Here is a 72,089-nt window from a genome sequence, read left to right as displayed (position 1 = left end):
GTTGTCCAAGACCAAGCGATTAAAACTTTATTCACATTTGATAATTGCACTAACCATTTGATTGAAGTGTAGTTTATTTTTGGTTTAGCTTTTGTAGACTGAAATTAAGTTTAATTTGATTATATTAAGATTGATTTTGATTAAAATTGAGCTTGTTTTAACGCATGGTGATTTATGTTTGGATACTTAATTAAATATTGTTTGAATAACAATGACCAAAACTATTTTTAAATGTAAAATTACTAAAATAATAAAAATTAGATTAAATTTTTAATATTATTATTTTAATAATTTTTGTGTTATAAAATTTTAAATTATAATAAATTGCACATAATATTAAATATATATACACCTAATTGATAATGTCTAATAATTATAAACTATAATAATAAAAGGGCAAAAGGCAAATAAATTTATAAAACTAAATAAAAATAACAATAAAATGCATAAAATAAAATGAAGATAGAAGATGAAGGATAATTGAGAAATAAAATGAAGATGATCAAAATATGAAGAAGGTGAAAAAAGATAGTTGAAAAATAAAAGAAAAATAATCATGTATGTATAGAAAGAAGAAGGTAAAAAAGGGTAGTTGAAAGAATAAATTTTGTAATCAATTTTTAACTATAATAATTAAAAGCAAAAGTTACAAAATGTTACTTCAAGTAAATGTAAGTTTGAGGATAAAAATTATGTTAAAAAAATTATCGAAACAAGTTTAGTCCAACTTTCAAGACTTTTGAACAAGGTTCATACTTCTAAACGCTAAACCAAACATACACAATCTTCGAATCAAATTGTACACATTATTTTATTTTCATTGTTATGTTAAAAGCATGCGATCAATCTTTATTAAATAAAATTTATGTAAGTAAATAGATATTTTAGTCCCAAAAAAATTACAATTTTAACTAAAAACTCTAAAAAATAAAAATGACAAACGATTCTTAAAAATAGGGTAAAAAATAAAAATAAGCCATGGGGAGAAAGAAATTACGTGAATCAGCCAAAACAAAATCTGATTCACGAATCAACCAATGCACAAATATATGTAATTCGAATCAAACCGTTTCGAATTTGGATTGAATGTAATTCGAATTGAGCTACTTCGAATTACATGCAAAGCTGAAACATACATAATTTGAATTGAGGCAATTCGAATTACTATGAAACCTGAACTAAGCATAATTCGAATTGAAGCAATTCGAATTACTATGAAACGTGAGCTCAACATAATTCGAATTGAGCTGGTTCGAATTACACATTGTACAATAAGATAGTAGAAAAAATACTATATAATATAAAAAAATATACTAAAAGAAGTATAAAACAAGATTATAGTAAATTAATTTTAGTATAAAATTATTAAATATAAATTAATTTTAACTCCTATTAGTACATTGAATTAAAAATAACATACAAAAATGTACTTGTATTATTAAATTTTAATAACATATAAAAATTTAATGACTTTTTAAATATTCTTTTTATAATGGGAGTACATTTTTATATACTTTAAATACTTTATATAAAAATGTATAAGTACTTAATTCGAAGTAGCTCAATTCGAATTACATTCAATCCAAGTTCGAAACGGTTTGATTCGAACTACATATATTTGTGCATTGGTTGATTCGTCAGATTTTGTTTTGGCTGATTCACGTAATTTTTTTCTCCCCATAACTTATTTTTGTTTTTTACCCTTAAAAATATGATCTACTTGACAAAATAAATCTAATTTTTATTCAATGATTAATTTAGAGAATAAACCGTTAATATTTTATAAAATTACTAATTAATATTTGTCATCTTCATTGTTACCATCTCTAAACCCTTCTATTTTTACCATTGATCGATTTCTTTTTCTATCACCTAGATCAAAATTCTATCTATGTATCGATACACTACTGCCATGACAGAAAAAACATTTAACTATTGACTAAAATATTTGGTTCATTTCATCAAACAAAACATATCTTTTAGAATCTATTTTATTAAAATGGTAATTTGTTAAAGTTTCAAATGGCTATTTATATGTGTGCTATGATTCTATTAGCAAGACAACAAATCTAACGTTTTAAAATCTTTATTTATTTTATTTTATTTTTTTAAAAATATTTTTTCATAAAAATAGTCATACGATGCTTATAGATAGTAGAGACAAATTAGATATAAGATTAAAGAAAAAGGTAATATATTTTCTATGCTGAACTATAATATGAAACTAAACTCCTAATATTTGATTCAAAAAATTTTAATAAGTAAAAATAGAGATAAATTTGAGTTTTTATAATTTTTATACTCACATAAATAATAATGCAGCATGTAAAAAATTTGTTATTTTTTTCAACTTAAATATAAATTATCTTCTAATATGAAAATATGTCCATGAACAAAAAACAAACTTCAATATATCTTTTTTTCATATCTAAGAAATTCGTGTCACTGTACCTAAATTACTCATAAAAAAAAACACTACAAAAAAAATATTACAGAAGAATTATTATTGAATAGCAGTAAGACCAAACAACTAAATAAATAAAAATTACAGTAAACTAAAAAGGTAAAATAAAACGAGAAGTGAAAAAATTAAAGAAAAAATATGAAAAAAAAAAGAGTGTAGAAAAAAGGAAAAGAAAAAATGACCAAGAGAAAGAGAGAGAGTACGAAAAAGAAAGAAGAAAACAGAAAAAAAAAAAAGGTGAAAAAGAGAGAAGAAGGGTCATCATTGCACAACAATATGATGGCAGAAACAATCTCCCTTCAAACAAGTGAAATTTTATATTAGGTAAGGTATTATTTTAGTTTATAATGTTTGAGAGAATTTTATTTTGATTTCTAATATTTTTATCGTTTTATTTTTAATTTAAAATATTTAAAATAACATCAATATTATTTTACTGTTAAATTTTTTATTAATAATTAATAAAATTGATATACTATTAATAATGCTTTTATTAAAGCTAGATTTATTTAACTTCTTTTTTTATTTTCACTCTCTCAACAGATCTAAATTTTATTTTTTTAGTTTTTTGTTTTTATACTATTAATTCTCCAAAAAAAAATTGAGGAGAAAGAAAAAAGGAATAGGAGAATGAAGTTTGGGTTTGTTGAAAGGATAAAGGTGAAAGAGAGGGATTGAGTAAGTGTAGATTTAATAAAAGCATTATTAACAATACATCAATTTCGTTAAGTGTCAGTGAAGGATTAATGGTTAACCGTGGGAGAACATTGATGTCATTTTAAACGTTTTGAAATAAAAATAGGACAATTAAAATATTAAAAACTAAAATAGGATTCATCTTAAACGTTGGAAACTAAAACAATACTTTATCTTTTTATGTTTGCATAAACAAAGAAAATAGAAAATATTAAAAAAGATAATTTTTTAATCTATTTATTATGTGCAATATGTATAATTGATTATAATCACATTAGCTCTTTTATATTATATGACTTATATATATAGGTGATTTCATTTATTATTATAAATATTAAATAAAATAAATCATTATTACTTTTAATTTTGACTTAAATAAGAATAAAATCAAATATTTTATTTTACAAGTTTAAGAGAATCAATAGCCACATATAAATAGAGTTTCAGAATTTTGATCTCTAACATACTAAAATCACTTTGCAGCGGTTGTCTCATAAAAGAGTTGCTATTCGACCCAAAATAAAGATGAGGTAGATTTTAGTTGAGAAAAATTAAAGAATCACATGTAATCAAATTCTTTTAATTATATTCACGAATTTAGATATATTTTTACGCTCTCAACTCTCTTTCTTAATTATTTAACATTGAAATTTTTAGAATTAAAAAATTCAAGATTCCAACAAGAATCTATCTGTGCTCATAATTATTTTATGATTTAATTATTCCCTTAATTTTTATAATTTTACTAAATTTACAATTAGCTACTTATATTTTTTTTAATTAATTTTTTTATACTATTTTTAATTTTGTAATTAGACTTATATATATATATATATATATATATATATATATATATATATATATATATATATAAAACTAACATAATATTATTTCTAAAAAAATGTAATAAAAAATTTAACTAAGTTTTTAATTATAAATACCTTTAATTTATAAAAAAATATTTAATTAATTCTAATATTTTTTACACTAAAAAAATTTAATTATAAAATTAAAAATAATATAATATCTTAATTAAAAGATATATAAAAACTTAATTAAAAATTCAATAAAACTATCGAATTAATAAAATAATTAAACCTTATTTTATTTGACATCAATATCAACACATACAGTTTATATTTCCTGTAGAAAAAATTTAGAGAAATCCAATATAACAGTTACATAATTAAATTAATACATATAGTTTTGAATTAACACATATTACCCGTACCAACCACACATTTGACATTTTACATTTCTTATAGGAAAAAAATATTTTCAATATCAGTTACATAATTGAATTAACCCATACTGCCCGTACCAACCATTTTCTAAAATATTATCGAACATGACAATAGATCTAATAATTTAACTGAAAATTTTCTTCAACTAACCGATTATTGTCCATATCCTGGAGTCTTTTTCTGGTCCATGACTTTTGTAGTTTTGTACCTCCCATTTTCACAATCCCGAGATTCCTAATCTAGAGGAAATTCAGAAGCAAAAATCAATATACTCTCTCTTCAGCAGAAATTATTTTTAATATGGAAATCGAGATGGTATTTTAGTTGAATATTGCTATTTGAAGTATATTACAGTATTATGAAATTCATTTAATATGCCCTACATGTTACACCACGCTTCCCACATCTTGGCCAATATGCTGCCACGTGTCTAACACGTCCCTCACGTGTTGGCCAAGATGCTGTCACATGTCCAACACGCCCCCCACGTGTTGCACCACGTCCCTCACATATTAACTGTTCACTTATAAAATTCACCAATCTATAATTACACCAAATAATCCTATTTTTTAAAAAAACACCAATATTTTTTTTATATACAAAAAAAATCAGCCTCTCTTCAATTTCATAAATCAATATTCCTAATTGGGAGAATATTACGGTACAGATGCTAAGTACAGATATTCTTTTTAGTGTTTTTGTTTAAAGACACGTGCCTCTGTTCTTTCTGTAACGATTAGAGCTTGTGATCATGATCATGGCTTATGAAAAAGCTGGTTTGGCTAAAAGTCTAAAACATACACTGATGATTTTCATTTTTTTTTACAGTGTGATTTATAGGTTGGGATGTCCAATTTACTTTGTTTGGGATATACACTATAACGTAATTTATATTTGCTTTTGATTGAGTTATAAATTGTGTATAAAACATTTTTAAAATAATAAAAACGTTTTGACAATTTATGCTCCTTTTTAAAATCACTAAATCACATAAATAATTACTAGAAAGACAATTTATGAACCCATTTGGCCGTTTGAATGAAATAAGTAATTATAATGATGATTGTGATTTAAAATTTTTTACTAATCATCAATAATTATTATATAACATTTCTTTAAATGAGGATTATTTTGTTAGTGGAAATTCTATGTGCTTTAAAAGCTAAATTAATATTTTTTATTGTTCACAAACTCATAAGTTTGATAACCTTTTTAACTTATTTGTATCATATTTGATTTATTTCAACTCCTTCTATTTTTATCTCTTATTTAATTGTGTCATATTTAATTTATTTTATTTGTCTTGTTTTAATATTACAAAAACTTATTAAATTGTTCATCCTTATCAATTTACCTCTTCTTAAGTATTTTGTACTTATTGAGTAATAGATTTTAAATTTATTTCATTTTTTTTTGTGATTTTTATACCTAACATTTATATGATTAATAAAAGATTTCAAATAAAAAAATTAACTATTCAATTTTATTTAACTTTTTTTTAATTACTTTGAACTTTTTACCAATTATAAAAAATATCATTCACAATGCACTATATTAGCTATAATTTTTAACCATAAATATTTCAGATCAACTACACATACAAGTCTTTTTGTCATACAAATTTATACAAGTTAACCCTAACCCAACAAAACCCACTTTCACAACGCGCGCGTAAAATTATGCTCCTCCTCTTCCTCTTTTTTCTCTTTCTTTGTGTTCTTCCTCCTTTTTCTTCACGTGTTCCTTCTTCTTCTTTGTGTGTTTTATCATTGATAAAGAAATAAAAGATAAACAATAAGATAATAATTCAAACTGAATAAAAAAATACATTGAAATTGAAATAGAAACAAAAAATGATAGATTGAAATTGAGTACAAAGAGAATCACTTTACTTTCTACCTAATTTCTTGACGTAACAAGAAAGGGACTCCTCAACCTAACTTGTCAACGCCATAGTTTGGGAATTAAATTGAATGGATTCCTTAACCTTCTACTCAATTCCCCGATGTAACAAGAGAGAGACTCCTCAACCTCAATTGTACACATCATGGATTCATCACAAAATCAGAAAAAAGGGTTTTCAAATCTCTAAATCATTCTGTATTACGACTACAATAGTTAAGGAGGTATTTATAACCTATTATTAGGTTAAAACAAAGAAAACCCTAAAGCCCATAAACATAAGGCCCAATCTAGTAATTAAATAAACAAAATCAAAATATATCAAATTAAACAAAAATATTCTAAAATTGTAAACTAATATCTTCTAAATAACACTTGAACTCTTCATATCACGAACATTTGAAGCACATATCATTCTCTTTGTCGTTCTTTTTATTGTTGCGATTGTTGCTGCACTTTTTTCCTCCTCCTCTTTCTATTGATTTTGTAACATTATGTATTTTTTTTAGAAAGTAAAATAAAAAGGAAAAAAATGAATAAGAAGCAGCAGAAGATGAGGAGAATGAAAATGAAGAGTTTTAAATTATGCAAAATTTATCAGTACAAATCCACCAAAAATTCTTAAAAATACACATAAATATATTAGTTTTACATCAAAATTTCCTACAACTACAGAAAAAATATTTTCTCTAATGCTATATTTTTCTTCTATTTTTCTTTATTTCTTTCTTTTAGTTGAATGAATATAAGTTCATCTTCTTCCAAGTTATTTAGCAGCATTATGTGTTTATTCTTCTTCTTTATTTAATTTTTTTTATTCTTGTTAAGAGTGTAAAATAAGAAGAAATTCTAGAAGGTAAAAACAATAAAGGAAAGATGAATAAGAAAAAAAAAAGAAGAAGATAGTGATGATGATGATGATGATGATGATGATGATGATGATGATGATGATGATGATGATGATGATGATGATGATGATGATGATGATGATGATGATGATGATGATGATGATGATGATGATGATGATGATGATGATGATGATGATGATGATGATGATGATGATGATGATGATGATGATGAAAAGAAGAAGAAGAAGCAGCAGAAGATGAGAAGGAAGAAGAAGAGTTTTGAATTATGCAGAATTTATTAGTACAAATCAATCGAAAATTCTTAAACAATACACATAAATGTCTTAGTTTTATACCAAAATTTGCTGTAAATACAAAAGAATATTTTCTTTGATGCAGAACTCCTATATTACATTCAATTCAAACCATTAACGATGAATAACAATTTTCACAAACAAAAATAACATTATTCACCAACCGAATCATAAACTACTAACGAAAACATTAACTAAAATCAAACCACACCTCAACTACTTGATTGAATTCAAAACAATAATCCACTTTACTCTGGTTCAATTGATAATCTGAACTTGAATAGTTCATTATCTTTAACAACGAGATAACTATTCAAAATTGATTTCAGAGCTTGATTTCAAAAATGTAGAGAACAAAGGAAATTGCGAAAAATAAAGAAAAAAACGCAGAAAATGAACGAAGAGAAACACAAATATGGAAGAGAACGTAAATATAAAAAAGTTGAGAAAATTCGAACAAAAAAACGAAATCCTTTCAAAAAAGGCAGTTATATATTCGCGTGTTTATTGAAAAATTAGTTGGATGGTGACGCGTAAAATCAATTAGGTTAAAGAGACTTGTATAGACTTGTATATGTAAATGACTTGTATGCGAAAAATATTTATAAATATTTTCCACCTTCAATAATGATTAATACTAAAATAACAATTTAATTATTTAAAAATAAAATTGTAATTCATCATTCTAAAATGAAGTCAAATTATCCCAAAAAATTTTATTATTTTTATAATAAATATTTAACTAGTAATTCAATGCCAAATAAATAAAATTATGTATTCAAATACCACTTAAAATATTAATTTTTGTGTTGTCATATGTAGATATATATTATAATTTTAATTTTTTTTACTGTTATTATTTGTAAAATCTTTTTTATTGTAAATTTTATTTTTATTACAATAATATAAATTTAGTATTATAACAAAGAAAATGTGTCATGTATATTTCACCGAAAAATATTAAAATTAATTTTTTTTTAATTTTAAAAATAAAAATTAATATTTTTTCTATCATCTTTCAAGTAAAACTTTTTTAAAAAATATATTCGAATTAACTACCTAATATACAATATCAAGATAACTTGATTTTAGTACAAGAAGTTTAATTCAATGTTTTTCATAGACTTAGAACTGCATTTTTTTATTTTTGATTATATTCAAATTTCACCATTATTATTCTACCGTTCAGCCTGACTCTCATTATATACATTTACCAAGGAACGTCCAAATTCATTGTTCATGGGAGTCGATCCTTTCCGGTGGAATAAAAATTGAATGGTATTCAGTGTTTAATCTCACTTTTTATTGTTCTCTTTTCTCTTTAATTTTGGTCTCACTTGTAGAATTATAGGTAAAAGATCACACTTTATTATCTTAAGTGTTAAAAAAATTAGAGAGGATCCATTTCCTTGGCTCTTGAGCAAGTATTTTGAGCCACTTTTAAGATTTATTGTCAAGCTCTCTTCCAATTGCATTTCATACCACGTGTCACTATCTTTGTGATAGAAATAAAATATCTGTATATCTGTACAGATTTAGATCTGTACCGTATAATTTTTCACCTAATTGATATACTCGCTAAGTCGACCGCCAGTCTCGCTCATTGTTGTCATTTAAATTGTCGTTGTCGGCTGTTATCGTGCGAGTGATGCCATTGCGCCCATTTTTAATTTCATGCGCCATTGCGATTATTTCGCATTCTACGAGCATCGCTGCCCCACAATTCTTGGACGGCGTTGTTGTCTTGTTGCCACCTTTCTTTCACTTCACTGCTGTAGTTTTTCTCTTCCTCCTCTTCTTCTTCAGATGTGATTGGCATTAAAAACAAATATTCTATTTACATGAAAAATAAACATTTTATTCACAGAAAAAATAAACATTTAGATTGGATTTAAATAGATACAATAAAATTTGTTAGATGTTTATTTTACTTGGTATGTGCATGGTTATTTTTATTTTAAGGTGTATGTTTATTTAATTTGGATTGAATTTACGTAGATACAATAAAATTTATTAAATGTTCATTTTATTAAGTATGTGAATGGTTATTTTCATTCTAAACTGCGAGAAGAAGCTTGATGGCGGTGAGACTGGCTGGTGAAGGAGGGACAGACGGCACAATAAGAATTTGGAAAAAGGTATACAGCAGTAAAAGAGTTAGAAAATAGATGATTAAATGTAGAAGGTGAAAGTAGAATTTTTAAAAAGATAATTTATGATGAACTTTTTTTTTTATCTTTCTATAGACCGAGAGTGCAGCCCATTATTTATAAACAATAATAATTAATAACATATATCTTAGCAAACTCAATCTGCTTAGATATATTATATAAAAGTAGAAAGACTGAAAACATTAATTTTTAGCAAAATGTATCGGAATGTTAGGGGACCAGTAATTTTGATATTTTGTAACTATCAATTGGCCATCAATAGTATTTTTAATGGTGTGAGATTACATCTAATGGTGAGAAATTACTCATTTTAGTTTTGATGGTTAAGTGCTGACCAGAAAACACAAAAGTTGCTGGTCTGCTAGACTTTTCCTATTAAAAATATGGACAGAATAAAATAAAAAAAATTGAAAACACAAAAAAAAAAACAGAAATTATTTTTAATATAGAAATGGAGATGGTGTTTTAGTTGAATATTGATATTTGAAGTGTATTACAGTATTGTGGAACTCATTCAACACGCCCCCCACGTGTTGGCCAGGATGCTACCACGTGTCCAACACGCCCCCACGTGTTGCACTATGCCCCCCACGTATTGACTGTTCACTTACAAAATCCACCTATGTGTAATTACATCAAATAATCCCATTTTCCAAAAAAAATACCAATATTTATTCCATATTAAAAAAAATCAGCTAAAAAAAAAGCATAAAAAAATTCAAGAAAAATGAAAAAGCTGCCAAATCAGCCGTTAAAGACTGAATTTAAGATATAACTATAGATAGATGTTTGTAATCGTATCTAAATTAAGCCATTTATGTACTCATTGACTATTTTGGTTTCAATTGCCAAAATATTAATTTATTCTTTCAGATAAATACTTATTCAACTCACTAACTAACTAACCAGAATAAAGGGTGCCATGTAAATTTGACTTGACTTAGATTAATTTTAAAACACACAAGAATAGCCTACGAAAACAGTGGTATAGAAGTATAAAACAATCCAAACGAAGAGTCATTTGGATAATAACTTGTTATGAATAATTTATTAAGAAGCTAATTAATTTGTTTGATTTGCAAGCTCTACATGCGATACACGATGTAGAAGTGACATAATCAAATGTTGTTGTGAAAATAACATATGTTCTTTTCGTGTGATCTGTTTTGATGTATCCACATAAGGCATGTTTTTGCTTAAAACAGTTGGATACTGTTTCAACTTTGAACTTTCAAGATTATAGATAACAATAATATTTTGTTGCAAGTTTTTATGACCACATAACCCATTTATATTGGATCCACGGAATAAATTAAGCATAGGAAAATGGAAGCATGTTACATAAACAAATAATAGAGGCAATTATTGATCAAAGTTTTATGCTGAGCTAACCTTGTTAGACGCAATTCATGTGACGTAATGAGTAGCCATTTCATCCTTTTGCATTTATAACTCAATAAATGACATTTCTTATCAAATTTATTTAGATTGATGTATCTGATAAATCTCACATAACCGCACGGACACTGGACACGACACAACACGAGACATGTCGATACGCAAATTTTAAAATCTTACATGACACGGAGACACGCATACATATAAAGTATAAAGTATTTTTTAGATTAATCGTAATGATATTTTAATATTTTATTGATATTAAAATATAAATTAAAATTTTTAATTATTTTTAATATCTTATTTTAATAAATAATAATATATGCTATATCTAAATTTATTTTAAGAATATATGTTAAGAATAAAACTGGACAGTGGACACGTTGATACGTGATGATATTTAGGTGTGTTCAGGCGTGTTCGGAGAAGAATTTTTTATTTTTTATTAAGACACGGTTGAACACAACTGACACGTATGTCGGACAAGTGTAAGTGAGTATCGTATCTAAATTGTGTCCGTGCTTCATAGCACATAACAAAAATAAAATTATGTTGTGTTTATGGAATATTCCTCTTTTCAATTACAGGGAGGAATTGTTAAAAAACTTTTATTTTATTTTAGGATTTAGCTATCTAACTTGGTTTCTCATAGTATTCTCCATCACGGTAAATTAATAACTAATTCATCGCGAAATTGAGCTCTATTTAAAAGTTTGTCGTTAGTCAGCGTGTTGCTGCATACATAAAGCAGGGTTTAAACTCCTGACACTTGTTTAAACGAACTAATAAATCAATTATTAGACAAATTCAAGTTGGTTGTACTCCAAAAACATATTAATTAAGAGTATAATATAAAATTTTTTCTAGTTTTTATTGTATTCAAATATATTAAAAACGTAAAAAAAGTTAATTTTTCAAAAATTTAGTCAAATATTTCTTTTTATAATGCTTTTAACATGAATTTTTAAGGTATATGTTAATAAAATTCATCTGAAAAGTTATTAGTAATTAAACCATTTATAGTTAATTATGCTTTTAAATTTATAATAAATATATAAATTTCTTAAGAAAAATTCGTAATAGAGACCACTAAGATTTTAATCGAGAAAAAAAATTTTATTTATCTCTTGTAATTGTTATTATAACATACTAATAGTAATAAATGTATTAAAAAAATTAAAATAATATAATAATATATAGAATTAGAAAAGAGATCAGAAATATTATGTATTTAATATTTTTCCTTAAATTTATTTTATATTTAGTCAATATTAACCAATTTTTTTTTCACATTAAAAATATTGGTATGCCAGGTTTAGAAAAAATAATTTCTCTATAAGGTTCCACTTCATTCTAGCTGCAGAAGCACCAAACGCAATGGTTGCTACTAGCTCCTTAACAAATAAAGCTGGAGTTTGACACAATAGGTTAGGACATCCCTTAACTGTTGTAATAGAAAATAATGCAGAATTATAATATGAAATTTGATATAGTCAAAACTATTTGTATTTTCTTTTGTCGAAGAAAATCACACAGTTTACCCTTTTCTATATCCTCTATTATGTATCACAAGCTTCTTAAAATTGGTGTATTCTGATATTTGGTGTCCCTCTCACTTTTCAGGAATAAATAGTACTAGATATAAATATACCATATGCAATTCCTTGACACATTCAAAATGTACTTGGTTATACTACTTAATTTCTTAAACATTGCAGCTCAAATAGGTTTCTAAAAGTTTTGAAAATATGGTTGAATTGTAACTGAATGTTAAAATTAAATGTTCCTAACGTATTATATATATTTTATGTTATTTTTTTATTAATTTAAATTTTTGAGAGAAATAATATCATAACATAATATCAGAAATTTAGATTTTTATGTTCAAAAAATCTATTATTAAAAAATTGATATCATGACATGATTATTTATGTTACTTTCTCTTATTAATTTAAACTTTTAAAAACAAGTGACATCATAACACAAGAATAATGCAAGAGAATATGCTAGCTTGGTAGCTTGTTTAATGAAGAACAAGACATATTACACAGATTTGCTTGACCTCATATCCAAACAAAATGGAGACTCAGGAAAGGAAGTATAGAATTTGGAAGGGATACCCGACACAACAAAGTATATATAACTAAGACTCTAGTTACCATATAGTGCATATGAATCCAAATTTTGTTAATGTTGCGAAGTCTGAAGATTCTAGTTATCATATAGGTGCAACTAGTGGCACAATATCTAAGTTGTTCAAATTCATTCCAACGCTAGGATTGAACTAGTCTTTTAAAAAATGACGCTTCTAAGAATTAGTGTAAAAGTTGTTGTCTTAGTTATGTTACCACCTTTTATTATGTTGAAGGAAGAAGACTTTATGTTGTTTAGAATGGTTTCGTTTAGTTTATGTTGAAGAAAATAAACCTTCTTTTGACTTGATTTGGTTTGTGTTGCTATTGAGGCCAAATATTTGTTTGGTTAACATGTTTGGGTTCTGAGGTTTATGTTACCATTTTGATAAATAAACAGACCAATGTCAATGTGTTTTTAAGGTTTGCGTTGAAGTAAATATAGCTTCTTTTAACATCACGAATTATAGGTCAAATAGGTCCCCCACATGAAAACGGCATCGTTTGCATTCTCTGTCTAAGTGGGGACGAATTTGTCCTCCCCGAAACGACGTCGTTTTGTCCGTGGTTTCAATACGACGTCGTTTTGTCTAGCGTGGATGGGGACCAAAATGTCCTGGAGGTGACATGTCGCAGTTAACCTGACATGTCACCACTTTAACCGGATCAAATGGTTTTGGGAACGTATCTGGTGGATATCTGAAAACCTCAGGGTCGAAATCTTAGTTAAATTTTGTGGGGAACAAAACTGTCGGATAGTAAATTTCTTGGAGACCTATTTGGGGTATTATTCTTTTGTTAATATTGTAAGTGTGAAGAGTGTATGAAATTAGTCACATATCAAAGAAAGTAAGGAAGATTGAAGAGTTTATAAGATTAGAGATCCATTAATTTATTATCTTAAGATTTTGAGTTAAATGTAGTGTCTTCTCATTTTATGTTCCTTCGCTTGTTTTCTTCCCGTCCTTAGCAAACTGCGAAGTAGTTTTTATTTTTTTTGGACCGAAAACTTTAGATGGGTTGAAGAGGTCTTATATATTGGAGCCCAGTATGGGAGTCCATTCTTTGTTCATTTTTTTGTTGTATTTTTTTAACACATTGTTAGTTAGCTAATGAGAAGAGCAGGTCGGGCCAAACTCCATAAAAAATTAAACACTAACACAAGAATTTAAAGAATAAAATCTAATTTAAAATTTAATTTCTTCGGGTTTAGAGTGAACAGATGACTAACTGTATGTGTATGGCACAATAATGATCATCTTCTCAAAATCAAAAGATCAATTATAAGTTTTATATTTTTTTTTATACAGTTCTTTATGACATTATGTATCTTTTAATTTTATTATCTATTTTTTTTATGGTTATTGATTACAAATTTACTTCTATCAATTTAGTGATCTTTATTATTTAATTTTTTAAACTTTCATTCTATTATATTTTTAAAGTGAATTGATAAATGTACTGATTTAGAATAAATTTTTCATTATTAGAACTAGTAATGAAAAAATATTTTTTGTATAATACATAATTAAATATATGCATAAAATTTTATTTCTGAATCTGTGTTAAAATTTATTTTAAAAATATATAAATAACTGAATTATTAAAAAGAAAGAATAAACTTTTTAAATTAAGTTTCTATTATTTATTTGATATAAACATACTTTTAAATGTAAAATTAGTTAGGATAATAAATTATTTATAATTTAATCAAAATATTTTAAGTTGAAATATAAAATTTAAAATTTTTTTTGATAAATTAAATATAGTAAATAATATTTTAACAATGAAACAGTTTACTATTTTTTTATTTTTTTTATCTGAGCTATATTTTAATTTTAGGGTAATTAATAATATTAAACGATTTTTTTTTCAATATATACATTTTTTTCCGCTCTTACAATTCAATTAAGTTTCGTGTATATAACATAAAAAAATGTTAGCGCTCGTTTTTGAATAATAAACAAATTAAAATAATATCATTTTTAAAAAATGTATTACAACAATAATTTATAATTTTAACAAAAAAATGTAATTATTGCTTGGCAAGTGATGTAATTTAGAGACTCTTGAGTCTTGTTGCGGGCAAAAAGGGATATTCGACTTTGTCTTTACTCCCTCTCCACCAAATTCCATTAGTTTCAATGTTATCTCTGGACCTTAACACTAAATTGGTTTAGTGTTGCAATTTTATCGTCGCGTCATTAAAAAGTAAAGATTAATGCATAATTACTATATCTCAAATGGATCCCAATTTTTTTTAAATTAAAAAAAAATCCTGATTCTTCAAGAACTATAATATATTTTTTCCATCATAAAGTTTCTATGTTTCCAATTGCGAATCTCTCTTTAATTGCAAGATTATTCAGTGTCCTTTAAGACATGTGATTCTTGTCTCCATTATTACATATGTTTCATTTTCTTTCTTACAGAAATTAATTTAGTTATGGATGGTGATAATCATCAATATGGATCCATGGTGTGTTATCCACAAATGTAGATCTGCATTGTTCAGTTACCTGCAAAACACAGGTAATGCTTCACTTGGGACGAAGTATAAAAATTCTGCCACCTGCTGCAAAACGCAGGCTGCATTTGATAGGGAAGGGAGTTCAAAAAGCAAAACGTGTCCTGTGGCTCCTTGCATGCAGACAAGAGCAACCTTTGACCAATCTGGAGTTCACAAAACGCAGGTTGCCTTTGGCCGGCATAAAAACAAGTCGCAGATTGCGATTGGCAGCTTCCAGCCTTGCATGCGCGACACGTGTTGACAATGAGAGGTGAAACTGGTGTTTTTAAGGCCAAAACGCAGGAAAGAAAAACAATGTGCTGAGAAAGAGTGAGACATTGTGCCGTGAGAGTGAAAGAGAGGGTAAGTGAACATTGTGCTGCTGTGAAGGAAGAAAAAAATCGGGAAGGAATTTAGGTTCAACTGAGGAAAGAAGAAAAAATATGGTGCGTGATTTTACTTGACGTGAGAAACACTTCATTGAATACTTGGATCATCTTCAATGGGTAAATTTTTTTTATTTTCTGATCAATAGATAAATATATTTATTTATATTTTATGTACTTGTGTTTTAATTATTATTATTATTATTATTATTATTATTATTATTATTATTATTATTATTGACATTGTTATTATTGTTAGCCATTATTATGCTTAAGTCTCAGAAAAAAAAATGTTATCATGGTTAGTATATAATATAATAGAATTCTATTTAGGGCCAAAAAAATGGTTATCATGTTAGTATAATAGAATACTGTTTAAAATAATAATAATAAATTAGTATTATTCTCTAATAATAAATAAATAATATTATTTAATAAATAAATGTTTATTATTATTATTATTATTATTATTGTTGTTGTACAATATTATTGTTAGCCATTATTATGCTTAAGTCTCGGAGAAAAAAATGTTTGTTACGATGGTTAGTATATATATAATAGAATAGTGTTTAGGTTTCGAAAAAAAAAAAGGTTATGATGGTTAGTATAATAGTAGAATATTGTTTAGGATAATAATAATAAATTATTATTATTTTTTAATAATAAATAAATCATACTGTTAATTAAATAAATATTTATTATTTTTTAATAATTTATTAATATTTTTTTAGTAATATAATAATAAAATACCGTTTTGGATAATAATAATAATAATAATAATAATAATAATAATAATAATAATAATAATAATAATAATAATAATAATAATAAATTGTTATTTATTTTCTAATAATACAAAATTAATGGTTAATATATTTTTTGAATAAATTATTAACTGATATTATATAGAATTTAAATTATTATTGTTTTTTTTGTAGGCTATTAGAAATTTGTTATCCAAAAAATTTGATCTGTCAGATACCTTTAACGAGGTAGTTACAGCGTTATTGGTGTTTACTGGGTTTTAATACATTTTACGAGTAAGCGAAATGAGAGGCCATTATGCACTGCTGAGTGCATTGGCGGAGGCCGGAAACTCACACAACTACAACAATTCTTTAAGATAGCGACGGTTTTTTTGCGGCGGTTTTGTAAATGCGCCGCAAAAAGACAAACCGCGACACATATAGCGGCAGTTAAATGTTGGGGCTGCAATTAGGCCGACATTTAGCGGCGGTTTGATATATTGCTGTCATGTTGACATATAGCGGCGGTTTTTTTAAACCGCCGCTATATTGCCAGTCCGGTTAGCATTTCGTGGCGTCTTTTCGAAAACCGCCGCGATATGTCCGTCGGTGACTTCTTGTTAGGCATTTTGCGGCGGTTACGTTTAAACCGCCGCAAAATGCGTATTACCACAGATTCCATTGTTCTCTTTAGTAATAATCATCTAGGTATAATCTATTTAAGTAACGATTACTATCTGAGGATACTTATGTTTAAATCATTGTTACTTAAACTCGTAACACTTTCTCTACATTTGTTTTACGTTAAAAATATTCACAAGTTACTTGTAAACTATATATGATAACTCATGTGAACAAATTTACGAATAAGATTTTCTTGATGACGTTATTAGCATTTAAAAACTGCATTCAATCATAGATGTAAAAGAAGAAAATAAAATCAAACTCTAATATTTATGAAGTTAAAACAAAGTTATAGAGAGCATAAATCAAAGTTACTCATCTTTGAAGTTATGCGTTACTAAACCTAAATCAAGAATAAACACGTACAACTGCGACCCAAATCATTAAACTAAGGAAATCAGCGTAACTGTTATATTAAAAGATCAAAATTTCTCTCCAACATCGAATTGACCCGGCGAAAAATATTCTGTTATGAATCTATGGGCTTCACGTTTCAGAGGATCTGATATTTCATCTCCATACCATGGCATTTTATTCAGATCAAAGCACCTTTTCTTAACATGTATATCATCTTGTTTATCTTGTTGGTCTTCTAAAGTTTCTTCCTCTTCATCCAGAACCTTATTCAGATCAAACTGCATAGATCTATCGATTGCGACAGAGGATACATCATCTAAAATGTCTTCTGAATCAGACTCTTCTCCATCTAGACTGTCAGAAACTATTTCTCCGGAATATTCAGGTAAGACTGAAAATATCAACATGCACATAATACAATGAGTATACATAGAAGAAATTGAGAACTCTGGAGTCATTAAATACTGACTTAGAAAAAAAAAATCAAACTACAAGATGCTAAGACAATTTTAAAACTAAACGCAATATTTTCGACAATTACCATCACCCTTGTTAGTAGTTTGGGCAATTTTCTTAAACAGAAGCTCTATAGCAATTGTTGTGCTTGCAGAGGATGACGAAAAGTCCTCATTTTTCATCGATCCTGTTCCACCGTCATGTTATGTTCACTATTGTTTTCAAAACGTAACACTAGTGAAATTATATTGCTTAATACATAGCAAGATTATGTAAAATGAAACCCTAAGAAAAACAACAACTGTAGAAGGAATAAAGATTTAATGTAAACTAACTTTTTCGTATTAAAATCGTTGAAAGAACCAAAAAATCTGCTTTTACTCATGAGAATTCACAATAACATAAATATTTAACTGCAAAAAAAAACTACACAAGTATAAAGTAACCAAAGAAAATAACGTACAATGCTGAGATTATTTAACTTAGTTTATGACAGAAATATCATTTTTAAATTACATTAAAATGCTTCATACAATGCATTACGCGACATCATCGAAATTCTCTGAGGCATTTTCTATGAGGTCTTCTATATCTTCCTCCCTTGTCAACAGTAAATCTCCAATGTCACCTTCCGCTGACATGTTCAACCCTGGTTGTGGAGAAAAACCAACTTCAGCTTCTTCATTCTCTTCTCCCATGTCATACAAATCCCTTGGTTTCACATGAACCACAACATTCCATTCTTTAGCTACTTCATCATCCACATAGTATACAAGCTGAGCCTCTGATGCGAATATGTACGGTTCATCTTCTTCACGATTACCAGTGTGTATTGGACGAGAGAAATTAACGCTGGTAAGCCCCAAATAGTCTTGTTTGATGCCTCTACTGGTAGTGGTATCAGCCCAAACACATTTAAACAATACCACTGTGAAGGAACATCTATAATTTAATTCAATTATGTCTACAATTTTTCCGTAATACGAAACACCACCAACAGCCACTCTATTATCACTCATGCTTGCATAACTTCTTGTATTAGATGATACATATACTCTACTATTTTGTGTTTTCATCCCGTTTTCCTTTGAGATAGTTCTAAACTTGTACCCGTTAACATTGTATGCCCCAAAACGTCTGGCCTGAATCATGGGACCGCACGCAAGCAACTGTAGGTCTTTCGAAAGAAGCGTACTTTCCGTAAGAACCTGGAACCACATAACATTCATGCTTTATATTAAAATCGGTTTTCATATAGTACTAATTCCAGGCTAAAAAAACATTGGTCAGGTTAATATTTTGTCAACCTTATGCTTAAACCACTGAAGAAATTCTGCATGGACGACACTATCTATCTTAGCTTGTGACCTTGTCTGATGACGCAAGCTTCGCTTTGTGTTTTCCCTAAATGTACTTTATTGGAGAGAATAAAATTAATCTAACTAGTCACTGGGAGAAAAGAGTTATATTGGTGTTTTAGAAATACATGCGTATACTTACTCAAGGAACGGAGCCACAGCATCGCAGTTGACTAGCACATGACGATGAGCTTGATGTTTTTCCATTAGACTGAGTTCGAAATGCAATACAGCCCCTAATGCCTTTCCAATAGCTGGGAACATACCTTCCCTTGAATTATGAAGAACGTCAACGGGCTCATCATCAACTCGCCCTGGTCGGTTGATTCTAGTCTCAATATTACCAAATACCTAGAACAGAAAGTCAGGATTTCCTCAGATAAATATCCTTCTGCAATTGAACCTTCCGGTTGTGCCCTATTACGAACATATTGCTTCAGATGTCCTAAATACCTTTTATATAAATACAATGAAATGCTTAGTATATACATAATTAATTGAACTAAATGTACTAAAGGGATTTATCAAATAGCTAACCTTTCTATTGGATACATCCACCTATAATGTACTGGTCCACCAAGAGTAACCTCATCAACGAGATGCACGGTGAGGTGAACCATGACGGTGAAGAAGGATGGAGGAAAAATCATTTCCATCTGACACAAGGGTTGCACAACATGATTCTGAAACTCAGCAAGCTGCATAGGGTTTATGGCTTTCCCACAAAGTTCCCGGAAAAATGACGACAAATCTGCAATCACATTGTTTCAAGGCACCACTACTTTTACTATGAGGACGATGCCGGAGGAATAATAAAGCGTGATATTTTGAAGAGGATAGAAAAGAACTGGAAGGATTCAAGACACCACTTGTTTCATAGGTGTTACAAACAAATAAGGACTTATGAGGAAAATCTTCAGCATCACCCGAAAGAAATAGACAAAAATGATTGGAAAAAATTCGTTGACTATCGCCTGAATGAAGAAACGTAGGTAAGTCTTGCTATATTTTATTATTTCCACATAAAAAATGTGTATACATAGTAATTCCCTTACAATTGATATTCATCATATCTTTCTCATCTGCATTTGTTTTGTTATTTGTTCATAGAAAAAGTGTAAACATAACACTTTAAATCGGAGCAAGCAACTGTACACACATACTGGGGGCTCCAAAACCTTGGCAAGAAAAAAAGACGAAGTGGTAATAAGTCATCATTTGCATTAAGATTTTGATTAAGCTTCTTGAAAAATGTTGTTGTTTACTAAATTTTGTCAATATCAACGATATAGGAGAGAGAGCAAGGAAGGCCCGTTGGTAGAGGAGAGTTGTTTATCATGACTCATAAGAAAAGAGATGGCTCGTATATCCACCCCGATGCGCGTGTTGTTAGTGTAAGTCATGTTTGAAAATTTGAAGCAATATATAGCTTACTGTATATATCGTGCTACTGTTAACTTCTTCCTTTCCAATGTTGTATATTTGTAGGAAGTAATAGTGAATGTTGAGAGGCAGGATGGATCCTCTAAGCACCTTTCACAGAATGACTCGCTAGCACAAGTTCTCGGAAAGGAGCACCCAGGACGAGTTCGTGCCCTAGGTGCTGGACCATGTCCCACCCAAGTCTTTGGTAACGCTGCTGGACAACCGTCAGGTTCTACAGAGTCCAATGCAGAGGATAAGAGGATGATTGCAGAATTGACGGCTAAGTTAGAAGAAGAATGGGCGAAGAGACAGTCAATACATAAGGTCTTGGGATATGTAGTCCAACAGTTAGGAGGTAATTTGCCAGTTGAGATTGCTGAAGAGCTGGCTTTTGTAGGCGGTACACCGGACTCGTCATGCGCAGGGCCATCTTCATCTGGAAATCATGACCCGCAACAAAAATTTTGAATTTCAATTAATGGTTTTGGATACCTTTTACATTTAAGTTGGTTTAGTACGTTAGGCTTATTTTATCCAACTTGAGCATTCTTACTTTATTTTGGATGATATTATGACAATTTCGTTATATATGTCATAACTTTAATTTGGTTTGTTATGTTAATTGAGCTGTTTTACTTGGTTTAAATTTGTTTAAATTAGTTAAAAAGTAAAAAAATTAAAGTTTAATAAACATTCTTTGTCAAAATAGGCAAAATAATAGAAAATCTAAAATTTAAATGGAAAATTTGAATTTGGCGACGGTACCGCCGCAGAATTATAAATTTTTTTCCCTGTCCGACATTTAGCGGCGGTTTGTAACCGCCGCAAATTGGGTAATAGTAATTTTCCTTTACATACTGCATTAACCGCCGCCAAACCTAAATGGCATTTTGCGGCGGTTATTCCAGCGGTTGACTAAAATCGCCGCAATCCGTTTTGCCACGCCCTATCTTCCGGCGGTTCAAAACCGCCGCTAAACGGCTACAGGAACCGCCGCTAAATGGCGTTTTTGTTGTAGTGCACGTTCCACCTTTCAGTTGGGGAAGTGACGGTGACGTTGGAAGACATTACATATATACTTGGCCTCCCGGTTAATAGGGAGCCCGTCACGGGTTTAACATACAGTAGTCACCAGTTTTTGGTGGAGAACTGCATTGCTTGTTTTGGTCGGGAGCCAGGTCCGCAAGATCACGTCTTGGGCAAGGTGAATCTTGCATGGGTTCGGCGGTGCAGAGACACCGAACCATGTGACATGCAGGAGTCCATTGAGCGATACGTTCGGGCTCACATTTTCTGCATGCTTGGAATGGTTGTGTTTCTGGATAAGTCCACCACTTCATTGAACACGAAATTTCTGCCCCTGCTTCGCGATTTTTACCGAATTCTAACTTACAGTTGGGGGGGGGGGGCAGCCAGTCTGGCACACCTATACATCGTTGTGTCGTGCGTCACGATACAACTGTAAAGAGATGGATGGACCACTTGTACTGCTTTTTGTTTGGGCGTGGGAGCGTATGCCGCTCCTGGCACATATACCCCGTGATCAGCTCGGCGATGTTGGTATTCCACTTGTGCGGCAGTATTATTTTTTACTGTACTTTTTGTTATTGTTATTATTATTATTATTGTTGTTGTTCTTATTGCAATCATTCTGTTTTTGTTTAGGTGGAGTCATTGGCGCTGACATACAAGATATATACGGAGGCCTACCGTGCATTTTAGGTGAGGACTCGATGACATGGGAGTTGACGATGTAAGTTTTAACCATTAATGTCTAAAGTTTTTATTCAGAAGAATAATTTTTCTAATCGGTCTCTTGGTAACTAATGTGCAGTTTATATAGCGGCCGTATATGGGAGTGGGGGTTCTGGATGACCTCGCTGCCCAGTTGTTTATATGCTCCACGCAGTTGCCGCTAGTGTCATTCGAGTGTATAGAGTGGCACCCGACTGACCGAGTTAGACGACAGTTCGGGATGCAACAGCTTCCATCAGGCCCGGCATTCAACTTTGGTCGTGATCATTGCAAGCGGTTGACAGGAGCACAGAATCATGACTGGGGAGAGATTTACAGTCAATGGGTTAAGAGGTGGAGATCTGACCGCTATAACACATTGCCGTTAGGCGAGGAGATTATAGACTATCATTTCTCCCATTAAGTATATGCCTCACCCCACTCTTTAAGCCTTTGGTAGTTTTTGTTGTACTCCTGTTCCGTCCTAGAATAGCTTGTTGAAGAAACCTTTTAATCATAAGCAGATGCCTCAAAATTACTATGAATAGAACCATAACAACAAAATGAAATACCTGTGTTCACCACGAGTTTATGCAAATACGGAGCCTTAAACCTCCTTAAGAAGTTAGACCCGATGTGCCTGATGCAGTATATATGCTACACTCTTGGTGGTGACCATGCACCGTTACTGCGAGCTATTGCAGCGTCGATGGAGGTATGGTGGTCAGAAATAATACCCACGCCATCAATGGTAACAACATATCTCCGCAATTTGGTTAGGAAAAACTCCCATGCGTCTGTCGTCTCGCCCTCGACTATCGCAAAGGCAATGGGCACAATGTTTTGGTTCCCATCTTGTGCAACCGCAACCATAAGTGCACCTTATATTTTCCGTACAGGTGCATGCCATCAACCTGCACCAGTGACTTGCGGTGTCTGAATGCTACAATACACGGATAGAAGCTCCAAAAAATGCGGTGCAGAACTCTTACACCTTGAACCTCCTCACTCTCACGGTAAACAGGGAGCGTTTTTATTTGAACACGAGACTTTGGCATCTTCACAGTCATTGCTTTCAACCATACAGGCAGAGTCTGGTAAGAAACTTTCCAATAACCGAAAACCTTTGTGGCAGCTTTCTGCTTTGCCAACCAAGCCTTGCGGTAACTTACAGTGTAGTTGAACGTGGATTGAACTTCTGTAATAACAGACTTCACCTTTATTGACGGGTCTGTTTCGACCAACGGCCTAATGGCCTCTGCAATTGTGTCCGAGTCTAACTTGGCATGATCTTGTGAAATTGTGCCCATGGTGCACGTGTGCTTGCCATTGTATCTTCTGATCTCCCAACAAGCTTTTTTTCGAATCAAGCTAGCTCGGATAAACCAATTGCACCCAGCACCATACCCCTTGCATTTCACATAGAATGTTTGCGGCTTAGACTCATACACAGTGTGATCAACTCCTCTAGAGATAGTGTAGCTTTTGATTGTAGATATCACCGATCTCTCGAACCAAATTATTCCGACACTAAATTCGCCATCTTCTGCCGCAGCGTTGCCTTCACCTACGACATGCAAACCACCATCAGTCAGACAAGGCAAATAAAATAAACACTATAGAAAACTTGAGTTAATAATCATAACATACCCATATTCGCATACTCAAGAAATTCCGGGGCATGCATGGCTTTGAAATCTAGAGTCTGCATAAAAGACGGAACACCAAATGGGTGCTGGCTTACAATTGCACCGCCGGATTGCCTGCCAAGTCTCTGCCATCGTTTTCGTCATCGACTTCATAGTTGGCTTCGAACTCCTCTTTACTGTCATTATTATCTTCTTCCCAATCTATATCCCCGAACTCATCAACATTGACCTCCTCGCCGACCGCGCCTAGCCCTGACTGCTGTTCAAAATCAACGTACAACTCTATCATCGGCATGTGAAATCGGGTTTGTTGATAAATACACATCTGTTGCATACTGACATCGTCAATGATGGGTATTATTTGAAATTGTATCAGCCCACCAAATACTTGCACAGGATTCCTATATAAAAGGTTGCTCACCCTTTTCAAAATGTGGCTTTGAATGTTATTACAAAGCCCATTTTGTAACTTGACAAAACTCATGGTACATGGAATAGCTAATGACAACGGACATTCACAAACAAAAATCGCTCCTTCATGTGTGTTTGGTATAACCTCACCGTTATAATACACTCGCAAATTTGTAATATTTTCCATAACTTCAACCCCACCTAATCCGATTTTTTTTGACACACCTAACTGCCAAAAAACTAAGAACTACAACATATGTGCAAGAAAGAAGAATAGGATGAGTAGAAGTGGAGTGAGGCAGTTGAGCCAGTCTTACTTCGTATTTATAAGCAGGCCTCCTGATTAAAATATTTTTTTTTGCACACAACGCAACCTGCGTTTTTTGTTTTTCAAAAAAATAATCTGACACCTCAAAAAACGTAGCCTTCCTTTTGCATCTCCCAAAAAAAAAACTGACATAAAAAGCAAAACACAAGCTACATTTTGTTATTCTGAAAAAAAAACACTGCCCATCACAAAAGGCAGGTTGCGTTTGGGCTAAAAGAAAATAAAAAAATTGAAAAGCTTCCAAATATTCAAAACGCAAGTTGCATTTCTTTATTTTCCTAAAATAAAAAAAAAAACAAAAAACAAAAAAGGAGACAAGAACAAAAGGTAACCTATGTTTTGGGCTGACATTATAACAGTAGAAATTTTGTCCATATATCTATTTCATTGCACAACTCTAATGTGTTTTCCATAAGGAAAAAAAATCAGCCTCTTTCTTACTTTTAAATTTTTCTGAGCTAAACCAAAAATAAAATTATAACTAAAAGAGAGGAATACATGAAATTTTATTTCAAAATTCAACATACAAAGTAAAAGATCTTTTTATGCCATATACATAACGAAGTACGTGATACGGCATATGATGAGTCAGCTAATGAAAGTTACAAAGAATAAAATCCAACAGGTTATCTTTAACCCTTTATTTCACTCAATATGAGAAGCAAGTAGTGTTTGGCTTTGGCCTAAAATTGTGAAGTAGAGTCATCATTTTGGTGAACTAGGAGGGGAGGGATATCCACTGAGGAATGCTAAGATCAAGTTGAAAGCCCGTTCTGGCTGCCAGCTTGGAACCATATGCCCTGCTCCTCTCACTGTCGCAAATGCCAATCCTTTGTATTGCACCGCATATCCTCCAATCTATTATAATTTATATATTACAATCTTGGTCATTTTGCTCCAAACTAATTTTATTTTGTGTACATTCCTTCAATTTAGAGGGTAGATAGGTAAATAAAAATATAAACTAGAAAAAAAAAAAAATACTATACCATGCCCGTCCAATTTCAACCGTTAATCAACCATCTATAATACGCAGCAGGTCATTTAACTACAAGACCTTACCAGAACCATTATCACAAAAGGTAACTCATATGGTAGAAAGTCTAAGGTCTTAGAAGCTGCGTTTGGAAGGAAGCTTCAGACTAAGATATTAAAACAGAGAGATAAAAATTAAATTAAGTTTTGTATTATTTTTTGTGTAATATAATAATTATTTCAGTATTATGTTTAATTTAAGATAAATATAAAAATTGAAAGGTAGATTTAAAATTTAAAAAATTAAATAAAAATATTTTTAAAAAGAATATTATTAAAGTTTTAGTCTTTATTCCAAAAAATTCCAATCTTCTATATCCTCATTTTCTTAAGATACTGAAAAGATCAAAATTTTATATCTCTGAATTGAAATTTTAGAAATTGAATGATAAATTTAAAATTTAAAAAATTAAATAAAAATATTTTTAAAAAGAATATTATTAAAATTTTAGTCTTTATTCTCAAAAATTCCAATCTTCTATATCCTCATTTTCTTAAGATATTGAAAAGATCAAAATTTTATATCTCTGAATTAAAATTTTAGAAACAATCTTTGAATCTCTAAAAAAACGCTGCCAGAAGATTCTTTTTTTGGTAGGACTTTTTTTAAGTGTTAGTCCAAACTCATAACATTTTTTTAAGAGTTTCCCTTTGTGGCACTTCACTGAGTTGCATGTCACTCGAACTTTTTTCTATAGTAGTAATAAGATTGTTGGATCAATCTATATTCCAATTGTGATTACTCAAACTAAGATGTCAGGTTATAAATTTGGGTAAATTCTATAGTGCTTTTTATTATAGTGTGTAAATTGCATAACTTCTTTTTAAAAAAAAAATATTTAAAATAAAAATAAAATATTTAAAATTTATTAAATATTATTTATTTGTTTTTTTTAATAAATTAAGCATCATGTAATAAGTACCATAGCATTTACCATCAATTTGTTACCTAAATTAGACTTGATCTGTTTCTAGAATCGAATATGTATGGTTGGTAAACAAATATTCAGCTTGCAAAATGATGCAGTTGCTCGCAGTTATTGCAATGCAACTGTAGACCGTAGAGGGTATTACAACAACAATATGGCAACTATAATTGGTGTTTGTAAACTGTAATTTAAAACCATGTCATTCTTTTCTTTTTGTTAATTAATGGGTCAGGAAATTACATGTAAAACTTAGGAGTGAGAAAAATGTAATGATTGCATACCTCGTTTTCAGAATACCATGGATACCAAGGGGTCACAATAGGGAGCTTGAGGACGTTGAGTGCATATCTGGTAGCTGTGACTGACACTCTTGAATCTACATCACCACTGTAAAAAAAAAAAAAAACAGACCATTTAAATTTAGGATTTTCCAAAAAAAAAAAAAAGAAAAAAAAAATGATAACTTTCACAATTCATCAGTTTGTTCTTGTCATATGGAAATAATTACTCATAAAAAATACATATTAAAATATAAAATACCTTTGAAAATGAGCTATGTATACACAAATAAAGGGTAACTACTTTGATAGCTGATGTTTTGTGCGCTATTGCATTTTTGTTTCACTCTAACATTTATGGTTCACGAGAAATTCTTAATACAAAACAAGTTTGGTACATGATTTTTGGACAGACTCAAAAAATTTGAGAATGATAAACTTGTCTGTATATCAAAATAAAAAAGATTTTGTGGGTTCAAATTTAGTTTGGAACTGTTTAGTGGTTGTAAGAATTAGAATGACATTGAACTTGCCTGTATATCCAGACATTAATATTGTGGTCGATGAGCTTCTTGATGAGGGGTAGGACTGTAACTGGGCTGTCCTTCCACTGAAACAAACTATAACAAGACAGAACTGGGTCAGAATAATGTAATAAAGGATTCAAAGTTACTATTATGCCCTTTCATAAAATATTGTAGTTTACCTGCAGTGGCTCCATTGTGTGGGTTTTGCATGAAGAGCTTGTTGGACCTCTGGCCTATTTAGATAGGCTTGCACGTACACATTAGAGCATGGGTCGTAATTGTATACCTTGCAATATAAAATCGTTTAATACGTGGTATATCATCCACAAAAATGAAGGTATTAATAAATAAATGAATTCATCATATCTCAACTAATTTGGTATAGTATTTATTATTAAATTTAATAAGAATAAAATAAATTTTTTATCTTTATTAGTTTGCGATTTATCTTTAGTATCCTTTAATTTATTCAATTTTATTCTTAACATTTTTTATTTGTGTCAAAATTATTTTTAAACGTTTTTAATTTTATCGTTAATATTTTAGATGGAGCTGACATCTAAGAATAATTTTGACACAAATAAAAAATATTAAAAATAAAATTGAACGAAATGGGAGTATTTTTGAATAAAAGCAAACAAAAATATAGATAAAAAGTATAGATTATAAATAAATAAAAGCATGTATTAATTAATAAATAAAATTAGGCAAAATAGATAACTTACAGAACCAGTTTGAGAAGATTTGAGAGAGGTGTCGTGACACAGTGGTGCGTATATATTATAGGAGTCAATGGGTCCTTTCTCAGCGAAGGCATTTCTTGTTGCATTGATACAAATAGAGGAAACGGATTGGGATTTGAAGTCACAGTATCTCTCAATGAGCTCATGAGTTTGGTCTGAGTTCAAAGCATGAGTCCAGAGGTAATCAAATAACCCCTTTACACCAGTAAAATCATCAACCCATGGGTTCCCTATCTGAAATTTCAAGTCAAAATCATCAACCCCTCTTTCTTTTTTCAATTAAAATGACAAATATGTCCTTGGTAAGAAGTGTTTGAACTTACAGCAATGCCTTGAAGGTTGATAGCAGATTGGTTGGCAATTTGTCTGAAAAGATTGTTGACAACAATAGTATATGCAAGCTGAGGCACATAGTGACCGGCATAGCTCTCGCCAGTGATGTAAATTTCACGGTCTTTGTACTCTGGAAACCGGTCTAGCCAGTTAACCAGGAACACGTAGGCATCCTTTGCAGCAGCCTTGTCACCGGAAGTATGGAAAAATGTTTGTGAATCATTTTGTGCGTACGAGAATCCCACTCCAGCAGGGGATTCCAAGAACAGAACATTAGCCACTGCAATTAGATCATTTTATGTAAAAACAATGATCAGTAATTTGTTAATTAGAAAATAGTATCATTTGAGTTATTAGTTCTATAGGAATTAGGTGAATAAACTTAGAGTGATGATTGTGTTATATATATATACCTTCGTTCCAGGAAAATTGGTTGCGGTATAGGGTTTGACCATCAGGGTTGACTCTGAAGGGTCCCAACTCCTCAAATGCACCGAAACCCAGTGAGGAGCAACCAGGTCCTGCATGTCAGTTGCAATTTCAATTTTCAAGAGTTTTTTTTAGGTGATTTTATGATTGTTATCATGTGAAAATATTTTATTTTGACCATTGAATGATAAGTTATAAAGTTTAATTTTTTTTGAAATAAAAGTGTTACCTTTATTTAAAATGCTACTAAATAAATAAGTCACATTTTTTAAATAAAAATCATCTTGAGAAGATGTTTTTAGCATTTTCATTGGAGTAGTTACTTTTTTTTATGTGTGCCGTATTACATGACTGATCATTTCTAATAGTATCTTCAATCAAATATTTTTGGGTATTACTTAATACTTATGAGATGTAAATCGATTTATATTAAAATTGAAAGATAAAATAAAATTAGTCTTATTTTTAAAAAAATAGTATTATTTTCAGAGAAAATTAATCAAACTTTATTATTTATATAAATACTTTGATAAATAATTTAAATTTAATTAAAACTGAGCATTAGAATGACAAATTTTATATTTAATTTTAAATTATTATTTATGACGAACGGTCTCACAAATATTGATATAGTATTTTACGATATCCACAACGAAATTGAAATTAAAACTAGTATTAGAGCTACACTAAAAAAATTAAAAAATAAAAAAAATTATGACTAAATTATCCTACTTAAATAAAATACAAAGAAAATTATAAAAATTAATTGATAATTAATTTTTTATGTTATAAAAAATTTAATTACTCAATTGTGAAAAGTTTTATTATTCTCTTGAAAATATATGTAAAACATGCATAAATATACACAGAAAATAACTAAGTTGATCACTTATTTCTAGTATTTATAACTAAGTTGTTAGCAATAGTTGTCTATTTGAGTTGTTAACAAAGCATTACTAAATCAAAAAAAAAAAAAAAAAAAAAAAACAAAAAGACATAAGAAAAACAGAGAGGTTATCAACAAACAATTTAGAGAGAATATTTCATCCTATTTTAAAATACCTCCATTGAGCCACAAAACCAAAGGGTTGTACTGAGAGAAATTAGCTGGAGACTCCACAAAATAATAGAAAAGATCTCTCCCAGCATTTGGATCAACAGTAACATACCCTGCATATTGGTCAAAATTTGACCCATAATATGGTTGACCTGGCAATGCAGTTATTTTATCAGCCAACTTTTGCTCCTCTTGTGATGGAGATGGATCAATAGAAGAAGTATAATAATATTTTGGTATGTATGCATCTTCTTTTGTCCAAGAAAGAGTCTTAGGAGGATTCTCTGAGCTTCTTGAATTAATCAACTCATCAAGGTTATCAACTTGGTTGGCTTTGCAATTTGAGAATACTAGACCCAAAAGGGTAACAAGGAGGAGTAAATAAGAACAAAGAGCAAAAGTGTTCTTCATCTTGTTCACAACAAACAACTTAGTTGGCTGTGTGGTTATTTTTGTGTTGAATTGTGTTTGGATATTTATAGATCAAAGTGACAGCACTACCAATGTCCATTGGCAAATGTTATGCTTGTAACCTTGTGAAAGAAACAAGGGAGAAGAAAAAAAGAAAGACAGAAAAAAAAGGTTATGGGCTGAAGGAGAGAATTAAAAATTTGAAAACGAACCTCTTTTATCTAATTAATTAACCAACTAACAATACTATACTACCAACACTTGCCCAACAAACATAATTTTAATCGCAATGTCAAAAAAATATATTGTTGATTATCTTAAATCTTAAATTAAAAAAATTCTAAATCTTAAATTTTAATAGTATAAAAAACAGTATTAGTTTAAAATATTGACTAATATTAATACAAAATATTAATTTTTTAATATTAGACTAAACAAATCGATTTAATCGAAAAATCAGTAAATAAAATTTTAAACTGATCTAAATTAATATTTTTTTTATAAAAAATGACTACAATCTTCTTATTATAAAAAATAACTAAAATACCTCTGTTATATATATTAATTTTGATAACTCTATGACAACATAAAAAGAAAAGAAGGGTTAGAATATACAGTTCTCAAAAAAAAATATATATATATTATTTTAGTCATCTTCTATAATAAAAATATTGTAGTTATTTTTTATAAAAAAATATTATTTTAAATTGGTTCAAAATTTAATTTACTAATTTTTTAGCCAAATCGATTTATTCGATATTTATTTTTCAGAAACTTTAGAACTACACTTTTTTTTTTTTTTTGAAATTTTAGGGTCTTGTCATTATACTTGTAAATTTAATATAAATTTTCAGATGTCTCTAACTTTTTATACGAGTTAGTCATTTAATGCATTAAAAAACAAAATATTTATTTTCCCGAATATCTCTCATTTAATAAAATATTCGGTCTCCAATTTTTTTTAGAAAAAAAAACATGAGTCTCATGCAATTTTGTAAATCAAAAGAAACAAGCGAGAGGAAACAATGCTATTATTATTTTGACCATGCATTTACAGCTAGCTAGCCGGCTAATATATATAACATTGTTTTTCTTCGCATTCTTTGTTGTGTTTTCTCTAGAATCATATGAAGCTGTAGTTAGTTTTATGATACAGAACTTCGTGATTAACACTTAAGATTCGACCTTAGCTTCTTTCTTGACTTGGAAGGTAAATACAAAAATACCGCTTCGTTATAATCTAAACTAAAATTAAAACACACTGTAATTGGAAGGAGAATACAAATTAAAATACAGACAACAGCATAGTGGTAAATGCTAATTCACATTTTCAACGATATTTCATGAATAAAAAAATTAGTCACCAAAATTTTTTATATATACCATAAAATGCAAGTATACATTTAATAGTATGCCAATGAGTAATGCAAATATAATTTTTCATTGAAAAATATGTGAAATAATACGTATAAATATATATAATATGTAATAACTAATTTAATGACAAATTTGTTGCTTTTGTGAGATTTTTGTTTACCTTTTAAATATTGCGTCTTAGCTTTTGTATAGAATTTACACTTTGGAAGTGATAATAAACAGTAGACTTTTTAAAATTCAATCAGGACACAATTGGAATTCATACAATGGTAAAAAATGTGAAGAAATAATGAATATTTATATATTATTAGATCCATGTATCCAAATATAAGGTGTATTAATTTAATTTGGTTAAAACAACAAAAATATTTTTGAACAGATAAGGTAGATATTTTAATTACTTTACTGATAAATTTGATTAAAATATTTTATAGTGTCTAAGCGTGTCATTGATTTTGAATTCAGTTGTTTACGAAAAGAGCTAGCTTACATGCATGTGGTACATAACACTTTAATTTTTACTCCCAATTAATAGTAATCATTACATATATTTTGGGGTTGTAAATGATATAGATAGTAATGACATTACATACTGTGATATAAATCAGTTATAATTATTTAGAAAGCTCACTGACATTATTCTTAGCAAAGCATGATTTATTATGTATTATGATGTTGGGGTTACTTTGTAATAATCCTTGCATGCAGAGCAGAGTTTTATATTTTGTGAACTTGAACTGAACTTTGTCCAAATAGAAATTGTGAAAAGAACTTATTATAGATTGTTTCATGGCTAATTGTTCCTATATTTAAGATACTTTTATATTAGCAAGAATTGTTTCATGAATTTTTCGCCAAAATGTTTACAAAACATCACCATATTTTGCATCCTTGAATCAACAATTTCCACACAGAGTCACACAGTAACTATAATTTGCACCCATTAGTAAATATAATTTAGACGCATCTTATTTTATTTCTAACTTCCTATTATGATTCCACCATTGACGTGGAAGAGGGTTTGGCAGTAAATTGTATCAACTGATTTGCAAATAAGTGATTTGTTAATATAAATATTACATTAGTCCAAACTAAGGGGGGCAAAAGAGCATGTCCACTCCACTCTTGCTATTGAGGTGATCTTAAATTTTTTATGCGTTCTGTAAACGAGTTGGCAAATCAAGTCCGTCAATTCTATTTTTTTTAAATTATTAAATATTAAAAAATATATAATTTCATAAACATTTCAATAAATTTATAATTTTTAAAGACATAAAAAAATTATAATTTTTAAATTTATAAATACTAAAATTTTTATAATTTTAAATATTTAATAAGTATAATCATTAACTAAATTTTTAAAAATAAAATAATAAAATTAACATTGTCTAAAGTAAAATAAACATTGTTTAAAATATATAATTAAATATTGTTCAAATTTTTAATCAATCAAATATAGTCCAAACACTAAATTATAACTTAAAGTAAAACGAACAAATATTTCAAATACAAATATAAAAATAACATTCCAATTCAATTATCATTTTAAAGGCAAAAACTTGCTCTGTCCTACCGAAACGCGCCAAAATCCGTCAATTAGGCGGTGCCAATTAGACTGTCTTTTTTATTATAGTGGTTTCAAATTTTTAGTCTAACCCGCCTTTTTTTTCCCGAGTTACGCGAGCTGACCCGGCGAGTTCGACCCGTTTGCCGTCGTAGTCCAAACACACAAATGTAGGTTATAAAAATAAGTTGATTATACCCAGATAAGAATGTCAATTTGGTACGACTACACTTAAGTATATCTTCACATATCACTTGTGTACTCATGAAATCAACTTCATCTACTTGTATCTTTTCAAACCCAGGATGTGGAGTAAGAGTCCAAAATAGTTAAGTTTGTATGCCAATCTGAGAAATTCTAGCTTGAACTTGCTCCAAGGAGGGTATCTTGGCTCAATTTCAAGGCATAGGCTTCTATGCATTACTGCTTTTTCATGGCTGAATGTGTCAAAAGAATACTTCCCATGGTACCTTCCAAAACCACTTTGCCCAACACCTCCAAATGGTAGTGTATCACATAAAAACTGCACATACATGTAAATAACTAAATATACGTTTATGAGTTTGTCTAAACATTTAATTTAGAAAAATTTATGAGATCGATTAGCACCATTTTAAACTTAAAAACTAAGGTGCACACACATGACCTAAAATTGAAATGAACCCTACTACGTAACCGAAAAATGCAAATTAAGATAGAGAATTACTTGAACCATTGTGTCATTAAATGTGACACTCCCTGAGGAAGTTTCTGTAAGAATCCTTCTCTTTAAAGTCTCATCTTTGGTGAAGGCATAAATGGCAAGCGGTTTTGGCCTCGAATTGATAAACTCGATACTTTCCCCAATTTTATTCACCTGTCCATATGATATTATCATAAATTATTATCATATTTTTGAACATATTTTTCTCTGCATTTTAGTTATACCAAATATACTTATGTATCTGTTGTGTCTTCCAAACACTACTGAAGTTACTCTTAGTTCTCACCGTGATTATGGGAAGCAATGGACCAAAAATTTCTTCAGTCATTACGTCAGCATCTAACGGAGGATCAAGTAAGATTGTGGGCTCAATGAACCTGAAAAGGTAGAAAGAAACTAATGAATTGAACCAACTTACCTAATCTATTCATGGAACTACTACATAGATTGGAACAGAGGAGGAGACTGCTATTACAGGTGTTTTTCTTCTACCGAGCCACCATGAACAATGGAAGCTGCAACAAGAGGATCTTTAAGAAGATTGCAGAGTCTCGTGAAGTTCTGCTTGTTTACTATTCTGGAAATCACCTTTGACTCTAATGGGTTGTCCCCATAAAATCTTCTAACTATCTTCTTTAACAATTCTACCTAGAATTTAACAAAAACATTGTTATTATATTTCTGGTAGAAATATAACCATTCATATATATTAATGTAAATAAAAACTTCAACAAATTTTTTGTATATAAATATATTTATTTAACTTATTTTAAATGTGTATTTTATATTTCAACGTATATTTTATGAAATGCAATACATCTTTAAAGCAGTAAGAAGTTATTTCAGAATAAATGGCAGTTACCAAATGAGAAGAGACTTTCTCCTCAACAAGCACATAGTCTATCCCAATGCATGCCTGTCCGCTGCAAGGTCCCCATTTCCCTCCTACGATTCTTTTCACCGCCAACTTGATCGATGCCATTCCCACAAATTAAAAAATGTAAACAAAAGCCATGTTAATCTATATACACAACTTGCATAACAATGAGATGAAAGGAAGTACCTTAAAATCTGAAGGATTAGTCAGTGAATCAAGAATAGCTGGGCATTTTCCACCCAGCTCTAAAGTAACCGGAGTCAAGTTCTTTGCTGCGGCCGACATCACAAACCTTGCTACCCGTGGACTTCCTGGATACGTCGAAAGCGAAAGATGAGTCAACTATGTTAGGTGGCCACCAAAATCAATTTTGTATAGAGTTGTCAAACATAAATCATGTTGCCACAAACTCACTTATATCCAAAATTAATTTTATAAAATCACTTATTCATACTTCAGTTTAACAAAAGTCAATCCAAACACACATATAATGGTTGATTTGGTGGCTATTTTTGATATGCACATATTATTTTTAAACATGAATATGTATAATGTAAGAAATTAAATTACTCTTGGACATGCTCTGATCAATTACAGTTTAATTAAAGTGTATGTGATTGCGGACGATATTGTTAACTAACAATTTATTTACAGTTCTACACTGCTGCCATCCTGCCAATGAAGGCAAAATTATTACACTTTCATGGTTAATTAGAATGAGAATAGTTGTCAGTGGCATTCAATCATATATTTGTATACGCAAGATTCTCTTCAATAGGAAATTTCAATCCAAAAAAATAAATTAACAAATTAACAGGTATTTTTTGTATTTAAATTAAATTCTGTTTGAAATTTAACTTTAAAAATAAGTTTAAATAAATCTTTTAGAAATGTTGTAGGGCCAAATATTTTTAGTTAACAAGTCCAACGGAATTCTGTTATAGGTATATATTCATGCTGCCGTATAAAATTTTATTCAACTATGTTAGGTATACATTAAAATTAGCCACTAGTATAAAATATATATTAAAAATAAGTTAAATTATGTAATTATACATAAATATATGGTAACTGATTTTAATAACTGATTTTGATGTGCAAATAACATTCTTGAACTTTATCAGCTAGCCAATCTTATATATTGACACAATTTAATATAAGAAAAGCACCAAGCAAAAGGCATTATATTACTCAACATACATGATTAAATATCTCTATGCGTAATAATTAAACGAAGTTGAGTGTTACCGAAAAGAATAAGGTACCAGTGAAGAATATTTTGTCCCATTTCTGTAGCAGAAGTTGTTGAGAAACGGCTGCACCTCCCTCAATGACCCTGATAGCATTAGAGTCCAAGTAGCGAGGAATCGTGTTTGCAAGAAATGAAGAGCATGCTGGAGCTTGCTCTGAAGGTTTTATTACAACAACGTTTCCAGCAGCTATGGCACCGATTAGTGGATCCAATGCCAGCACTGCATTCACGCATACTCAAATTAATAACCACTTGCTTGAAGAATATATGGCACAAAATTAAAACTTTCACTAGATATCTTTAATTATGATCTATGATATTCTTTTTTAAATTTTGTAAATACCAATTGTAAGAAATAAATAACTCATGGGCACATTAAGTGCCTCTATAGATATCTGTTGAGTTTAGAAATAATAATTATTGATGATGACAAATATATATGTATTTAGTTGGGTTAAATTCTAAAAGTTAGTTTAATTTGATAGAAATTTTATGACTAGGGGTGTGTGTGAGTGTGCTTGTATGACCAAAAAAAAAAAAAAAAGAACAAAGCTTGTTGCTGCTGCTGCTGGAGATTTACCGATCCGAGTGAAGCAAATCAAAGTTAAAGGTAATTCACTTTTTGTTGGTACGAAAACCTTTCATCAAATAAGCATAGAAGGAAAAAGTCAAAAAATGAAACTAAAAACAAAATCAAAACGTTGATTTGGTTTAAAAGAAAAGTGTTAAAGTTATGATTATCAAAATGTGTAAACAAAATAGTTCTTTGAAATTACTATGAACTGTTGCAACAATTCAAAAAAGGAGAAGAAAAAAAGTTATTTTTATTCAAATCAAAATGAAGGGTAAAAGGATGAAAAACTTGAAGCCAAAGTTTAAGATCAAGGGTGCTGATCTTGCAAGTACTTAGAAGACATCATCAACTCCAAAGACCACCAGTAAGGACAGCAAGAACAACTCAAGTATCCATGATCCTGCTTTTGTAACACCGCGCCACTTCGAGTTTTAGAAGTATTACCCTTATACAAAAGGAAGTAATTGGCCAATAGTTAAAGCTAAGGAGTGAGAACCGAATTTCTGAGTTTTTCATAACTTTTAAACTACTTTCATTTCCTCCTTCATATTATTACTTTGAATATTTTTTGTGATATCATGGCTTGCATCACTTGCCAACCACTCCACCATTCTTGTCTTCGGATATTGTTTTATTATGCATGCGTGGCTTAGAGAAAGTTGCTTTGCCTATAAATAGAGTAAAATTGGAAGCTTAATACACACCAAAAAAACACAAAGCAATAAGCTACAAAGCATCTCTCCAAAAGCTTTCGTGCGTGTGTGTGTGTGTTTTTTTGTTTTGTTTTGTGAGTGAGCTCTCTTGTAAAATAGTGAGTGTAATATTTTAGAGAGTGTAATAAAATTTTGAGTATTGTGAGTGATACACATTAGAATTTGATAATACTCTATTGGTACTCACTAGATACTACTAATAATAGTAAAAGATTGTCTCACTTTGATACACTATATTGTAATTATCTTTTAATATAGTGGATATTTTCGGAGTGTTGGCCCATAGTTTTTGCCCTGTTCATTAAGGAAATTTTTTTTTTTGTTAAAATATTGATGTTACTCTCTCTATTCCTTAACCTATTTTGTTGGCATATTAATCCCGTCACTTTTTACATAAAATTATTTGGCTTGTTTTTTGCTCTGACTCTGTTTTATTCCTAACAAGTGGAGCCACTTGGTTTTAAGGGGAAGGTTTAATTCTTCGTATGCTTTGTGGTTGTAGCTTTGTCTGAACTTTTACATCAAAAAAATAATTTGAACTTGATATAAAATGTCAGTCAAAAAATTTAAAGTGGAGAAATTTGACAGTTCCAATGATTTCCAGTTATAAAAACTAAAGGTGCAAGTTTTGCTAGATCAGCAAGGTATAACGAAGGCGTTTGATGAAATAACAAAACTGTTGAAAATATTGTTTGATGATAAAAAGGCAGATACAATGACAAAAGCAAGAAGTACAATCTATTTATGCATGACAGACAACGTGTTGCAAGAGGTAATGAATGAAAAAATTGCTCATTTATTGTGGAAGGCTTTAGATAAAAAATATTCTGTCAAGACCTTATCCAACAAGTTGTACTAAAGGAAGATGTTGTATACATTTTGTTGAGTTTGAAAAACTTCAAATTGTTATGATGATCAAACATTATAATTACAAAATTATTAATTTGATTTTTGATTCAAATTGGCTGTTTAATAATTTTGTTGGTGTGTAGATTTTTGTTGGACCAAAGTCACATAAGCCTAAATTGATATATGATTTAATTTGTTTGGTGACAATTTGGATCATTCAGGTCTCTGAGTTTTGAATTAAAGAAAAGCCCAAAACCTTAGGCCTATTCTTGTTGAAATAAATTGTTGAAGAAAGTGGCCCAAGGGTGCCATACATTGATCACAAAACAAAGGGTTCAATTTTGTTGAAGCATGGTTCGGTTAACCATTTGATTTGGTGGAATCTAAATTTTAATTAAATTAAATAAATGCATTGGTAACAAGAAAGAGAAAATTCAAAATTGATTTGATGGAAATTAAAGCTTTCACACGTTACTATGCAGAGGAGAATGGGAGTGGAAAATTAATTCATTTTAAATCCATTCATTATTTCCATTGATAGCTTTTCTCTCATCTCTCTCCTCTCTCTTCTCAATCGGTCATGTCTAGCAGGAAAAGAGGATTGAAGCAAGCTATCAGAAAAAGAAGCAGAGAAGCTATGAACAAGCAAGAGGCTAAAGTGATGATGGCCTTAGCAAAAAGAATATCCAAGGGATGGTGTGGCTGAGATCTTTTCCACTTAAGGCAAGATGTGGTGAAGAAGCTTCAAGATCTCTATGCCTAAAGTAGTAGCAATCCGATTCGGTTAGAGAAGAAGATCTCTAAGGTGAAGCTCGTTTCCACTTTTGTTCATCCATTACAGAAGGTAGCTACTGTAGCTACGTGGAGGTAGAAGCAAAAAATGGAACAGAAGGAGCTGTCAAGGATCAAGAGTTCATCATGGGTCAGAAATCCTTCTTGGAGACCAAGTCAAGATGGAAGGCTCAGATTGATGAAGCTTGATGAGAAGGGATGAGAGAGAGGTAATTGCATGTTGGTTTTGCTTTCGGTTTCTCTCTCTCTTCTCTCTGTCCGAACCGATTTTGGTGTTGAAGAAGAAGAAGGTGGCTTGGTTCAACCGGTTTAACTTTGGAAGCTTCCCCTTCTATAATAAGGGTGAACGGCCAAGGCTTGAGACAAGGAGAGTAAGCACAGAGTTCTCATAGCTACCCAAGCTTACAGAAGTTCTTCTCCTTCAATGTATTTTATTTTGTAATTCTTTTCTTTAGTTTTGTCTGTCTAAGTCTCATGGTAAAAAAAGTAAACAATGTAAGGTTTGTAAGAAAAAGCCAGTGAGAGAAAAAAGTCAGAGTGTACAAAATTAAAGAAAAATCCATAGGTGTCCTAGAGGTCCTTTGTACATCTATGTGTTGTGTATCATGATTCTGTGGGAATCCCCTTGCAAGTTGGGTTAGCACTTAGCAGTTGAAAGCTTGGTAGGTGACCAAGTCAAGTTCAGTGTTGGGTATAGATTCTGGACTTGTCCCGGATAGGAAAGGGTAGTTCCTAGGGAAGAATTGGTGTCTGTAATCAGTTGATTATAGTGAAATTCTATCATTGTTGTGATGGAGACTGGACGTAGGCTGCATTGCACTTAGCAGATGAACCAGGATACTTCTTGGTGTGATTCTCTCTCTCTCTCTCTACTCCATTTCTATTTCTGTTGCAAAGGAGACAAAATTGAAGAATATCTCCTGACTGGTTACGAGACAAAAAGAAAATATCTCTTGTCTGGTTATGAGACAAAATGCAGAAAAATCTCCTGAAGCTAATTTGAAAGGCAGAAAGTGATACTCAGAAAAGGGGCTAAGATTCAACCCTCCTTTCTCTTAGCCACTAATTACCATCAATTGGTATCAGAGCTTGGTCTCAAAGAGATCAAGCTTTGCAGCTTGGAGAAAAGATCCTAATAGCAGATAACAGTGGCTCAAATTTGGTTGCCTATACTCTGACAGAAGGGCAGTCAAGCAACAAACCACCATACTTCAATGGAAAGAACTACAGTTACTGGAAAGAAAGGATGAAGATATTTGTTCAGTCTGTAGATTACAGACTCTGGAAGATAATCTTGGAAGGTCCATAGTTTCCAGCAGTTACGAGTGCAAAAGGTGTGGTTTCACTCAAAGGCGAAGCCGATTGGAATGAGGAAGACAGAAAGAAAGTAGAGCTCAACGCTAAAGTTGTCAACTTGCTAAATTGTGCAGTCAGCTTCGAGAAATACCGACGGGTATCAAGATGCACAACAGCAAAGAAAATCTAGGACAAACTACAAATCACTCATGAAGGCACAACCCTAGTGAAGAAGACCAGAATAGACATGCTGAACAGAGAATATGAAATGTTCTCAATGAAGGAAGGAGAAACGATAGATGAGTTGTTCGAAAGATTCAATTTTATCATCACTGGCTTGGATGCTATGGGAATTACATATCCTGAATCTATGCTTGTGAGGAGAATTTTGAGATGTCTCACGAAAGAGTGGGAAAAAAAAGCAACGTGATAGCTGAAAGTAGCAATATTGATAATATTACATATGATGATTTGAGAGGAAATTTGCTTGCTTTTGAAAACACTTATTTAAAAAAAGACACAAAAAAGAAAGGAATTGCTCTCAAATCCGTTTCTGAACCTCTGAATGATGAATCCAGTGATAACTCATCTGAAAATGATTTTGTTTTGTTTGCTAAGAAATTCAAGAAAATGGTGAAGCTGAAGGAAAGAAACCGAGGAAGCAGCTCAAGGAAACCAAAGAAGGATCTCAGTAAAATGATCTGCTACAACTGCAAAGAGGTTGGGCACTTCAAATTCGATTGCCCTAAATTAAAGAAGGAGGATAAGCCAAAGAAGGGAAAGAAGAAAGGACTGATGGCCTCTTGGGAAGACTTGGAAAACGACTCAGATGAATATGAAGAATCAGAAACCAAGTCTCAAACTTGCCTCATGGCAGATCACGTAGAGCAGGTTTGCCTAGCATCCAAGAGAAAAGACAACATGTGGTATATGGACAGTGGGTACTCTATGCATATGACCGAAAAGGCAACGTTCTTCATCAAGCTTGATGAGTATGATGGAGGGTTTGTCACTTTCGGTGATAATGAAAAAGGAAAAATAGTAGCCATATGTAAAGTGGGTAAGAGTTTTTCTTCTTTTATAAATGATGTTTTACTTGTTGATGGTTTGAAACACAACCTTCTAAGCATTAGCTAATTATGTGATCTTGGTTATGAGGTTATCTTTAGAAAATTGGATTGCTTAGTTGTTTGTGAAAAATCCGGTGATATCTTGTTTGAAGCAAAAAGATGTAATAATGTGTATGAATTGACTCTTGAGGATCTAAAAGATAAAAAAGAAACATGTTTCACTTCTCTTGAATCTGAAAAATGGCTTTGGCATAAGAAATTGGGTCATGCAAGCATGTACCAAATTTCTAAACTTGTAAAGAAAAACTTGGTTAGAGGAATTCCCAACATTAAATTTGATAAAGATATTACTTGTGATGCTTGTCAATTAGGCAAACAAGTAAAATCTTCTAAAAGATGGAATTTTCACTAAGAGACCATTAGAAATGTTGCATATTGATCTTTTTGGTCCAATAAGGACTCAAAGTTTGGGAGGTAAATACTATGATTTGGTGGTGGTAGATGACTACTCTAGATTCAGTTGGGTTCTCTTCCTAGCTCATAAGAATGATGCTTTTCATGCTTTTTCCACTCTTTGCAAAAAGATTCAAAATGAAAAGGATTTGAAAATAGCCCATTTGAGAAGTGATCACGGAAAAGAATTTGAAAATGAAGATTTTAAAAAATTCTATAATGATTTTGGTATTGCACATAACTTCTCATGTCCTAGAACTCCTCAACAAAATGGGGTAGTTGAAAGAAGGAATAGAAGCCTTCAAGAACTGACTAGGACAATGCTTTTGTGAAAATGATGTACCAAAATTTTTGTGGGCTGAAGCTGTAAATACAGCTTGTTATATTTTGAATAGAACCATCATTCGAAAAGGTTTAAAGAAAACTCCATATGAGCTTTGGAAAGGAACCCCTCCTAATATTAAGTATTTCCATGTTTTTGGATGCAAATGTTTTGTTCTTAACAATAAAGAAAATCTTGGAAAATTTGATCCAAAATCCTATAAAGGAATGTTTGTTGGATACTCCACCACTAGCAAAGCGTATAGAATTTACCTCAAGGAACATAGAACCATAGAAAAATCCATACATGTATCCTTTTGTGATTCTCACTCCATTCCTAGTGCTGTGATAGAAGATGATGCAGGTTGTGATGCTGATGTAAACCAAGAAGCTAATCAAGTTGATCCCAAGACCGTTTCAGCTGCTGAACCAGACTGTCCAGAAACGTCTCGTCAGAATGAAGGAGACATTTCTGTTTTGTCTCCTGAACAAGCCAGAGAACCCAGAACAGTGCAGTCAACTGAAATTCATCAAGGCAAAACCATCCCTCAAAGGCCACGAGAATAGAAGTTTCTGAAGGGTTACCCTCACGATTTTATCATTGGTGATCCTTCCCAAGGCGTGACCACTAGATCCTCAACAAGAAGTAAGTCGACCAAAGCAATGTTGCTTTCTTGTCCCAATTGGAGCCTCTCAATGTGAAACAAGCCCTTGAAGACTCCTCATGGGTTAAAGTCATGGAAGAGAAGCTTGCTCAATTTGAAAAGAATGAGGTTTGGACACTTGTACCCAATCCTAATGGTAAGAAGGTAACCGGTACAAAGTGGATTTTCAAAAATAAATTGGGTGAGGATGGTAGTGTTGTTCGTAACAAGGCTAGATTAGTGGCTCAAGGTTACGATCAAGAGGAAGGGATTGATTTTGATGAGTCTTTTGCTCCGGTAGCAAGAATGAAGGCAATTAGATTGCTTCTTGCCTATGCTGCCCATAAAGGTTTTAAGATGTTCCAAATGGATGTCAAATGTGCTTTCCTTAATGGCTTTATAGATAGAGAAGTATTTGTGGCTCAACCCCCTGGTTTTGAAAGAAAAGAATTTTCAAATCATGTTTTTAAACTTTCAAAGGCTCTTTATGGTCTAAGGTAAGCTCCAAGAGCTTGGTATGATAGGCTTAGTGCCTTCTTGTTGGAAAATCATTTTCAAAGGGGAACCACTGATACAACTTTATTTATAAAAGCATCTAATGATGATATTCTACTTGTTCAAGTTTATGTGGATGACATAGTGTTTGGTTCGGCCAATAAAACCTTGTGTGAAGAGTTTGGAAAACTTATGACTAGTGAGTTTGAAATGAGTTTGATGGGTGAATTAACCTTTTTTCTTGGTCTTCAAATCAAACAAACTCCTAGTGGTATTTTTATTCACCAAGGTAAATATGCAAAATAATTAATCAAGAAATTTGGCCTTAAAATTTCCAAACCTATGGGAACACCTATGCATCCAAACACTAAACTTGATAAGGATGAAAGTGGAAAAAATGTGGATGAAACACGATATAGAAGAATGATTGGCTCACTTATGTATCTTACATCCTCTAGACCAGATATTGTCCAAAGTGTGTGTGTATGTTCAAGATTTCAGTCTCATCCAAAAGAATCTCATCTTTCAGCTGTTAAGAGAATCATTAGATACATTAAGGGAACATGTGATTTTGGCTTATGATATTCTAAATCTGATGAGTTTTGTGCAATAGGGTTTTGTGATGCAGATTATGCGGGTGATTGAGTGGATAGAAGAAGCATATCCGGAATGTGTTGCTTCCTTGGCATCTCACTCAACATGTGGTCAAGTAAGAAGTAAGCCACTGTTGCACTATCCACGGCTGAAGTTGAATACATATCTGTTGCAGCGTGTTGTTCTCAATTAATTTGGTTAAAAACTCAATTGGAGGATTATAAATTGAAAATCAATAATATTCCTTTATTTTGTGATAATATGAGTGCAATAAATATTTTTAAAAATCTTGTTCTTCACTCTAGAACTAAGCACATAGAGGTTAGATATCATTTTATTAGAGAACATGTGCAAAAATGTACTATTGATATTCAATTTGTGAAATCCGAAGAACAACTGGCTGACATATTCACTAAACCTTTGTGTGAAGATAGGTTCTGTTCGTTAAGGAACAGTTTGGGAATGTTAGAGTTGACTTTTGTTGAAGAATTGTGATTTTAATGCTTCTGTTGGTTTTTGTCTCGTAGGTAACAGTGAGACAAAACTGGGACATGATGAACCAGCCATGAAATAGGGGTAGACTGAATAATGATGTCGTTGAACTTAAGCCCAACCTAACTTTTTTGGACCCACTTCATGACTCTGACCCATATTCATTTTTTATTAAAATATTATGAGGTTATCACATCATATCTTTGGAGAGGGAGTTCATGTCAAATCAATATCTTCTCACTTACTCTCTCCCATTCAAGAAAAAGATCTTTCAGTTACTTTTTAATTTCAAATTTTCCTTGATTGATAACCGCTTCATTAATGCCCATTATTTTAAATGATCCTCTCTCCACTCTGCATTTAATGCGGTTATAACATCTCTCCACCTTCCAATCAATTCGGCCATCTCTTCATCTTCCCTTCTTCATATTCTCTCATCATGAAAAAGAAGTTGGCTCTTAGAAGAAGCAACCGAACCCCCTCTGCCAAAAATCCTTCATCTGCTCCTCAAACTCACACCCATATTCATATACACTCATCCTCTTCTCCCTCTTCTCACTCAACCGGCTCTATGAGAAGGAAGGTAATTGCTCAAAGAACCTCTTCACGCAAGAAGACTGGAAAAGAAAAGGAACCTATGGCCGAAGAAGAAGATGCATCTCTGTCCTCTCCACCACCTTCACCTCCACAGCGCTCAACTCCCCATCCTTCTGGCCGAACTGCTTCCTCTCAACGTCCGAAGCGCTACATCCTCCACAACACTCGGGAGCCACCAAACTTGGACTCACTAGACTTTAAAAATAAGTTTAGTAAGAATCATTCTCACTTTGATCCTACTCGGTTCTCATCCTGTGCTGCATTTGAGTTCCATTCTCAAGTTTTAGTGAACCGCCATTTGTGTGCCTCATATATTGTCAATCTGGAGAAACTGTCTGATAAGGATATTGATTTTTCTACACTCTTTGATAAACTCAAATGGACTCCTCTGTTTAAGATTCACAAGCCGGTCTACCCAAATCTGGTTTGCGAGTTTTATATGAATATGATGTACCATGATGGAGCCTTACATTCTTATGTCAAAAAGGTGCATCTAACTTTGAACAGAGAGACTGTTAGTGCTGCCTTAGGGTATGAAGATGAAGGTGCAAGAGCATATATGTCCAGCAAATGAGACTCTCAGGTTGGGATTTCTCTTCAGACTGCTTTGTCTCGGGTTTGTGAGAATTTTTCAGCTTTTGATGGAACTACTCTAACACACAAGGCTCTCAACCCTGTGAGAGCGCTACTTCACCGCATCATCAACCACATTCTGATGCCCCAGAGCGGTTCCTATCAAAGAGTAACTGTCTGTGATACTTTGATTTTTTTGCTATTCTTAATTCTGCTTCTATCTCTTTTGCTTATCTCATGGTGCGACACATGTGGGATTGTGTTCGCAGTGATAAGAAGGCTAATTTGTTTTATGGTATTTTTATGACCTGCATTTTTGAATACTTTAATGTTGATTTAATCAATGAGCCTGTAGAAAATAAGGTTTCTACCATAAAGGGAGGCGAGATTCTTGAGTCAATGAAAGGAAAAAAGGAAAAAAGCTCAATGGAATCTGATAATGAAAGTGAATATCACCCCTCTAAATCTTCCAAAATATCCGAATCTGTCAAAGATGTGTTGAATGAGTTCTCTCATATGTCCAATTTGATGATCAAATCTTCCAAGGAGGCCAGGAAACAAGCATGTGAAAACGAGAAAACTTGGACTAAGTGTAATGAGAGAATCAATTTGCTGCTCAAAAGCCTGGAAAAAGACATGGCTGATTCGGATGAAGAAGATGATTCCCTTGGCTCAGATATCAATCTTTTCGATGCTTGATGTGCTCTTTGCTACTCACACTTTTGAACTCTGTCCTTTTAATTGTTCTTTTGTTTTAGTGTCTTGTGAACTGTTGGATAACTATACTCGGCTACTTTGAACTCTTTTGTTTTGTTTAATCAAATATTCTGCATTTTAGCATGTTGTTTTTCATCTATTTTGCAGGTCCCCATTGATGACAAAAGGAGGAGGAATTAAAAAGAAAAAATATGGTTGAAATCTATTGAGCTGAAATCTGTTGAAACTTGTGTTTTTATCTGTTGAGCTGAAATTAGTTGAAACCTGTGTTTTTGTTTCTAATGATTATTGGTTCATGCTCTAAGGTTAAAAGGAGGTTATGTGATCTGATTTCGACGTTATCCTGCTCTGTTTTTTGTGTATGCTCTGATACCTATTGCAAATTCTTGCTCTGATACTTATTGCCAATTTTTTATGAAGCTTTGTTTTTTATAACTGAATATGAAAAAATGCTTCATTGAGCCTGAATTATAGTTTTGTTTGGCAAGAGATTGTTTTTTAACATGTTGATATAAGTATGTTGAGTCTTGGTTATTTATTGCAATGAACTCTGAAAAGTACTCAGGCATATTTTGTTTTATTTTGTGAGCAACAAGTTGTCTGACAGATAACAAATCAAGTTTTGATTATCATTATATAGTTGCTCAAAAATCAAATTGATCAACATGCTCAAAATGTTCCATATGTTGAATATATTAAATATTTTTTTGGAACTGTTTTTAAAGCATGTTTTGAGCATGTTTCAGGTAATGCTTCCACTGGAAAAATTGTACGCATTAAGGGGGAGGTATATGACAAATGCAAAGGGGGAGGATTCAAAACATTCAAGGGAGTACTTTTAATCCTTAACCTCTTTTCATTTTTAATAATGTTTGTCATCAAGGGGGAGATTGTTGAGTTTGGAAAACTTCAAATTGTTATGATGATCAAACATTATTAAAAATATTAATTACAAAATTATTAATTTGATTTTTTATTCAAATTGGCTGTTTAATAATTTTGTTGGTGTGCAGATTTTTGTTGGACCAAAGTCACATAAGCCTAAATTGATGTATGATTTAATTTGTTTGGTGACAATTTGGATCATTTAGGTCTCTGAGTTTTGAATTAAAGAAAAGCCCAAAACCTCAGGCCCATTCTTGTTGAAATAAATTGTTGAAGAAAGTGGCCCAAGGGTGCCATACGTTGATCACAAAATAAAGGGGTTCAACTTTGTTGAAGCATGGTTCAGTTAACCATTTGATTTGGTGGAATACAAATTTTAATTAAATTAAATGAATGCATTGGTAACAGAAAAGAGAAAATTCAAAATTGATTTGATAAAAATTAAAGCTTTCACACGTTACTATGCATAGGAGAATGGGAGTGGAAAATTAATTCATTTTAAATCCATTCATTATTTCCATTGATAGCTTTTCTCTCTTCTCTCTCCTCTCTCTTCTCAATCGGTCATGTCTAGAAGGAAAAGAGGATTGAAGCAAGCTATCAGAAGAAGAAGCAGAGAAGCTATGAACAAGCAAGAGGCTAAGGTGATGATGGCCTTAGTAAAAAGAAGATCCAAGGCATGGTGTGGCTGAGATCTTTTCTACTTAAGGCAAGATGTGGTGAAGAAGTTTCAAGATCTCCATGCCTAAAGTAGTAGCAATCCGATTCGGTCAGAGAAGAAGATCTCTAAGGTGAAGCTCGTTTCCACTTTTGTTCATCCATTACAGAAGGTAGCTACTGTAGCTACGTGGAGGTAGAAGCAAAAATGAAACAGAAGGAGCTGTCAAGGATCAAGAGTTCATCAAGGATCAGAAATCCTTCTTGGAGACCAAGTCAAGATGGAAGGCTCAGATTGTTGAAGCTTGATGAGAAGGGATGAGAGATAGGTAATTGCATGTTGGTTTTGCTTTCGGTTTCTCTCTCTTTTCTCTCTGTCCGAACCGGTTTTGGTATTGAAGAAGAAGAAGGTGGCTTGGTTCAACCGGTTTCAACTTTGGAAGCTTCTCTTCTATAATAAGGGTGAACGGCCAAGGCTTGAGACAAGGAGAGTAAGCACAGAGTTCTCATAGCTACCCAAGCTTACAAAAGTTTTTCTCCTTCAATGTATTTTATTTTGTAACTCTTTTCTTTAGTTTTGTCTGTCTGAGTCTCATGGTAAAAAAGGCAAACAGTGTGAGGTTTGTAAGAAAAAGCCAATGAGAGGAAAAAGATAGAGTGTACAAAATTAAAGAAAAAGCCATAGGTGTCCTAGTGGTCCGTTGTACATCTATGTGTTGTGTATCATGATTCTGTGGGAATCCCCTTACAAGTTGGGTTAGCACTTAGCAGTTGAAAGCTTGGTAGGTGACCAAGTCAAGTTCAGTGTTGGGTATAGATTCTGGACTTGTCTCGGATAGGAAAGAGTAATTCCTAGGGAAGAATTGGTCTCTGTAATCAGTTGATTATAGTGAAATTCCATCATTATTGTGATGGAGACTGGACGTAGGCTGCATTGCACTTAGCAGCTGAACTAGGATACTTCTTGGTGTGATTCTCTCTCTCTCTTCTACTCTATTTCTGTTTCTATTTCAAAGGAGACAAAATTGAAAAATATCTCCTGACTGGTTACGAGACAAAAAGAAATTGTCTCTTATCTGGTTATGAGTCAAAACGCAGAAAAATCTCTTGAAGCTATTTTTAAAGGCAGAAAGTGATACTCAGAAAAAGGGGCTAAGATTCAACCCCCCTTCTCTTAGCCACTGATTACCATCACATTTAATTATTCAGGAGATAAATCTGCGAGAGTTCACATAGATGACTTTAATCGAATGATATCCGGTGTTGCTGCAGCTAGAATAAATGTCGAAGATGTTGATCAAGCTATGACCTTGTTGATGTCACTTACTCCATCATATGATCATTTCTATGATATCATGTTATATGGTAGATTTGAAATCACAGTGCAAAATGTTAAAGATGCACTATTGACAAAAGAGCATCAGAAGTTAGTATCTGGATCCACTGTAGACAATCCTGCTGATGGGTTGTTCATGATGAGAGGTCGCAGTCAAGAAAGAGGGTTCACAAGTTCAAGCAAGAGTAGATCGAAGTCAAAGTCTCGAAAGCAAAAATCTATAAAGTGCTTCCATTGTCACCAATTAGGACACATTAGAAGAAATTGTCCACAAAAAAAAAGAGAAATAAGAAAATTCTGCCAGCATAATAATTGATGGTTCTGAAGATAGTGATATTGGTTCTACTCTAACCATATTCACTAATAACTATGGAGACGAGTGGATCTTGGATTCTGGTGCATCATCTCATATGACACCTAGCTAAGATATTTTCATTTCTTACGAAAATAGGGACAGAAGTGTCTGACTAGGAGACAATAAATTAATTTCAGTGGTAGGTGAAGGACAAGCCAGAATCAAATCAAATGACGGTACCAGTATATTGCTCCATGCATGGCACGTACTAGAACTGGGCAAAAATATGATTTCATTGAGCACCAAATTTAAAAATGGTTACAAATTTATAGGCGAGGGAGACTTTTTGAAGGTATTCAAAGGTTTGATGGTAGTGATGGAAGGAAAGTTACACGAAGGGATCTACATATTGCAGAAAAGCACAGTAAGCAGAAGTGATGTTGTGCTATCCTCTAAAAAAAATGATAATGATGCTACACGATTGTGGCACATGAGGCTTGGTCACATGAGTAAAAAAGAAATGTCCATACTTGCGAACAGAGACTTGTTAAAAGGCTTGAAGAATTACAAACTTGGTTTATGTGAAAACTGTGTCTTTAGAAAATAGAAACAAATAAAGTTTAGCACGAGAAAGCACAATAGCAAAGGGATATTAGAGTACATCCACTCAGATGTGTGGGTCCTGCTCCTGTCAACTCTCTAGATGGAGCTCGCTATTTTCTCACTCTAATTGATGATTATTCTAGAAAAGTCTGGGTCTATTTCCTGAATAAAAAATATAAAGTGTTTGAAAGATTCAAGCAATGGAAAGTCATGGTAGAGTTCTGCAGAGATAATGGTATAGTGAGGCATCATACTGTACTAGGAACACCACAGCAAAACGGAGTTGCAGAACGAATGAATAGAACACTTCTAGAGCGTACACAATGCATGTGAATCAATACTAGGTATCTTAAATCATTTTAGGTTGAGGTGGTCAATACAGTTGCAAACCTGATTAATTGATCTCCATCAACTGTAATTGATCTATAAATTTGACAAGAGATATGGTCTGGTCGACCCGTTAATTATTCTGGGTGCCCTGCATATGCCCATGTGAGTGATAGTAATCTTGAGGCGAGAGCAAAAATGTGCATATTTCTAGAGTATGCATAAGGGGTGAAAGGCTATAGACTGTGCTGTACAGAAAAGATAGGTTCACCCAAAATCATTATTAGCAGAGATGTCACTTTTTGACGAAATAACAATGATAAATCAGAAGCTAAAATTTAAAATAGATGAAGCAAAAACAAATCATGGTGTCTAGAAGCAGGTGGAGCTAGAAGTTAACAATGGTAAGATAAAGTAAAAAGAAGGAATTCATCCCAACACTTTAGGCACTACTCAACCTGAAGAAGAAAGAGTAGATGAATCCAATGATAGAGTTACTGATGAAGAAACCAGAGAAGTAGAACCATATAGTATTGCTATTGGCAGAGAGAAGCGACAAGTTCAGAAGCCAAAAAGATATCAAGATTAATCTTCTTGTGCATTTGACTCAGTGGAGGCACATCCTATAGCTTTTGCATTGGCTATGGCAGATGATGTGGTAGGAAATAAACCAAACTCCTATCGTAAAGCAATTCATAGCATGGAGTCAAAATAGTGGCTAGCTGCAATGAAAGAGGAGATTGTGTCTCTTCATAAAAATTAGACATGGGAGGTAGTAGAACTTTTGGAGGGAAAAAGAGTAATTGAATACAAATGGGTCTTCAAAAGAAAGGAAGGAATTCTTGGAGTTGAACCCCCAAGATTCAAGGCAAGACTGGTAGCAAAGGTCTTTACTCAAAAGGAGGGTATCGACTTCAACGAAGTATTCTCCCCTGTTGCAAAGAATAGCTCTATTCGAGTCCTATTAGCGACTGTAAGTACGTTTGACTTAGAGCCAGAGCAACTTGATGTAAAAACTGTGTTCTTATATGGTGAGCTAGAGGAAACGATTTACATGAGTCAACCAGAAGGATTTACTGATCCTGAGAAGAAAGACCATGTTTGTTTGCTGAAGAAGTTATTGTATGGCATGAAGCAGTCCCCAAGGCAATGAAATAAGAGGTTTATAATCAGTATTGGTTACAACAACAAATATGATAATTGCATATACTTTAAGGAGCTTTCAGATGGTTTAAGAATTTATCTGTTAATATATGTCGATAATATGCTAATAGCAGCTAACAGTAAAACTAAAATTAGCATGTTGAAAACTCAATTTGAAAAGGAATTTGAGATGAAGGACTTAGGCACAGTAAGAAAAATTTTGGGAATGAAAATTCATAGGGAGAGGCATCATAGCAGACTATGGTTGAAGCAATAAAATTATGTTAGTGCTACAATGCTTCAATATGGATTAGGCTAAACCAGTCGGTACTCTATTAGCTAATAACTTTAAGCTATCTTCAAAGGATTGTCTGAAAACTGAGAAGGACCTGGAGCACATGTCTCATATACCATACTCTAGTACTGTTGGCAGTCTCATGTATGCTATAGTATGCACTAGACCAAATTTTCACAAGTTATAAGTGTAGTAAGTAGGTTTATGAGCAATCCTGAAAAGGTGCACTGGAAAGCTGTGAAATGGATTATGCAGTACTTGAAAGGTTTTATTGATGTGTGTTTGATGTTTGAAGGTGAAAAATAAGGAGTTGTTAGCTATGTTGATTCTGATTATGATGGTGACCTGGATAAAAGGAGGTCGTTGACAGGCTATATCTTTACAGTCTTTGCATGTACTATTAGCTGGAAGACGATACTACAATCTACGATTGCATTATCGACAACTGAAGCCGAATATATGGCATTGACTGAGGTTGTTAAAGAAAGTATTTGGTTGCGAGGTCTTTTGGATAGCCTTGGGTTGAATTCAAATGTACCAACTGTACATTATGATAGTCAAAGTGCTATATATTCACTTGGCTAAGAATCCGGTTTATCATAAAAGTACTAAGTAAATTGATGGTCGACTTCACTTTGTTAGAGAAAGTATTGACAGTAGTATTGTTACAATTCCGAAGATAGCCACAACTGACAATCTAGCCAACATGATGATCTAACCGTTGTCGATTGACAAATTTAAGCATTGCTTGAATTTGATCAATATTTGCAAAAATTGATTATTATAAATGCAAGCCAAGGTGAAAAATTGTGCTGTCATAGCTTGCATCACTTGCCAACCACTCCAACATTCTTGTCTTCGAATGTTACTCTATTATATGTGGTTTAGAGAAGTTTGCTTTGCCTATAAATAGAGTAGAATTGGAAGCTTAATACACACCAAGAAAACACAAAGCAATAAGCTAAGAAGCATCTCTTCAAAAGCTTCATGTGTGTTTTTGGTTTTGTAAGTGAATTCTCTTGTAAAATAGTGAGCATAATATTATAGAGAGTATATGATAAAATTTTGAATGTTGTGAGTGATATATATTAAAGTTTGATAATACTCTTCTAGTACTCACTAGATACTATTAATAGGAGTAAAAGAGTATCTCATAGTGATACACTATATTATAACTATCTTTTAATACAGTAGATATTTTTGAAATGTTGGCCCATGATTTTTACCCTATTTATTAGGGGGATTTTTTTACGTTAAAATATTAGTATTACTCTCTCTGTTCCTTGACCTATTTTATTGGCATATTAATTCCGTTACTCTCTACATAAAATTATTTGATTCATTTTCGCTCCGACTCTATCTTATCTCTAACAATTTTCTTCTCAGTTTATCTTTCTTTATTTTTCATAATAAAAGGCATTAAGTGAGACATTTGAAAAAATTATGAGAGAAAAAGCAAAGAAAGTTAAACTTGGAGAAAAAACTATTAAATATGTCAATATTTTTTTATGTATTTTCTATTTTATGTCATGATCTTGAGAGGTTTTCCTTGTTAAGTTGGGTGAGTATTTATTGTTTAGAGTCTAAGTTAGAGAGTCTAAGTTTGTGATTCTTTGATAGGATTAAAAAGAATCTTAAAAAATTGGTGTTTGTAATATTTAAAAAATTAAAGATAGTAAAAATTTTACCATAATTATGATGAAGACTTAATATAAGTCACATACTCACATTACACATAATGACTGAATCAGAATATATAGTAGTGCAAACTTTTCTTCTCTATTCTATTTTATTCTGTTTGTTATCAGACAAAATCATTTTGTCTCATGCATAATTGATAAACTAGACTCAACTGCAGCTCCTTTTCAAATTTTATTTGGCATCAAAATTTAAAAATCTAAAAAATGCAACACTAGATTCAACACTTTCTCTAGGTCATTGAAAACTTTTAATTTCTTATACTGATTTTATAGTATAGTCTAGTTGACCTTTAATAATTAATATGTATAATATATAAGAAAATAACACTTTCCTGTTTTACAAAATATCTAAATAATATTTTTCTATCTTCTATTTTTAAAATATATACTCCTCTTTTTTGTAAGAGTTAAATAACATACAATTTGATTTGTTTGACTAAAATGCTCTTTAATAATTATTTTTATATAAATTAATAATAATTATTTTTATGTATAAATATTTATCTAAAATATATATTGCACGAATTTTCGACGCAAACTTTGGGTAAAAAAAAAAAGTTAAATTCTAAAATAAAACTACAAAAAGTAAAAGATTATATAAAAAAAAACAATAAAACTCAATATAAAAAGGGAGAAATAATTATTTTATTGTTTCAAAAATAAATATAATAATATAAAATATATACTTATTACTATTGTAATAGTTTTTATTTATTTTTGGTATTTTAACTTGTTATAAAAATATTTAATTTAAATTTTTATATATTTCATGATTAGTGAAAATATTAAACATAATTAAAACTCATTACATTAATAGTAATATATTTTATATTATTAACATTATTATAGTAGTAAAAATAATAATATAAAATATATTTATTATAATGTATTTTATTTATTTTTAATTTTTTATCATTAATTATGAAATATATAAAAAAATTTAGATTAAATATTTTTGTAAAAAGTTAAAATATTTTATATTATGTAATAGTAATAATAATATATTTATGGCTAAAGTAATAACTTTTATTTATTTTTAATATTTTATCATTAATTATAAAATATATAAAAACTTAAATTAAATATTTTGCAACAAGTTAAAATATTAAAATAAATTAAATTTATTATAATAATAAATATAAATTTTATATTATTATTACTAATATATATAATTATAATAATGATTATTAAAGAATATTTTAATTAAATGAATTAAAATGTATGTTATTTAACTCTTACAAAATATTACTAGATCTATGTTTGAGTTTAAATTTTATCTTTAAATTAGAGAGATAGAGATATAAAAGCACATAAAAAGATGCAAAATGAATGTTTTCGTCTCTATTTTTAGATTATAAAAGAAAAATAAAAGTTCTTGTTTGATATCTACAACATAAAAATTTGGTAACTCAGTAATTTTTTTTTTCGTGTTCAGAGTCAAATAAACAAGTAATTTATATTTATTATCTCTGTATTCTATCTCAAATATAAAACCTAAATGCATGCTAAGAGAATTTGCAAACAAAGGAAGGGTTATGGTTTTAATTTTTTTTTTTTGAAACAATAAATTACCAATTGTTTCGGTTCACGCTTCACACACACAAATTAAAAATGATAAACACTTAATGATAATCTATCATTTTAATTCGAAAAGTGAGTGAAAACTAACAATAGTATATCAAATATACAAAAAAAAAAAAAAAATCAATTTAGATAATTTTTAAAAAAATTTAATCCTTTTATTTTTAAATAAGTCTTACTGTAAGTGCGTGCATATTTTTGTCAAAATATATTTTTTCCTAAACCTACGTTTATTTACAAACACATGACATTTAATTTAGATATAGATACAGAAATACAAAATTATATTTGAAAAATGATATATAAATTATTTTGGGACACGAATTAATATATTTTGTGTATTTTTTATCAAAATAAAATAAAGATAATAGACGAAGACACACTTTATTTTTTTATTTTTTTATTGTCACTATCAATTTTTTGTAATTACATTTTTTATAATTCTATTTTTCTTTCTAAATTGTGTGAAAAAAAATAAAGATAAGTTGAGCTTTTTATTATTTATTCTATCTTATATTCAATTTATTATTAAATAAAATATAAAAATATATTTTTTTATTTTTTTGTCATATTTTCAGTGTCAAAATTAGCAAACACAATCTAAATAAAATTCTAAAATAAAAGAGATAATTATTAAAAAAAATCTTTAAAAAAATCGAATAGAAAATATAAATTTTTTGACCTTAAAAATACTATTTATTAGCTAATTCCTAAAAATAAAACTAACAGGAGAGACAGAGAGAGAACGAATGAAGAAAAAAAATATGCATGGTGCCAATATTAGATTAAAAGTTGGAAAGTTATATTAGATAGAATCTGAAATTTTGACACTCACTGATTGGGAAGTTCCAAGAAGAAAATATGAGAACCACACCTAGTGGTTCTGCCAATACTTCTCCTTTTGCTGGGAAGAAAAGCAAAGGTATATCACTCTGCAACCTCCAACCAACACACACAAATATTAATACCTCATAAATGCATCAAATATATATGGTGAATGCCATGATGTCTAAAAAGTGGTACTTATTTACTAAAAAGAGCTAAAAATTATTATTTAATTTAAAAGATATAAGAATAAATAATTTTAAAAAAAATTAAAACTTACTACAAAAAATAAATTAGACAAAATTTAGACAAAAATTCGTAAGCACCATAAAATTGGCCAATATATATATAGTTCGTCCCTTTATATACATCATATACTTCTTTATAAACCACTATATTTCTCTTCTGGATCGTCGTCGGTAATTTACAACTTATTTTCATCGCTAAAGTGTACTCTCTCCTTTGTTTAAAATTTGTTAAAAAATTTAAAAATATTTTTAAATTTTATTTTATTTTAATTTATTTTAAATATTTTTTATTTACACAAAATATACTTCTGATAATTAATTTTTTAAAAAATTTAGAATAAATTCAATTATAATTTCACAACCTTTAACACAAGTCAAATATAAAATTGTCACTAGTTCTTAATTGTCATATATTAATGCTAAATTGATTTTAAACTTCTTAAAAATTTAATTGTAAAATATATTTGATATAGATAAAATTTTTTAGAAACAATTAAAATAAAATAAACTTAAAAATATTTTAAAATTTTTTAATAAATTTTAAAAACAAAAAATATATCTTATAAAGTTATAGAGCTTGCTAGCATAGCACTCAGATAGCATTATTAAGAAATAAATATAATAAGAACCTGCCTTTTTAGGGGCCATCCATTTCTCAACGCAGCTCAAGGAATAGGTGGCTGATTTCCCAATCGCACCAATCTACAGAAGGAATAATAATCAATGACCAATAGAAATTAAAACAAAGGAACGGAAAGAATCCATAACTACTACTGCAATCACAAACGAATCATTATCTGCTGTAAAGTGAATATATAAAAATACTTAGAAACATTTTTAAGTGTTTTAGACTTTCAGTGATTTTAATTACTAATTTCAATTATATACCTGAAACATTGGTTCATTGAACTGTTTTACGATAAAAATCTTTTACTGAATTTTTTTTAATATAAAATTTCAAAAAATATAAAAAACATTTGACTAACTACCCTGTCTTTTATATTTTTTTTCCTCTTGTTTTTAAAAGTAGTTATCGAACTCAAAAACGTTAAACTTAAATAGCAAAAATAAGCCGTAAAACTTGATAATAAATTCATCAATTTATTAATTAACCTCATCGCGGAAAGCTTCAACAGGATGCTTCCCAAGATCTTGGTAAAGAGATTCAGATATGGCATCTTCATTCTTGTGAACAAGATCAAGAAGAGCTGTGAGCTGGTTCTTCCTCCATGTAACGCTTCTTGTGCTTCCACTTCTGAAATATTGCCTCAACTCTCTCACGCTTTCTTCTAAAAATTCCCCGTTAATTTCCATTATTGCCACTTAGCCACTCTCCTCAATATGACAAACAACCACTAGAACTAACTCTTACTTCTTTTCTTCACTTCCTTTCTATTTATGTTTCTCTTTTCTTTTCTTTTCATTTTTTTATTTATTTTCTTCCTCTCAACGGCAACCGAGAATTTCTTTTGGTGGGGCTGGCCTCATAAATGACATTGTTGATGCAATCACCTAACGGATCGACCTCGTATTCAAGAGAGAAAGTCTCAACTAGTAGGGTGATGCATTATATTTAATGTGCATTTTAAGACTAGTTATACTTGGTTTGTTTGATATAATTATATAAATAAGAAAAGGTGGTCTTATAAGCAACTTATTAGGGATTTAAATCTCAACATGTGGATGTGGATGCAGTAATAGTAAATCTTTAAATGGAGTTCAGATCTGCGATAGAAAAAAGATAAATTGATATTACAATATTATATCAGGATTTTTATAAAAAAATATTTTATAATTCATTTATTATTAGAAAATTAATATATAACAATTGAAAAGAGAAAAATGAACTCCAACCAAACGAAACAAGTATTAATTCATCGCGGATTTAGTTTTATTTAGAAATGGCAAGAGGTTAACAGGACCTGCGAAATTTCTATGGGAATGGAGACCTGCTCTCACAAATAAATAAGAACAGGAGTGGAGATTGAGATACTTGCCTCACGAAAATCTGCAAAAATTTCATGAAAAAAAAGTTACTTACATGTTTTTATATATATAAGTTATGTAAGTAACTCTAATTCATTTTATTTTAATTTATATGTTGAAAATTTTATGTCTATATTATTATGTTAAAATTATGTTTGATTTGATATATTTAGTTGAATTATATAAGATTTTATTATAGTTGTGTTAATTATTTTTAAAAAAATTAAAATTTAATAATATCCAATTATCCATAGATATCTGCGGGCCACAGAAAGAAATAAACGGGGACCTGTAGTGGGATGGGCAGGGATGGAGGACGGGGGGTCTTCGCTCCTATGGAGACTCATTGCCATCCCTAGTTCCATCTAAGTGTTTGCCGTTGATTCTATGCACAAGTTATGATTCGAATCATTGACACTTACTTAAGCAGACTAGTGAACTAACAACTAGTGGTTATATACATACATACATATTTAATTCTGGTATGATTTCTAAATAAAATAGGGAGACTTTTCTTAATCAATTCTGTTGCAGCATCCATTCCTTTCTATCATATGCAGGTATCTTATTTTCTAAATTGGGTTTGCGATAAATTGTCTTCTATGATGAGACAGTTCCTTTGGAAGGGTCAAGTTGATGGCGGAGGTCTTTCTCTTGTTAATTGGAGGAATGGTGGTCACTCCAAAGAAATTTGGTAGCCTGTGTGTTAGAGATCCTGCATATACTAATATATCTTTACTTGGTAAACTGGTTTGGCAATTTTTTTATTGTCAGGACAAGTCTTGGGTTGCTCTATTGAGGGCGAAATATCTGAAGAATGAGGGAGTTTTAGATGGCCCTGTTCCTTACAACGTTTCTCATGTTTGGAAGAATATCTCAAAGGCTTTTGATACACTTAAGGATACCTTCTCTTGGTGCGTTGGGTCACTTGATTAATCTTTTTGGTTTGACAAGTGGAGTATTGAGGGCCCAATTGCTCAAGATGTCTCTTTTATTCATATATCTAACTCTGATTTAACTATTAGAGATGTTTGGAAAGATGGCAAATGGAATCTCCATGATGTTTTTTCTAACATTCCAGAAGATGTCAGACAGTGTTTGAATGCTTATAATCTGGATTTAAATGCTGGGAAGAGTTCGGGTTGGGCGTGGAGTGTGGCATCTTTTAGACTCTACTCAGTTAGGAGTGGATACAATTGGTTAGCCAAAAGAAAGTTTGACTGGAATGAGCGTGATAATTGGTCGTGGGTATGGTGATTGCATATTCCTAAGAAGTACAAGTTCTTGATTTGGCTCAGTCTTCATAATGCTATTCCTACAGCGGAGTTTCGATTGGATCGTGGCTTAGTTTTATTTAGCACTTGTCATCAGTGTCAGAGTGGTTCTAAATCCATACTTCATTGTCTTCGAGAGTGTCCCAGTGCTAAGGAGGTCTGGAACCTTTTAGGCCTGTACTCAGATAACTCGGATTTACATGATTGGCTCTACAGAGGTGCAAGAGTGGAGATGTTTTTCTTTTCTTCTCGACCATCTGGTGGATTTGGAGAAGCAAGAATCATGACTTATTTAATACAGATGACTCTTGGAGTTCTAGTAAAGTAGTGAGTTTGATTCGTAGTTCAGTAAGGGAGTTCTACACCATTTTTACTATGAATCAATCTTTGTCTCCTCGTTCAATTTGTTTGCATTGGGTTCAACCTCCCATTCATTATGTTAAATTGACTTGTAATGCTAGTTGTTTTGTTCCTTTTGGCTATGCTAGTTTTGGTTGTATTATTCGCAATTCTGATGGATGTTGGCTGGTTAAAAGGTTGCACTGGAAAGTTGAAATGTGCAGTGTTCTTTTTGCTGAATTGTATGCGATTTGGAGAGGTTTACTTCTAGTTTGGAATAGTAGATTTCGTGAGGTTATTTGTGAAACAGACTGTTTAGAAGCCCTTTTCTTGGTAAACCAAAGAATGCTTGGTAATGATATTCCGGAATGGGATTTGACAAAGCATATACAGGAGGTTATGAATTGGAATTAGAGAGTCTCTATTCTTTTAATTCAGAGGAATGCGAATAGTGTTGCAGATTGTATGGCTAAAGCAGTTGCTTCTTACAACTAGAAAATGGCTTAATACAGACAGATTTAGTCTTTATTATAGACGGATTTTTGGTTACCGACGAAATACCGACGGATTTTTACTAGTTACCGACGGATTTTTCCTCTGTAAATTCTCCATCGATTTCCCGAAGGCGACGAACTTTCTGACGAATTTTCTGTCTGTAATTACAGACGAATTTTCAGACGGATTTTCCGTCTGTAATTACAGACAGATTTTCAGACGGATTTTTCGTCTGTAATTACAGACGGATTTTCCGACAGATTTTTGAACTTTGGAAAATCATCTCCCACTCTGATTACAGACAGAAAATCTGTCTGTAAATCCATCAATAAGGTAAAATAATTTTTTTTATTTTTCTAATTACAAAATAAGCTTGTTTTCATACAAAATAAATATAAATTTAATACAATTTTTTATCTAATTTATATTCGAATATTTATAATATTTCAAAAAATAAACAAATTCATCGTATTATCAAACTAAAAGGAAAATACTATAAACAAACAAGTCAATATAATTCAAAACATAAACAAAGTGTATTGATACATCAACTATAATAATAAATAACAACCATACATCAACAAAGTGTATTGAGTAAATTAAAAGTTAATGGGTATCCAAAGGGCTCTAAATAATTTTTCTCATACTAGTAAATTAAAAGAACTATGTTACAAGCAACTCCTATTCAATTTCCTAACTCATTTGAACAATTTTCTGCTGCTACTGCTTCTTTTTCATCATCCCAGCTTTCCTCACACGGTCACAAATGTTCTTTAAGACCAGATCATCCATGTGCTGAAATAGTGGTATATATCTTACCAATCATCAGGGGCGCTTTTAACAGCTTGATCAAAATAGCCCTCAGCACGATCAGCATCCTTCTCTATTTGCCAAATTAAATCGGCAGAGTGACAAAACAGTTGCATCACCAGGATTAGCCAAAATGGCTCTTTCAAGATACTCCTCGGCTTTAGGATAATCTCTACGAACCTATATTTGCAAATTGAATATCAGTGAACCATTCATAGACAGAGCACAATAGTTTTCTTAGATCTTCCATGTATTGATAAGTTTCAAAAACAAGCTTTACCTCTTTTAAGAACTTGGCATAATTTCCAAGCAGAAGCGTATTGTTGGGGTTAGCTTGAATCATGGTTTGGTAATAAGCATCAGTCTTATCTGATTTCAAGCCACCTCCATCTGGGACTCTTCCACTGCCACCACATATCTTGCCACCATCACTCCCCTATTACCTCTCTTCTTCTCTTCACCACCATCTTCATCATATTCTACTATGACTTACCTATCTAAACCTGAGATTGAGAAGAGTTCTCTGATTGAAGGTTTCCCTTTTATTGTGTGAATCACTTGGTCACTTTCTTTGATCTTGGTACCATGCTGACTCTTGAGCACGTTACTACGTGGTATGCGACTGATACGAGTATAACTAAATGCAAGGAAGGAAGTGAGAGGTTTGCAACGTCAACAAAAGAGGTTGCAACTAACTCGGGACAGATGGCAGCAGATCCTCAAATTCAGGGCCTCAGAAGAAGCGTGAGAAAGAGGTCAAATAGCAGGCTGTTGAGAGATTTCAGGCACTAGGCGTATTGTGGTATTTTCTTCTTTCTTCTCTCTCAACCCTCTTTCTTTGGTCACTCTCATTCAGCTGCTACATGGAAATTTCCCTTCTAATTTCCTATTCAGTTATCTTTCCTTTCCTGTGCTGATTCCTATTTTCATCTCTCAGGTTATGGATTCTTCCCACTGCTGCAACCTGATTCGGCGGATTCTGATTTCCCTATTTTCTTCAATTTTTGTGCAATTACTGTTACACTAAAGAACTCTATCTTATTTCTGTTCTTAGAGCTCAAGTCACTGATGAGCTTGATTTCCTTCTGATTGTTCTTAATTAATTTTGAACTCTAAACTTGTATTTCTGGCGTAATTACTCTATTCAATATACATACCATTTCACTGTTTTTGTTTAGAGCATTTATCACCCTATCATTTGGTGCTTTCATCGTGCCATGGCAGAAAACACGAGGCTCAAAACTTTGGAGGTAGAGCTGAAACGCTTGGGTCAGCGCATCGAGGAGGTCTTAGATGAGACTCGCGCTGAACGCGCGAGAGCCACAGAGACTACGAGCTTGAAGTTTGACGCCATTCAATCCTCGTTGACGCAAATCATGCAGGAACAATCTTGATCTCGCTCTCCATCGAGGGGTTTCTCCCATGGTTCGAACTCTGGTCATGGGGTGGATAATGTGAATCGATTGGCTCAGCATAGCCGAGTAAAGTTTGATTTGCCCAAGTTTGATGGCACAGATGCTCTGGGGTGGATATTCTCCATGGATCAATACTTTGAGTTTTTCAAAGTGCCAGATGATGAATAAATTGGGATCGCTGCAATACACATGGTCGGGCCTACGATTCCGTGGTTTCAAATGTCTCAACGATCGGCCCAATTTCGTTCTTGGACATAGTTGAAGAGAGAAATTGAATTGGAGTTTGGCCCTTCTCTTTTCGAATTGCCTAGAGAACTCCTTTTCAAATTGCAGCAGCAAGGTATTGTGGGTGAATATTACGCTGCTTTTGTTGCCTTGGCTAATCGATCTCATATTGAATCTCCTGAGGCTTTGAAGGATTGTTTTATTGGTGGGTTACGAGCTGATATTCGCAGAGAGGTGAAGGCTCAGTGCCCTCCTTCGTTGATGCGTGCCTTGACTTTGGCTAGAATGCAGGAGGAGAAGTTTGCTTCGATTCCAAGAACCACCTTACGTCCCAACCTCGCTCGGTGAATCCTTCTTACTCGAGTTCCCAGCAAAATCGCAGTCTACCGAAGAGTCCTCTTCCACCTCTTCTTCCTACTCCTGCGCCTTGCTCAGCTTTACCACCATCGAAGAATTCGGTTCGGAGGCTTTCCCCTGCCGAGATACAGAATAAGAGGGATAAGGGTTTGTGTTATTGGTGTGATGAGAAATTTTCAGCTACTCATCGCTGCGCCAATAAACAATACCTGTAACTTCACCTTGAATTGGATGATTCTATTGATGCTGACCCTGAAACTATAGATGACACTAATGTTGATCTTACTTTGGAGGCTCTAGAACAGGAGGTTGCTGTCCATCATCTCTCTTACAATGCCATGCATGGCACTAGGGGACCTGCTATGATCAGATTCACTGCTGTTATTAATGGACATGAGGTGCACACGTTATTGGATGGGGGGAGTTCGGATTGCTTTATCCAACCCCGTATTGCCAAGTTTCTGAACTTACCAATTGAACCTACTCCTGGTATTAAGGTCATGGTTAGTAATTTTCAAATTCTGCCGGTGAAAGGCGTGATTTCCAGTTTGGACATCACTATATTGGGCAATACTATCAGCATCCCTGAGGTCTTTGTTCTTCATGTTGCAGGGGGTGAGTTGGTCATTGGATCCAATTGGTTAGAATCTCTTAAAGCTCACATTGCTGACTATGATTCTTTTTTTTTTTTTGAGGTTTATGCATGATGGAAAATTTATCACAATTCAAGGGTACAAATCAGCTCCTTCGTCACAGGCTCAGTTCCATCATATTAGGCGAATGCTCTCTACTGATACACTAGCTGAGATGTTTACCTTGGAGGTCCAGCATTCGACGGTGCCTGCAACTCCACTATTGCAATTACCCGATTCGCTTAACCCAGCTTTGGGCAAATTACTTCAGCAATATGCGGGTGTATTCAATGTGCCTTCGGGTTTACCCCCTCAGAGGTCACAAGATCATGCAATTCCTTTAATTAAGGGTGCTGAACTAGTGAAGGCTTGCCCTTACCGTTACCCTCATCATTTGAAGTCTCAGATAGAATCAATGGTGAATGAGATGCTGCAGGAGGGTATAATACTGCCTAGTAAGAGTCCGTTCTCTTCACCAATTATCTTGGTTAAGAAAAATGATGGCACGTGGAGATTTTGCACAGACTATAGAGCTTTAAATGCCATCACTGTAAAGGATGGATTTCCAATTCCTACTGTAGATGAACTCTTAGATGAATTATTTGGGGCTAATATCTTTTCCAAATTGGATTTACATTCTGGCTATCACCAAATACTAGTCAACCCTGATGATAGATTCAAGACTGCTTTTCAGACTCATCAAGGATTATATGAATGGTTGGTTATGCCATTCGGCCTCACCAATGCTCCTACTACATTTCAGAGCTTAATGAACGAGGTGTTTAAGCCTTACCTTCGAAAATTCGTGCTTGTCTTCTTTGATGATATACTAATCTATAGTGATGGCTTTACTAAGCATCTTGAGCATTTGGAAGTGGTCTTAAAGCTGTTGCAACAGGAGTCTCTCTTTGCCAAACTATCCAAGTGTATTTTTGGCTCATTCGAAGTGGATTACTTGGGACATACGATAAGGGGAGGTGGAGTACATATGGAAATGGCTAAAGTGCAGGCTGTTATGGATTGGCCACAGCCCACCAATGTTAAACATCTTAGAGGGTTCCTTGGCCTTACTGGATACTACAGAAGATTCATTAAAGGATACGCTTCCTTGGCTTCCCCTTTAACAGATCTGCTAAAGAAGCATGCTTTTGTATGGAGTACAGAAGCTTCTAAGGCTTTCGCTCAACTTCAAAAGGCTATATGCTCAAAACCTGTGCTGCAATTGCCAAATTTTGATCTACCATTTGTGGTTGAAACTGATGCCTTGGGTTCGGGAATAGGTGCAGTTCTATTGCAGCAAAAACATCCAATAGCATTCTTTTCCAAGAAGCTTCTCCCAACTCTGCAGAAACAATCAGCTTATGTTTGGGAATTTTATGCCATCACTGAAGCGTTGGTGAAATTTCGACATTATTTACTAGGAAAGAAATTTGTATTGCGTACAGATCATCAGAGCCTTAAGGCGCTGCTTGAACAGGACCTACACACTCCAGAACAACACAAATGGATGCACAAGCTATTGGGATATGACTTCGAGATTCACTACAAATCTGGTGCTGAGAATGTGGCTGCAGATGCCCTTTCGAAGAGTTTCCTTGGGGCTTGGTCCACACCACGAGTTGATTGGCTGAGGCAGTTGAAGAAGGATTTAGCTCAAAATCCTGATCTTCAAGTACTGATAGAAAAGTGTAGTAATCATACTTTGGGGGATTTAAATTACTCAGTCCATAATGACCTTATTTTGTGGAGGAACAAATTAGTGATACCTACAAATAGCTTTTTGATACCTAAAATTTTGCATGAGTACCATGATAGTGTTATTGGAGGTCATGCTAGCATAGCAAAGACCGTGGAGCGAATTTGTTCAATCTTCTATTGGCCCAACATGCAGCAAGACATTAGGCGTTATGTTCTAAACTGTTGTGTTTGTCAGCAAGCTAAGGTGGACACCAAGGCCCCGGCGGGGTTACTCAAACCATTACCAGTTCCCTCACAGGTTTGGGAGGATATTGCAATGGATTTTATCACAGCATTACCACTGGCAGCAGGAAATTTAGTAATTATGATGGTAGTTGATAGTTCGACATATTTTCTTATAGATTATATATATATATATATATATATATATATATATATATATATATATATATATATATATATATATATATATATATATATGTATTCCATATATTATATGGGTTGCCCGAGACTCGAACCCGGAACTAGTCGGATGGAGTAGAAATTGGATGTTTTTAGGAAAAATGGAACAATTCTATTCAGTAGGAACAAAAAGAAGTGGATCTATTTTATTCTATATCCAATAAATAACAATACGCAATGGTGGTGTGGGTAGACCTCATATAATAACTGTCATACCTCTACCCTATCTTTTATGAGCTTCAAGAGAATGATTCGGAGTTCTTGCAGGGTGGAACCATGCAGTACCAGACACGAGATAGATCTTCCAAAGAACAAGGCTTTAACTTCGGATTACAAACCGAAGATCAATTAAATTGTGACTCCTATGGACTGACTTGTATTTGTTTTTGGTCAAAGAAGCTTTTCGGATGGTATGCCTCTAGGAATTTTTGGTACCTTCAATTTTATGTGTAGGCGGATCTACTCATTAAGTTCCCATTGAAATAGGATCCACACAAGGAAAAGCACTTGCCATTCGTTGGTTATTAGGGGCTATTTGAATCTTATTTCAAGATTTTTTCTTTTAGTGTCGTTTTTGTTCTATTTTCCTTTCTTTCAGTTAAAAAGAACTCCAAAGTCTACTTTTTTGTAGATCACGGTAAGAGAAAGAGAAATTTCTAATATTTTTTCTATTTACTTTTTCGATATTTTTATCTATCTATCTATCTATCTATCCGAGTAAGCTAATAGTCCTCCTGGTGCTACATCATAGGCACATTGGGAACGTAGATAATTGTAACCATATACATATAAGATGACAGCAATGGAATGCCAATCTTCGGGCTTTAGGTTTCTATTCTACTCTGAGTAAAGATCTGCCTGATTCTTATTTGCACATATAGGACAAATACTGCAATACCACATCTCTTTGCTTTTGCTACGAACCCCCTGATTCTGAATTTCTTTTTTCACATATATGACATGCTAGAATTAACCAAATACGCTCATTTTATTCCTTTAAAACATGATTTCAATAACAAATCAGTGGCAGATATATTTATCAACAATGTGGTTAAGCTTCATGGTTTTCCAAGTTCTATTGTTTCTGATCGAGATCGGGTTTTCATCAGCAAATTCTGGCAGCACCTATTTCGAAGTCAAGGAACCACATTAGCAATGAGTTCCGCTTATCATTCACAAACGGATGGGCAGAGTGAGGTATGTAATAGGACATTGGAGATGTATCTACGTTGCTTTTGTTCTGATAATCCAAAGCGTTGGGTTACTCTTCTTCCATGGGCAGAATATTTGTATAATACTTCTTGGCACAACAGCATTAAAATGACTCCATTTAAGGCATTGTATGGCTGAGAACCTCCTACGTTAGCTCGCTATGAGTTTTCAGCTCAAGATGATTCCTCCCTACAAGAGCTATTGGAGGACCGTGATCAACTGCTAGACACATTAAAGTTTAATTTAGAAAGATCACAGCAGTATATGAAGCAGGTTGCTGACAAGAGTAGAAGACATTATGAATTTAGTGAAGGCGATTTAGTGCTGGTTAAGCTGCAGCCCTATCGCCAGCAGTCAGTGGCTTTGAGAAAGCATCAGAAGATTGGATTAAGATATTTTGGACCATTCCCTATAGTAAAGAAGTTGAGTGATGTGGCATACCATTTGGAGTTGTCACTGGAAGCACGTATTCATAATGTGTTTCATATCTCAGCCTTAAAACCATTTCGGGGTGAAGGAACCTCACCATATTTTTCTCTATCGTTAACTACTACAGATGCAGGACCGGTTTTAGAACCTTGCAAAATACTGCAGACTCGTTCAATTAAAAGGGGTGATCAAGTTGTGTCTCAAATCTTGGTACAATGGGGCTAGGATGGTTTGACAGATAACTCTTGGGAGGATACTGCCCAATTCATCAAGTTATTTCCAGAATTCAACCTTGAGGACAAGGTTGGTCTTGATGGGGAGAGTAATGATACGAGTATAGCTAAATGCAAGGAAGGAAATGAGAGGCTTGCAACGTCAGCAAAAGAGGTTGCAACTAACTCGGGACAGATGGCAGCAGATCCTCAAATTCAGGGCCTCAGAAGAAGCGTGAGAAAGAGGTCAAATAGCAGGCTGTTGAGGAATTTCAGGCACTAGGCGTATTGTGGTATTTTCTTCTTTCTTCTCTCTCAACCCTCTTTCTTTGCTTGGTCACTCTCATTCAGCTGCTACATAGAAATTTCCCTTCTAATTTCCTATTCAGTTATCTTCCATTTCCTGTGCTGATTCCCATTTTCATCTCTCAGGTTATGGATTCTTCCCACTGTTGCAACCTGATTCGGCGGATTCTGATTTTCCTATTTTCTTCAATTTTTGCGTAATTACTGTTACACTAAAGAACTCTATCTTGTTTCTGTTCTTAGAGCTCAAGTCACTAATGAGCTTGATTTTCTTCTGATTGTTCTTAATTAATTTTGAACTCTAAACTTGTATTTCTGGCGTAATTACTCTATTCAATATACATACCATTTCACTGTTTTTGTTTAGAGCATCTATCACCCTATCAGCGACTCTTGTTGTCGTGCTTTGTTGGGCTTCGATGATTTGATGAGTCAGGCAAGTTTTGTCTTGGACTGGCAAACGATCTTGTTCTAGAAAATTGAAGAACCCTTTCTGCTTCAGGGGAGGATGGTTCCCTAGAATGGGGGTATGAACGAGGTTGGTATTGGTGCGGAGGAGCTTCTTAGTAACATTGTTTTGCTGTTTAGAGAAACAAACACAGAAGACAATGAGAGAAAGAAGTAGTTCAAGGTATATAATAAGATCTGTTAGGAAGTGTGGAATGGTAGGCTGCTGAATTTTACGACCAAGAATTGTTGTTGCATGTGACAGAAATGGAGTCAACATCATCATTCAATTCTTTCCAATAGTGGGATAATAATCATATTCTCTCTTTGATGTATTGAGACTGCCAAAAAATAGCAACTGTCACCAAGAAAAACTTTAAATCCAATAATTTACAAATCGCACACCCCAAAAAAAGGGGGGAAAAAGGAAAGAAGGCACAATTATGTTGTTACACATCATGATACCTGAAAATTTTGAATTTATATGAGAGCCTATGGTGCCTATGCCTACAGCGGCTATGGTGGCTAAATAATTTTGGCAACACCTAAAATTAATCACTGAAGAATTGGATCCCAAAGGCAGACACTATATGAAAAAAAATTAGAAGAATTCTTACAGATGAATCAGAGCCATTTCCGAGCTAAAAAGTTGAGGAGGAATATTGCCTGAGAGATTATTCTTCCCAAGATGACTGCATGTAACATGTATTAGATGGATTTTTCTACATAAAAGTAGTAAGCCATTTATTGCAGAAAATAAAAGAGTTGACTCACAAATGTTTGGCATGGTGCAAATTATCAAGACTAGGTACACTGCCATTAGAAATTGGTATAGGTCGTTGAAGCTCATTGTCAGCTAAATCTAACCAATATAGGTTCGATAGATTACCAATAGAATGTGGAATCCTCCCAATGAAGCTGTTGGAATTTAAGGATCTGCAATTCAAAGTAACTGATTTAGACCATGATCCAAGAAATCATTAAGTTACAAAAGATAAAGATACTAAGGAAAAGGCCTCTGATAGAAAATATAAACAAGTTTCTTTTAAACACACTTTAACGGCACTCAAGTATTAGAGGTCAAACATAAAAATGAAATCTGAAACAATTATACCACCCGTTTGTATATCTAATTACTAATACATGTCAAAGAGTCACAAATCTTGGATCATAATAGAAACATGAGAGCAGAACAAGGGCGAAACACCCTCTAATCACTAGTATGTAGTAATATCTTTGTCTCACGTGAGACTACTAACATCAGTTCGTAAGAGGATTGAGCACCTACCCAATAAAGAGGACAGTTCCAGTCAGATCTTCTCTGATGAGGAACAAGAATGGGTGATCAGCTACAAAGTCTATCCTGGTTGGAAATCGGACACTACCAGTCAATTTCATGGTCACGACACTAGCTGCAGCAGCTTCAGTTCCGTCCTCATTTACTTCAACAAATGACTTGTGATATATGCTGAAAACATACAGATTTTGACTCACAAAAGAATTCACCATTTCTGTCAAATCTCCACCTTTGAAAGGCAACACCACTCCTAGCTCCTTCAATACATTCGAAGCTTCTAACTCAAAAGAAATATGGACTTTTGGGATCCTGAAGTCACCTACTAACACTTTTTGATGAGGAAGCTTGCGTTCCAAGAAACCGCTTTCAAAACTCACCTTCTCAAGCAAAGCTGACACCCCATCCATTGCATCAGGAAGGACCATGTACATGGAGAAATGGCGCTTATCTTCTCCCTACTTGTAAGGAAGGCCAAGCACTTTGAAACCATCAAAAGCACTAATTAACTGTCTCTTATAGCTGACCATGAAGAGGGCTTTAACCGAGCTTCCATCCAGAAGGTGAAAGTCGTGGTCCTTTGACATTTGTGCATCAAACTTCTCATTCCATGCACCTTTGAAGTATATTGCATTTGCAAAGATGAGCCTGGTTGAGCCGTCAACTGACTCGGCTGGAAGGACCTCCTTAATGAGGCCATTTGTCTCCTTTTCAGCCCAAGAATTAACTTCCATGCTCACTTCAATAGCCTTTAAACCCATAATCAAATTTGCGATCAATTCATCAAATGCCAACAGAGCAAGTTAAAGCTTTTCGCTAACTTAATATGTTTATATAGAGCATGATCAGATTTGTTTATACTAGACAATAATTGATCCCTAGAAACCAACCCTCTTGCTGCTCAAAAAGCAAGATTTAAACCTTGAGTCAATTCCTAATGTCCTATGTTCAAAAGCTATAAATTTCAGAATAACAGTACAAAATAGTGAGTTAGAGATTACCGATTAACTTAGTCAGTTATGTATATTATATTATTCGAGTGGAAAAACATGTGCTAAATTAGGTCATGAACTCATTCGAGGGAAATCCTTTCTACCATGTTTGTCTATGAAATCCATTATAGGTGGTGTTACACAATACTATCTTTTTTTTTTTGGACAGGATGGTGCCAACTTAATACATAAACATAGCATTACTAGGTTACTCCATTAAGGAAACTGACTAAAATGAGAACTAAACAAGATTATGATGTATGCTTGTTTTGACAAACCTGTTCATACAAACAAGCCTCTAAATTCTTAATATTCGTATCTCCTTCAGGATAATTTTGCTGTAATTCATAGGAAATTAATCCTGAACAATTTTCACTACCTGCTAAGCATATAACACCCATCAAATTAGAGTAGAATCAATATAGGAGAACAAATAATTCATAATTAATACAACTGGATGATGAAAAACCTGACGGAGATGATGGTACAACTTCATCAAATGCATTGCCTAGTGGTTGATTAAATGATGAGCTAGATGAAACTTGCCCACCAAAATATTTTACAATGGAATGTGTCCCCTAGAAACATACAGTTTTGATAAAAATTTCAATACCACTGTGACAGAAACAGCTATCACTTGCTAAGGAGTTACGATCAGCGAAAAGAAAAAGTTTTCTAGTAGTGTCTGGCACGGACATTTAT

The 72,089-nt window shown here is 32.2% G+C and overlaps 2 protein-coding genes and 2 pseudogenes across 2 annotated transcripts; all 4 read right to left on the bottom strand.

The window, feature by feature from the left end:
* Positions 1-25,687: 25,687 nt before the first annotated feature.
* Positions 25,688-31,087, bottom strand: LOC112723795 (serine carboxypeptidase 1). Its single transcript, XM_025775215.2, has 8 exons — positions 30,549-31,087; positions 29,471-29,578; positions 29,048-29,337; positions 28,707-28,958; positions 28,161-28,267; positions 27,988-28,074; positions 27,458-27,563; positions 25,688-26,070 (listed from the first exon to the last, which is right to left on the bottom strand). Exons 1-8 carry the CDS (start codon positions 30,952-30,954, stop codon positions 25,918-25,920), a joined length of 1,509 nt encoding a protein of 502 aa, XP_025631000.1. The 5' UTR covers positions 30,955-31,087; the 3' UTR covers positions 25,688-25,917.
* A 2,700-nt stretch (positions 31,088-33,787) lies between these two features.
* On the bottom strand, positions 33,788-58,315 carry LOC112720319 (aldehyde dehydrogenase family 3 member F1). Its single transcript, XM_025771217.3, has 10 exons — positions 57,916-58,315; positions 57,436-57,504; positions 56,565-56,661; positions 36,741-36,947; positions 35,662-35,786; positions 35,461-35,565; positions 35,074-35,246; positions 34,885-34,975; positions 34,602-34,751; positions 33,788-34,418 (listed from the first exon to the last, which is right to left on the bottom strand). Exons 1-10 carry the CDS (start codon positions 58,114-58,116, stop codon positions 34,176-34,178), a joined length of 1,461 nt encoding a protein of 486 aa, XP_025627002.1. The 5' UTR covers positions 58,117-58,315; the 3' UTR covers positions 33,788-34,175.
* A 3,396-nt stretch (positions 58,316-61,711) lies between these two features.
* Positions 61,712-62,917, bottom strand: LOC112721011 (uncharacterized; annotated as a pseudogene).
* A 7,298-nt stretch (positions 62,918-70,215) lies between these two features.
* Positions 70,216-71,368, bottom strand: LOC112721010 (serpin-ZX-like; annotated as a pseudogene).
* Between the last annotated feature and the right edge of the window lie 721 nt (positions 71,369-72,089).

The sequence above is a fragment of the Arachis hypogaea genome, chromosome 11 (assembly GCF_003086295.3).
Source record: "Arachis hypogaea cultivar Tifrunner chromosome 11, arahy.Tifrunner.gnm2.J5K5, whole genome shotgun sequence".
Taxonomy (NCBI): domain Eukaryota; kingdom Viridiplantae; phylum Streptophyta; class Magnoliopsida; order Fabales; family Fabaceae; genus Arachis; species Arachis hypogaea.
Note: the sequence above shows the minus strand (reverse complement) of the source record. Positions and strands in the feature narration are given on the sequence as shown.

Bases quoted from the DNA above. Each gene is read 5' to 3' on its own strand.
- LOC112720319 (XM_025771217.3), bottom strand. From the start codon at position 58,116: ATGGAAATTAACGGGGAATTTTTAGAAGAAAGCGTGAGAGAGTTGAGG. The intron at 56,662-57,435 runs GCAGGTTCTTAT...TGGAGGTTGCAG, and splicing joins AATGGATGGCCCCTAAAAAG to AGTGATATACCTTTGCTTTT. The intron at 34,976-35,073 runs GTAATAGCAGTC...CTACCTTTTCAG, and splicing joins TCGGTAGAAGAAAAACACCT to GTTCATTGAGCCCACAATCT.
- LOC112723795 (XM_025775215.2), bottom strand. From the start codon at position 30,954: ATGAAGAACACTTTTGCTCTTTGTTCTTATTTACTCCTCCTTGTTACC. The intron at 29,338-29,470 runs GTATATATATAT...ATCTAATTGCAG, and splicing joins CCAATTTTCCTGGAACGAAG to TGGCTAATGTTCTGTTCTTG. The intron at 28,075-28,160 runs GTAAACTACAAT...GTCTTGTTATAG, and splicing joins ACACAATGGAGCCACTGCAG to TTTGTTTCAGTGGAAGGACA.